Source organism: Pipistrellus kuhlii, unplaced genomic scaffold (assembly GCF_014108245.1).
Source record: "Pipistrellus kuhlii isolate mPipKuh1 unplaced genomic scaffold, mPipKuh1.p scaffold_m20_p_1, whole genome shotgun sequence".
Classification (NCBI taxonomy): domain Eukaryota; kingdom Metazoa; phylum Chordata; class Mammalia; order Chiroptera; family Vespertilionidae; genus Pipistrellus; species Pipistrellus kuhlii.
In genome coordinates this window covers 160048950-160121038 of record NW_023425404.1, presented here as the reverse complement: position 1 = coordinate 160121038, position 72089 = coordinate 160048950, and the positions used below count along the sequence as shown (strand labels likewise).

Sequence of the window (72089 nt, the reverse complement as noted above, 5' to 3'; positions counted from 1 at the left end):
TTGTAAGAGAGTTAAATAAGTAAACATTTATCATTTAGAGATGTCCCCAATCAATACATATTTTCTAAGCATATTTTCTAATGCTTTTATTTAACAAAATCCTCTCTATTTCCAGTTACTCTTTTTGTTTGTACCCACAAAATGACTTGTGTTATTCCATCTCAATGCATTTGAAGAAGACTGTTTTCTTAGTCAAATACACATATTATTCTTTTCCATACACCCACCATTATTAATCAATTCTTATTATCTGTAGGAGCCAGATCAAATTTTATATCTTCACTAGAGGGCTGGTGCAGATGATTTGTAACATCTGCAAATCAGCCTTGCCTGCACCATCTCTCAATTCAGGACCCCGCAGGGGATTTTGGACTGCTGGCTTCAGCTTGATCCCCACAGGCCAAGTGGGGATGAGGCCGAAACCAGCAGTTCGATATTCCCAAGGGATGCAGTAGTGCCCGAAGCAGCAGAAGGCTGGGGAAGAGCCTGAACCCCTGCCAGGTGCCCCCACTCATCCTGGCCTCACTGTGCCTGCTACCACTTCAGTTCAGTAAGCTTGCTGAGTGGTGCTCTCATTGTGAAAGTGCACTGACCACCAAGAGGGCAGCTCCTGTGTTGAGTGTCTGCTCCCTGGTGATCAGTGTTTGTCATAGCTACTGGTCAACCATTTAACCGGTCCACCAGTTGAGCAGTCAACCAGTTGTGTAGAGATGGATGGGTAGATAGATGATAGATGGATAGATAGATAGATAGATAGATAGATAGATGATAGATGATGATGATGATGATAGATAGATAGATAGATAGATAGATAATAGATAGATAGATAGATAGATAATAGATAGATATCTCAGTTGGATATGCTGTCTTTATTCATCAAATTTCCATAGATCTTACTCATATTGTAGACAAGACATTTACTATGCTCTGTGGTCTTATACCCTGAATGCATCATATTTAAAATTCTTTAACTAGATTGTAAATGTAAATCCCTGAAGAGCAAAAATAAGGGGAAAAGTAAGCACCTGAAGAGCAAAAATAAGGGGAAAAGTAAGACATACCCAAGTTCACATTCAATTTCTGATATTTAAAAGTTATATGATCTTGGCCAATTTATGTCACTATTTCTGAACTCCAGTTTTCTCATCATTAAATAAGATTAATTATACCTTTTATGCAGAATTATTGTTTTGATGAAGTAAAATAATGTAAGTAAAGTACTTACTGTCAGTCCCAAGTAGCTTGTTGGGAAATGAGAATTATTTCCATTCACTTTTTCTTTATCAAATTTAAATAACTTGCTACCCTTTAATTTTAATGGTACTTGTAACTGTATGTGGCCTTGGTGAATGTTCACAAATTTAGTTTAACCCCCACAAACTACCAAAAATAAGCCAGCACCCAGAATCCTACCCATAGTCAGACTTTCTACTTACTTAGTAAAGCAATGAGCTGCAGATAGTAGCCACCTGCTGCTGATCAGAGATGCTCCACAGAAGTGTTGGCTTTTCCACTGCATACTGGCCTGCCATGGCCATGCCCCCGTCTTGGCATTTACCCCATTCACGATTCGGTTGTCTGTTCTAACACTATTGGCCAGTTGTCTCCCACAACCTGAAGAAAGGATTTATTTATACAAAAGCAGGTATCTTTGATAATGCTTTATAAGCTATGAATCTTAAAACACGACTTGAAATCCTTTAGTGATTGTCCAGCATCTCCTAAGCGATGCTGTTTCTTTCCCGCTGTTATCAGGTACCCACTCCATCTTGGTTTGGGTGACTTTTACATATTCTCTTTTCCAGTCTCAAGCATCCTCAAACCACTGACTTTTATTGCCTCTATTTGTTATCATTCTCATTTCTCCAAAAAACTTTCAAACTTTTTGAAAGTGGAGACTTTGTTTCATTAATGTCTGCATCTTGCATAGCATATGTGGTGCTACCTATAAGGCCCCATATGGACAACAGATACTCCAAAAATACCCACTGAGTGTATGAATATAGGGTTAATTCTTGGGGGCAACATGATACTCTCAAGATTATTGAAAGGGCACAGAACTATTTTTCATCAATATTAAATATATTTGATACAGCCTAGTTGTTTATTTTCTTATTTTCCCAATTTGTCTTATTTTCCTTCAGTCTTTCTTATTTTAACTTACTCAGAATGATATTCTTAACTCATAATTCAATTCTTTGGAGTCAGGTTTTATTTCATCCTCTTGGACAAATGCTTACAAGTTAAAATTCATATGCCAGTGTTGTTCAAAAAGAAATTTAGATACATATCTGATATATCCAATAATTTTGAAAGACTACTATGGATTTCCATATGATGTACTTCAAGATCCTTTTTAGGGAAAAAATTTGAGAAATATTTGTGAATGTGTTAAATGTACAATAAAGTTTCTAAACTTACATTTGTTGGTAAGCATTTCAGCATTAGCCTTGCTGATTTCTGAAATTTAAAAGACATAAAATTGATAAAATATCACTAAGCAATTATCTTAGATCTAAGAACATAAAGGCTAAGTTTTCTACCCCAATTATGACCAACATTTAAATATTCAGAATATTTCATGTATTATCAGCCCCTCTCACTCTTTCTTGTTATATTTTAATCATATCTTTATATCTCTACAAGGCATAGGAAAAAGGGAAAAGGAAATTAAAAAAAAAACAAAGCTCTCAATTTTATAATAGTTGTAAAATATTTAGTGTAGTAAAGAGCTGACATTCTTACTAAAAACAGGACTGGGCATTATTTTTAAATTTCTTTCTTTATGATCATTCTTATTACTCTGAAATACTCAGAATTATCTATATTATAAAGAAAAAGGTCCAGTTAAAATTATATTTTACTAGAGATGAATCCTTGCACTAGGCCTCTAGTATGCAAATAAGATATTTTGTTAATTCCGCCCTTCCTCCATCCCCCTTCCCTCTTAGATTCATCAGTCTGTTCCATGTTTTCATGCCTGCTGTTTCCACTTCTGCACTGAGCGTCTACCCCCTGGTGGTCAGTGTGCGTCATATATATAGATAGATAGATAGATAGATGATAGATAGATAGATAGATAGATAGATAGATAGATAGATATAGATAGATAGATATATCTATATATATAGATATAGATATAGATATACTGTAGATATAGATATAGATATCTATATCTATATCTATATATAGATATATCTATCTATCTATCTATATATATCTATATCTATCTATATCTATATCTATATCTATATCTATATCTATATCTATATCTATATCTATATCTATATCTATATCTATATCTATATCTATATCTATCTATATATATATATATATATATATATATATATATAGAGAGAGAGAGAGAGAGAGAGAGAGAGAGAGAGAGAGAGAGAGAGGAGAGAGAGAAAGAGACTAGAGGCCTGGATTTGTGCAGAGGCGGGGGGTTCCCTCAGCCTGGCCTGCACTCTATCATTCCAGGACCCCTCGGGGGATAGAGCAGTGCTGAAGCAGCAGGTGGCCGGGGGAAGCCCCAGCTAGGGCCAGGTGCAGCTCACTGCTGGTCATCACAGCGCCACTGTACCTGTCACCACTCGGTAGCACTGCTGTGGAGGCAGGAGAGGTTTTCATCACCGCAGTTGTGCTCATCAGTCATGAGCCCAGCTTTTGGCTGAGCAGAGCTCTCATTTTGGAGCGCACTGACCACCAGGGCAAAGCTCCTGCATTGAGCATCTGCCCCCTAATGGTCAGTGTGCATTATAGTGACCATTAATGGTCATTCAGTCATAATGATCACTTAGGCAATCACTCTTCAGACAAAACTCTATGTCACTTACCCTTCTACTAACAATGTATTGTAAAAGTGCCAGACTTTGGGAAGCATATTTTTTTCTAAACAAATTCCAGAAACTCTTGCTTTTTTTTCCTCTCATACCCTTTTTCTTTAATAGTCCATAAGCCCAGGTAATAGAAAATAATGGAAATAAGTGAAATACCTGTAAGTTTAATGGAATCTGGAACTGCATTCCAGGTCACCATGTTGTCTTTCAACAGCTGAAATAAGACAGCTTGGATTGCAGACTTCATGATGTCCCTCTTTCCTGGAGGAAACTTGAATGTCAGCTGCAACTGCACCCTTGAACCATTGGAATGAGGGCTAGAAACAGCAGAAATGTTCTAGTTGTTGCTTCTTGAGTTTTTAGATGTTTTGTGAACACATTGAACTTCCCAAGTTTTAATTACCATATTTTCTTTACATATATTAGAGAACAATAGATAAAAATTGTCCTAGTTTTTTTTAAAGTGCAAGGGTCCCAAAAAATATTCTAATGGGTTCAGAGGTATTGTGCATGGAGAAAGATGTGAATCACAAACTAGAAAGATGTGAATCACAGAATACAGGGTGGGACAAAAGTAGGTTTACACTTGTTCATATGGAAAATAATATAACTAGTAAATAATGATATGATAATAAGCTCTGTATTTCACCTGCTCACAACTGTGAACCTACTTTTGCCCCACCCTGTGTTTTAAACACATCAGAGAAACTGAGTACCAGCAAATAAATGATTAACATGAGATTTTATTATAACAGAGTAAAAAAAAAAAAAAACATGTTCTCATGTAGGTATTTTCTAATAACTTTAATTTAGATTAAGAGGTAATTGAGAGCTTAATGTCAAGCTGGGAAGCATTCAAAAGAAACTTCCAAGACATATTTCAACAAATGCTATCTTAAATGATTCACTTTGCTCCACAGTTATTACAGTGATGGTAATACTAAAGATTATTTTAGGAAAGGCATGCCAGATGGATATGGATGAAAGAAGAGGTGGCTCATATATGGATAGCAAAACAACCAAGTTGGAATCCTTGTTTTCTATAGTTATAATTATCTTTTATCATAGAAATCAGTTAGACCTGATTGCCACAAACTACCTTGTAATTCCCCTTTAGGTATAAGATTGCAGATTTGTATGGAACAGTTTCTACTGTGAACAGAAATTTGTTAAATACAATGATACCTTAATTTATGGGCAACTCTTCCTTCTTTCTGTCCTTCCTTCCTTCTTTCCTTCCGTTTCTCTCTCTCTCTTTTTCTCTCTTATGTTGTTATTATGTAAAACCAGGGCTAATGTTACATATCACCTACATCCCTTTCCATAATATCATGAATAAATTGGCACTTACAGAAGTTTGATGACCTGAGAGTTGACATATTCTTTGTATATGCTAGAATTTTGAAATTCATCACGCATCTGTCAAGAGAAAAAATAAAAGAGCCACCATGTTTATTTTAGTCAAATTTATGATGACATTAATAAAATAAACCACCGACTTACCTTAGTCTCAATATCTTTGCTCAGATCTTTGCTAACTTCTGAGGCTGCATTTTCACAGCTATCATTGTATGTGACTCCAGAAATATGAAAATCCCCTTGGTAATGGTAAATCTTTCCTATGAAATAGAGAAATACTCAAAGAATTTTAAGATAGAAATTGACCTCAAGTCCCACCATATCTTTATGTCAAAATTAATATTCAACCTAATTTTAGAAATAATCATAGGAATGGGGAAAAGAAGAGGAGGAAAATGGAGGGAAATTAATATTCACTTATTCTAGAAATAGCAACTAGCCAGCATTCATAAAGTGATCCCCTCCTTTCTTCATAGGATAATAGACATCATGTTCCTCAAAATCCTCCTGAAAACATTAATATTAGCAGCTAATAGCAATTTACCCAACTATGCACTAGAGATGCAATGTATTTTTCATGTGTAATCTAAATTCTTAGCTTAGTTATTACCCAGTTAATCTTCCTAAATACCTGTGATACAAAAGACATTACAAACATCTCCCTTCACTTTCTGGGTTAGTAATTATAGTCACTTTCACCCTTTCTTATGCCCCATTGACTGTTGGTCTTCTTTCTACTCCTTGAAGTCATTCCTTTAGGACTTCATGCTGCCTTTGCACTTCCCTATGGCATCTGGTGGCTGGTGCCTGGCATATGTCATGAGTTTCACATTCCCCATTTTTTTTCTGTTCCCAAATGTAAACTGCTTCACCTGATATAGTAGGCCACCATAATTTATAACATGACAAGCCTACAGGTAGCTCTTCTAAGTCATATATGTACTTTCAAAAATAGGAACTAATAAAAAATGGTACCAAATTTTGATTAGGGATAACCCATGCACATATTTTGAGAACAACTGTGCTTTTGAGCAACCTTAAAAAGCACCACATAGTCTCCAAGGAGTGCCTATAGACTTTGAAAAATGTGATCACTTGAGCTGAAATAATTCATTGTCCTAGAAGTCAGAAATATCATTTCAACCTAAAATAAAAAGTTTTCTTTTTTTGTAGTTTTCTCTACTTTTTCTTATGGCAACCAGTATATATAAAAAACAAATGCTAGTTCCTGACTAAAAAGTTATATAAGGTCATTTTGAAAAGAGTAAAGTATATAAAGTTAGATAAACTAATTCAATTTGTTAAATATTAATACAAGGAGACACAAATTGGCTGTCACCCAGCATATCATTTTAGTCCTCTGGAATATTTTTCACTAATAATGAAGACTAGATTACAAAATATAAACTCCAAGACCCTTTTGTAATTACCATTTCATAATTTTAATCTATAATATGTATCACAAAACAGAACACAAATAACTAGAATCTTTAACACTGTTGCATTTAGTATGCTGAAGTTGGGCATTTGCGGCTGCACAGATTAATTTGTCAATACCAGAACTGAGCCACAAAGAGTAGGGATCTCAATAGTTTGAGGTATATTTACTAAAAGACATAACTCAACTACAAACCTACCACACAAGTTCCTTTATTTACAATGAATATTAGCATCAAAGTATTGAATATTTCAATCTTGCCATATTCCCATAGTTGATGATATAATGTACACAATGGATCAAGGAGGCATCTTATTCCAATTTTTTAAATAAATTTCATGGAAAGTAATTATGTTGAAATAAAATACTAGTAAATAATAAATTTTACCAAAAGAATTTAATACTTATGTTGTTTCTTGATAGTCCCTAAGCAAAAGGAGATTTAGTAGTAAGGGTGAAAATTGAAAATAATTAATACTGACCAACTGCCAGAAAATGAACAAGAAGACCAATAGTTACTCCCACAATTGCCGCCACTCCAAGAAAAATAAGGATTGTCATATATAGTGGCCAAGATCTTCTCTGGGATGACATGCCATACCTATGAAAGGAGAAAAATGGCTCAAATCAGATGATAGACATTTTAAATCTACCTGTCTTTTCTCTAACTCATACAATCTGATTTATAATATAGGCATTAGGTCTGAATGTATTTTTTTAAACTATGACCACATAATTAGCAACGACATATATAGATTTATAAACAAATACATAATATAACCATTTATAAGTTTTCATTAAATGAGGAAAAAAACATCATGATGTCAACTGCAGTTATCCCTGTTATGAGATCCTGGATAGATTTTTTTTTGTCTACTTTTTCTTTAATTTTATTTTCTAATATTTAATATTTGGCAGATTAAGTATTCTCTATGACTATGAGCATCTTTCTTTTTGTTCTAATGCCTGAAGGACCAACTGCTTTTTAGGTAGAGGAGATTTGAGGGACAGGGGAAGTTACACTTTTTAAAAATACTACGTTAAGCCACAACTGTGTAACTCCACCTGTCTTATTTCCTCTATGCTCTGTTCTCTATTTTTAATCCTTTCTCTTCCTTTCATTGATGACTTGCTAAATTCATGTTGACAAGAACCATAATCTCTTCAGAGAAACTCCCCAGTGTATGTAAGCTTTCATACTGGAATTCTATTGTTTAATCTCATACTCAAAGCAAAATGCTATTCTGGCACATTCTTTCATACTAAATGAATCACACTTTAAGAGAAATATAAAATTAAATTAATTAATAACTATATTTTTAATCCTACTAATATCTGAGAATATTTTATTTTAATGAGTAGAAGTTCACTGCGATAGTGAGATTTCAAATTTGTTTTGGATTAGCCAGTAGACTAGTAGTTCAGTCTTTCTGAGAAATGCATATCAGTTTGAGGAACTCAAACATTGTGTAGCCTAAATAGTAATCCTAAAGTTGCTGAGATGATTTCTATAAAAGAATCACTACATAACTCTTATAAATGTTTTTCTATGAAAGCTCTTTTAGATGCTCTGGAATACCCTGTTAGATGTTCTAAAGAAAAATTATTGACTCTAGCGCTGATATGGCTTCCCCCCATTATGGATTTCTTCCTGTCATAAACAATTAAGGAGAGTCTTTGACATCTAAAATATCACAGTAGCTTATTATTTATTCAATCCTCCCATCAGTAAATGTGATGCATAGGCTTTAAGAATACATTATTATTTTGAGTGATAACAGAAACCATTAAGATTATGTTCTAAATACAAACAAAGAAAATGTCCATTCATGGAACAATTTACTCTTTTGTCTGCCAAATTAATTTTAGTCACAGGTGGGGGTTTTTCTTTTTAGATGTAGGGATTTGTATTCCAGGATGAACTCCTCATTGAATAAAGAGAATAGGTTAAAATTAATCTTCAATGAATTTAACCAACTTCATATACTTAACTGGACTATCATTGCCTCAATTTTGGATTGAATCTACTTCAAGTAAAGGCTCATTGCTATTCTGACATAATCAGACATTCATCTTAATCAAATAACAATATTAATATTCATATAAATGGTAATAAATACATTATTCAATTTTAAACCATCAATCTCACTATAATTTATCCCACAGTCATACCAGGTATAGTTTTCTAGATTAGATTTCCTTATAACCATATTCTGATACTGAATTATCAGTTTTGACTGCAAAGCATAATAAACTAGTCTTCATTTATTGGATCTTCAGTTCTAGACCATTTGAATTAGATGCACTAGTAAGTTGTTATATAGAGAAGAGAGTTAGCACAAGATTCCAGTGCAAAATTTCTCAAATTTTATAAAGATAAACCTTTTATTTTATTTATTTTTGTTATACAGGCCATGGAATCACTATGGAGAAAATTTTGAATAAGGAACAGAAATCAATGATCAAATGAGTTGAATGGCCTCCCCTTCCAACTTTCTTCTGGAACTCTTCAAAAACAGAATACCCTAAAAAGAGATCTCATTTAAATATTTATGAAGTTTTGAGGACCTCCAGAAGTTTGCCAGATATTAATTCATGATGATTTTTGTAAAGCACATTATTCTAAAAATCTATAAAAACAGTCATAGTTTTAAATTATTTCTATAAAACAATTTTATATTATAAAATTGATTTCAATTCTATTACTAGAGAACAAAAATGAAAGTGTTCTTATGATTGGTTATTTAAAAAAAAAAAAAGTGAGCAAAATTTTGTTGCAATCTGATTCTTTTTTCCAACTTTTGGAAATTCTCCTAGAGACTTTACAAGGCTTTTAAACCTCAGAAACAATAATATGTTTCTTGACAGTGACTGGAAAAAATCTGAATTATAGAAAGCAACCAATTAGCAAGAGATTAAAAGATACTTTGTTGTTACTTGTTAGGTTTCACAGACTTCATTTCCCAAATAAAATCCTATTTACCTGTACATTATGTCCTGATTGTTGCAGTGGTGTCAGGGACAAGGGTGGTGACGATGATGGCAATGATGATAATAGTAACAAAAAAAGAATCTTCTTGTGTAGCTCTAAAGGTGATCGAGGTGTCACAGGTTTATGTGCTACATCCAGTGTTGGTTGGTTGGTTTTTATGGGCTGGGTAAAATGTAAAGAACAAATAAGATGAAACTTGTCTGATCAGGGTTAAAGACTGTCATATCTCCATAGTTTCAAGATAGGAGTCATCCAGGGAATGACAAACTTCCTTGACTTGGCCATTTACAAAAAATAATAATAGCTTAGTCTTAGATTAGTCACCTAAAAGTTACACCCAAGGAGCAGGTTTGTGGTAAATTGGGATAATCCTAAATCTGTTTGACCAATTCCATTCTAGTGGCTTCTTCCTCAATTTAAACCAACTACAACTTCATAGGAGTTTCTGACAAATGACATTCCACAAGGCATGAGTTTCAGTATAACTAATATTACCATCATTCTGATGTAAATGAAATTCTACTTCATTGTGGTTTGCATTTGCTTTTCCCTAATTACCATTGAGAATAATGATCATTTCACATAATATTATATCATGGGATAGGCAGGGTGAGGGGAAGCTGGGTTTTCTCTTCTAAAATGCCTGTTCATAAATTTAGCTTATTTTTTTTTCTATTGTTTGTTGATATTTTCTTATGGATAAATGTGAGTTTTCTATAACATATTCAATATTGTGGTTCTGCGTGTAAGGTGCTTGAAAGTTTCTTCTCTCCCTATCAAGTACAAAGTTCAATCAACCACATTCCCACAATAAATATCAAAGTAAAATTTCTTTGCGCTCCTCCCTGGGGGAGGAAAAAGGAACCATTCTGAAATATTACAGAGCACTCTATTCTTTTTAACAAGGCCTGCCATCAGAAGTAACTAATTAAATAGAGCCTAACTTTCTGGGGTATTATCAGAGTTCTTCCGAGCTGAAAAAAGGAAATACCCAACTTCAGACCATTCCAGCCATCCTCTTCCACCGAGAGCATGGTAAAAAACGGAGAAGTATTTGTGAAGCTTATAGTTCATTAAAAACATTGGACCTAACCATAGAGCTATAGAACACTTCCTGGGAAGTGTTACTAAAGGTCTACTGACAGCAGTTCCTTTGACCTGATACATCATGTTTAGTTGTCCAGAAAAAAGTTACAAAACATACCAAAGGCCAAAAACACAATTTGAAGAGAGAGAGAAAGTAGTCATCAGAACCATAGACAGCAGAGATATTGGAATTATCATCCCAGGAATTTAAAACAACTGTGATTGATATGCTAATGGATAAACTAGACAGCATGCAAGAACATATAAGAAATGTGAACAAAAGGGTGAAAATACTCCAAAAGAACCAAATAGAAATGTTGGAGATATAAAACTAACATCAGTGGAGAATGCCTTTAATGGGACATAAAGATTTTCTGTGCTTAGGTACCTAACAACAGAATGTCCAACTACTGGAGACAAAACTGATCAAACTGCAAGGAAAAATAAATGGATTCATTATCATAGTTGGAGACTTCGATACCTCTTGTGGGAACCATGTCAGAGTTCCCAGATAGTCAAGGCTAATTAGAGTTTGGAGGCCTTGTTGATAGTATTCTGGATGGCCAAGGTCACTCTGAACATGGGAATCTTAATCAGAAATCTCCAAGGACTACAAAGCTGTAAGGCTACAGCAATCTCACAATATGCTATGCCCTTCTATAGCCAAATGATTGATGTTATTGTTGACAACTAGCCTCCTTTGTCTAAGTAAGTATAATACATATAATTAACCAGTCAGTGTGCTGAGAGAGAAACTCAGAGGTAGTTTCTATGTGAGGCTACAGAGAGCAACTAGTGTGCTGGGCAGGGGAGAGAGGATAAGCTGCTGAGCCAGAGAACTCAGGTGCCACTACTATATGAGGCAGTGAGTCTAGGGGGCAGCATAAGGCTGCTCATATAATAACTATGGGTACAGAGACTCCTACTACTGTGTGGGCAAAACATGTATTTAACAACCGGTGTGTGGCTGCCTATATGGGATTGCTGTGAAGGACTGTCCTGTCTGATGGCTGTATGACCACTGGCTTCTGCAATAAAGACTCATTCTTATACACCCACAACTTTTCATGGCTTCTCCATCTAAGACCTGACCTCCAAAAAGGTCCAGTCCCTAGGCAGAGGTGCTCGGACCCAACAGTTGTGCAATGGGGAGGGTCTGAAAGGAACCTGCTCAGACAGTTTGTGTAGTATATTCTCCCAAACAGAAGTCAGGGGAATATATGGACTCAGAGCACCAGAGCTCTAGCCGTGTTTCTATCAGAAATCAGAAAATCAACAAGAGATTTAGTTAAACTCAACATCATCAATCAATTGAATATAATTGATATCTACAGATTACTTCATTTAACAATAGTAGAATAGAGATTCTTCTCAATCTCACATGGAATACTCACCAAAATAAATCACATTCTGGGCCATAAAACACCCCTCAACAAATTTTAAAGGATAGAATTTCATAATAGAAAGACAACTGGAAATCCCAAATTATGTAGTAATTAAACCTATTTCTAAATAATACATGAGAGAAAGAATAAACTCAAGAGAAATTTAAATTATCTTAATTAAATAAAAACACCAAAACAATTTATCAAAATTTGTTGAATGCTGTGAAAGTAGTGCTCAGAAGGAAACATACAGCATTGAATGCATAAATTAGAATAGAAGAAAACTCTCAAATCAGTAATACAGCATTGAATGCATAAATTAGAATAGAAGAAAACTCTCAAATCAGTAATTCATTTTAGGCATCTAGAAAAAGAAGAGTAAGTTAAATCCAAAGTAAGATAAAAAAAATAATAATAAAATAAAATAAGAAGAAGTAGAGCAGAATTCAATAAAATTAAAAATAGGAAATAATAAATAGAAAAAAGCAATTAAACCAAAAGATGGTTCTTTAAAAGAGCAATAAAATCAGCAAACCTCTAGCTAGTCTAAGGAAAAAGAGAGGATAAATATTACTAACATAAGAAATGAAAGAGGGAGCATCACTACAAGTCCCATGGACATTAAAAGAATAATAAATGAATACTATGAAAACCTATATTCCCACAAATTTGATAATCTTGATAGAATGGACCAGTTCCTTGAAAGGCATAATCTACCAAAACTTACACAAGAAGAAATAATATAAATCAGTATATATATATATATATATATATATATATATATATATATGTATATATATATATATATATATATATGCCAGTCAGTGTCAAAAATTCCACCTCCTGGGCAGCCATTGGCTCCTCACAGTTCACCCAGATTTGTTCTGATTGATCAGTTTATATGCCAGTCAGCGTCAAAAGCTCTGCCTTTTAGTAAGCCATTAGCTCCTCACAGTTCACCCAGATTTGGTTCTGATTTGTCGGTTCCTATGCCACTCAGCATCTTCAGACCTATATCCAGGCCTGATTAGAGAGGTGGGGCTGCAAATAAGAGGCCTTGAGAGAAAGAGAAAGGCAAGGGCTGACCAACAGCTGCCACTGGGAGGCTATGGATCAGACCCTGCTTTTCTCTCCAGGCCTGATCCACAGCCACCTCGGCAGTCAGTGCTGGGTCGCTATGCCAGCAGTGATAGCAGTCAGTGCTGGGTCACCATGGCAACCCAGCACTAACTCCAGAACTGACTTCCAGTCAGTCGAGCCTTTGGTTGTTTTATATGTTACGGATCCTGGGTTTTTATGTATTAGAATATGCTAAGGCCACTCAACCACTCGCTATGACATGCACTGACCACCAGGGGGCAGACAGTTGACCAACCAGTCGCTATTATGTGCACTGATCACCAGGGGGCAGATGCTCTTACTGGTAGGTTAGTTTGCTGCTGGGGTCCAGCCAATCAGGACTAAGCAAGAAGGGCCAGAGGTGCCCTGGAGCCCTTTCATAGTTCTGCCCCAGCTGGCCAATCTCCTGTATCCTGGCCCAAATTGTACACTGGTGGGGCCCATTGGCCTGACCTGCACTCTCTTGCAACCCAGGCTGAGTAACGCCCCCCCTACCACCTGAGTGCATGGATTTCATGCACCAGGCTTCTATTTTATCTCAGTTTTAAAAGTAAAAAATAAATAAATAAAAATTTACTTTAAGCTGCCATTAGAAATATTAAATTCTAGGCTTATATTAATACAAAAAGCCTATCCCTTTTCAAATAATTTTAGTGAAAAAAGTAGAACTCACAAACATAGTTAGATAAGAAATACTAGTTCATACAATACATATCTTAGTTTTCATCAATTTTTTTTCTTTTTTCTCCAAAAATCTGTATAAATTCAGAATTTCTTTTGATTTTGAAAGGACATCTCTAATATCTCACTCTTATAAAAGAAATTTAAATAAAATTGAATAGACTTCATCATTTCTAATTTTCTAAACACGCCTTGACTTTTACCATTCTCCTTCTTCCCTGGTAAAGTAGACCATTTGGGGAGAAAGAAGTTGTATATTTTTCTCCTATCCTGACATTTTTATAAATCATTAATTTTTTAAATTATATTTTCCTTTTGTCTTTTCATAATTGTATATATTATTTTATTATTTTATGTACATTTTCATTTGAGAACTTAATTTAATCATATCTTTACCTTCCTTTTTGCATTCTTTTAAAAGATTACCTCAGAAACTAAAATATGCATTATTATCACATTCGACTTATATAAGACTTTAAGATTTTTTCCCTTCACTTTTCACCATGTTGCAGCCCACATTTTTGTATTCTGATGCTTAAAGCCAGTAAGAATATGGCATTCTGCTGGACTCTTTTTTTTAATTATTTTTTTAATTTTTCAATTACATATTTATATCAGTAATACTTTGTATTCGTTTCAGATGTACAGCATTGTGGTTAGAAAATCTGTATTTTACAAAGTGGTCCTCCTTACATTTCAAGTACCTGACACTATGCATAGTTATTACAATATTATTGACTATATTCCCTATGCTGTACTTTACATCCCTGGAGCTATTAGTAATTACTAACTAGTATGTCTTAATACCTTCACATTTTTCACCAATCCCCCCCAAAAAAATCCCTTACCCTCTGGCATCACTCAGTTTTCTATAAGTCTGTTTCTATTTTGCTTGTTTATTTTGTTCTTTAATTTCCACATATAAGTAAAATCATATAGTATTTGCTAGATTTTTAGTTGCCCTTTGCCAACTGGACTAGGCAATGCTCTCTGGCCAGAAACCATATGTATCTAAACCTCACCCATTATACTTCCTTCCTTTGACTTTCTTTTGACTGACTTCAGTTTTGCACATTTGGGGTCACACTTGACTGTCTTCATATAGTCAGTTTTTACATTTTTCCAAAGTTTAGCATTATAACTTCCAAAGTTTATAACTTTAAGAGTGCTCAATATAAGATACTTTACCATTATTGAAAACAAAACTCTTTATTGTTGACTTTTTAAAAATATATATATATTTTTTATTTTTACAGAGAGGAAGGGAGAGTGATAGAGAGCTAGAAACGTCGATGAGAGAGAAACATCGACCAGCTGCCTCCTGCACACCCCCTACTGGGGATGTGCCCGCAACCAAGGTACATGCCCTTGACCCAGAATTGAACCTGGGACCCTTCAGTCTGCAGGCCAATGCTTGATCTACTGAGCCAAATCAATTAGGGCTATTGTTGACTTTTAAAGAACACCTTCGCGGGAAGGGGGCAAGGGGAGATGTGTGGAGAAAGTATGGACATTCTTTTTTTTTAAGAATACAATTTCTTAATTTTAGCTTAAAAGTCATCAACATTTCATAAACTTTTTAAGTTTAGTATTTTACATGTACAAGTGTGCAAGGTGTTTAGAATTCTTTGCCTTTCATAAAGATATTCTCCCAGATTTTCTTTTAAAAACTTTGTTACCATTTGCACTTAGACTAACAGTTTATATGGATTTTAATTGTGTGTGCATTATAAAGTAGGAATAAAGATACATTTATTTTTTCCATATAACTCTTTGTGGACTCTGCATCTTATTGAAAATGTACAAACACAATCCTTTATTCACTGCACTGCAATGCCACCTCTGTTATAAATCAAGTAGGTATCAAATGGGGGTCTGTTTTGGAAGTTTTCATTGATTCTTTGATTTGTTTCTAATATCAGCAATAAGTACTATGGACTGATGTGGTTTTCCATGTTACCCCAAGATCATCCTTTCTTCCATTTGAACAAAGCCTAAAATTTTAGTATTTATGTCATCTTTCTCCTCTTGGAGAAGGTATGCCATGTTATTTTTATGTTCTTGTTGAATCATCATGTTTTAAAGAGTTACAGAATGTACACTGTTCATAGGACACTCCCAATACTGCATATTCCAGTTTCTGTTCAACCAAGAAGTCTTAATGTCAACTTGGAAAAGAATTAATCAAATGCTCTGTAGCAACTGGAATTATCCACCCCATGACAGCACTTCCTCTTTCTGGGTTTATATTTTTTCCCAGGGCAAGCTTCAGAGCAGAAAATATATTTTAATGCATTTATCTGACAAAAGATTTAACCCGGAATAGAAAAGTACTGCTATAAATCTTAAAAAAGGGGGGGGGGGGGAGATATCTCAAAACACACACACACGCACACACACATACACAACAACAAAAACTCACAAAACTTTACTACACACAACAAATGTCCCTAATCATATGAAGTGATATTCAACCTCATTGGTCATCAGGGAATTAAAACTACTGCACAATGACCAAATAGCTTAAATGAAATAATAACACCAAGGGTTGGTGAGGAAGAGGAGCTACTAAGTCTCTACTATTGAGAATGAAAATTGCTTCTGCCATTTTTGGAAATTACTTGGCAGTTCCTAGTAAAGCAGAATACTCACCTGCCCTGCCTTATGACCCAGCAACTACGCTACTGTTCTAAACCCACCAGAAATGGCATACATTTTGTGCACCAGAAGCCATGGACAAGAGCATTTCCAGCCACACTACTTCCAACAGCCCTAAACTGTAAACAACTCAAAAGCCTTGCAAGCAGTAGAATAGCTGCATACTTTATATATCTTATTTTGTTATATTCGTGTGGTATTTTCATGCAATAAAATATTCTACAATACTTTAAATTAAAGAACTTCAGATACATGCAGAAAATTAGATATATCTCAAAAATGAAAGAATGAGACACAAAATAATATGTGCTATATGCTTTTATTTCTGTATTAATCAATCACTGTTAGGTCTAAAGTATAGAGTTAGAAGTCTAGGATGGTATTTGCTTTTGTAGGGAAAAAAGCTCATTGGGGGAAATTTTTGTGGAAGGGGTGGCTTCTGGGACGCTGGCAGTGTATTTCTTGGAATACGTGATAAATACATAAGTGTTTCTATGAGACAATTCATTAATATACATTTGTCTTCTGTTTTCTTTTCTGTTTATCTTATAATCCGCAACACATTTTCTGAAAACTTTAGAATTATTTCTGAAAGAAAGCAAAATAAAGAGCCTGTGAACAATATGTACTGACAACTTATACTGCAGAACACTTTGCAAGGTACTGTAAGAGTGGATAAAAAGACAGAAAAAAGTTCATCTACCATGTGCCAGATACACTAGAAATGCACCAAATAAGAAGCAAAATGTCCTGCTTCATGAAATTTACATCTTAATGTAGAAGACAGACAATAAACAAATATATGTTTGTTTATTTGTTTGTTTTTGTGTGTATGGTGTCAGGCAGAAATGATTGCTATAAGAAAATGTAAAGTAGGGTAAGAGGAATATGAGTAACAGAGGCTACTTTGTGAGATAAGGTAGTCAAAGTAAGCCTTTCTGAGAGATGAACATTTATACAGAGACTTGGATGAAATTAGGCAAGGGGGAAAATCACTTGGCTATCTAAGAAAATAGCTTTTCAAGTAGAAAAGGCAGGAAAAGCAAAAATTTGGGGCCCAGATAATTCATGAGATGCTTGAGGAACTGCAAAGTGGCCAAAGTAGTGGAGAGTGAGGAAAAAAATGGTAGAAAGATAAAAGTTATGAAGGTAATGGCCAAAGAAACAGTTTTTCCTAGACCTAATGAATGTAATGAGAACTTTGAATTTTATTCTAAATTTGTTGGAAAGTCATCGTACGGTTTTAAAGCAGAAAACTATGTGGTCAAACTTGTATTCCTAGTGCCTGTATGAAGCAAGAAACTGGGTGTCACGGTTGAGTAGGAGCAGGGGTAAGGGAGTTAATAGGCTGCTGTAGTTCATCAAGGTGAGAAAAATAGCTATTTGGACTGCAGAGATAATAAGAAATTGTTGAAGTCTGGTAAATTTTAAAGATAGTGCTGGCAGAATCTTCTGATGAATTGAATGTGGTAGAAATTCTGGATCCTGAGCAATTGGGTTCACAGTAATACCATTATCTGAAATGAAAAAACAGAGAGTGAACATTGAATATCCTTCCCCCATTTTTAGACATGCTCCATTAGAGAGAGCTTTTAGAAACCCATGGGCAGGTACTTGCTTATATGAGACTAGAGTTCACAGAAAAGGTGTAGTTGGAAATATAAATTTTGGAAGTGCAGGAAACTAGAGACTAATTCCTATGATGAAATGTCCAGACACGTTGATTATTCTTATCGATAGCTACAGAAAGTAAGCTGTAGACTAACTGAGGTGCCTCAATAACTGTGAACAGGAGGCTGAATTATAGATAGAAGATGCTTAAGAGAAAAGAGAAAACTGTAGGAAACTACTTTGTTATTATAAATGCTTTTCTGTTTCTTTTCCCAGAATGAGTTCTACTCCGCAGTAAGAAAAATAGTTAAAAATTATTACTTGCCTACTGAAGCTAATGTCTCTGAAATTGTGATGATTCAGAGAAGGAAAGAAATGACAAATTACATTCTTTCAAAAGAGAACAAAAGATTAAATTATAAACAAATGGCAAGTGAACTTGAGTTGAGGAAAAATTCTAAAAATTATTAATATACTAGAAAAGTTTTAGATGTGGGATGTGAGAAAAAAAGAGGAGTCAAGAGTGTAGATAGCAAGGTTTGGGGCCTGAATAACTGAAAGAATGGCTGAGACAAGGAATATAGTCAGTATAACATATTTGAGGAAAATACATGTTGTGTTTGAGATGATTATTACACATCTGAATGGAGACAACCAATAGGCAACTGGACATATGAGTATGGATTTTGGGAGAGAAGTTTGAAAAGAGAATAAAAATCTGAAGTATCATGCTTATGGTATTTAAAATCATGAGACTAAATGAAATCACCAAGGAAGAGTAACAAGGTCTTAGCCCTGGAGGAAGCCAATGCTAAGAGATTAAGGACAAGGATAGCAACCTGTGATACCCTGTGAACACCAAGTCTGAGAGAAGCAGGAAATCAGGAAGACATTGTGCCCTGGAAGAGAGAGAAAGTTAATCAAGGGGGAGGGAACATAAGCTGGGCCAAGTGCTATTGATAAGACATATAAGGTGAGAATTCACCATCAGGTTTAGCCACATGGAGAGTACAAATGTCCTTGAAAAGAGCACTCTTAGTGAGATCATGAAGCCAAAGTTTGAAATGTGCTTAAGGAATAATGGAAGGAGAAGTGAAGAAGACAGTATAGACAGATCAATTTTTTAAAGAACATTTTCTGCAAAGTTTTGAAGCAGCAACTGATAGAGTGGGGATCAAGATAATTTTGGTGTTTGTTTGTTTTAAGATGGAGGAAACAACAAAAGGAAAAATTAGCCTTATAGAAGAGGGAGGTAAGAGTTTTGGAGTAAATTCCTTAAGTAGGTGAGAGAAGGTAGGATCTAGTGTGCAGTTACAGGAGTTGGCTTTCCGTGAGTGTGGAGTGTCTTATCAGCAGGTGGAAAAGCCAAGTGTGAAGGTTTGACTGCTGGTAAGTAGAGGCAGTGGTGGGTTTCTTCAGGAAGCTTTCATTTTCAGTGATGGAGGATGGAAGCAATATCTTCAATGGAGTTCAAAACAGACAAGATGTTAGGAGAGTTGAGAGGAAAAGATGTGACACAGACATCTAGGAGAATGGGAGCATGAATGGTGAGGCATAGTATGATGGTGGGGAAGCATTAAGAGTATGCTGGAGGTTTGTGATCGTGAATTTGAATTTAGATCAGTCAGTGCGATTGTGTATTTTTCTCCAAACAAATTCGACTGTGTGGTATAGAAAAAAGAAATGGTGGAGATTTGCATTTTATCAGAAGTATGGTAAAAAGCAAGTGTCTCAGAGTGGTGAAGCAAAAGAGAAGCAAGTCTAAATTCTTTCATCTCTGTTGCAAACATTGCCGCCCTAGCTGCTTCCCTCAGAGCCCCCTGGTAGAGCCCCCAAAGGGCTGGCAGGAGCTCCAGTCTCCCTTCCTCACTTAAGTGTCACAGCAGAAGGAGAGAACAAGAAAGCACTACTGGGTATGAGCCCGAAAGCAGGAACAATGGTCGGTCTTTCAAATGGAAAGATTCTGCGATAGAGAATGGGGTGTGCTGATTCTGAAGGAGCCCTTCATCCTTTGTTATGGATATCTACTATAAAAAATCAAATTTGGTGCACTTGTTTGAAATCTGTACATTCATGCTTAAAGATGAGGGCCCTCAAATGCTTATATGTCTTATTTAATTAAAAAATATTGGTATTTAAATGGAAAATTAGACATTACTCGGTTACCCTACTCCATTTTTCTGTTTTGGAACCTAAATGCTGGTCTCCTCATTTATTAATAAAATTTCATGTTGTGAAATTGGGTTTTTTTCTCAGCCTGTGTGTGTGTGTGTGTGTGTGTGTGTGTGTGTTGAATGTTAGGGATTTCAGAAAAGAGGATATTATGTCCACTTGAGGGAGTCAAGGAAGGTTTCATGGAAGAGGCATCATTTGAACTAAACTGTAGATTTTGATATAATCTAGTCACTCTTTAGTTAATTAGGTTTATTGTTTTTAAAAGTTGAAATTAAAAATCAGAATAACAGAGAAAAACTTGATACATTATAGAATGATCCCAATAAAACTTGTTTTAGAGAATCAGAATTAAACAAGAAAACAGCCCATTCTCTTAGTATAATTATTTCTTTATTTCAAATATATTTATTCAGCCTATTATGATCAAGTATCAATTGTTCAAAAGAAGACTCTAGTTTCATTACAACAATTATAATAGAACCATATCTTGAGCACCTACTATGATCCAAGAACAATTATTTGATGTAAGTATAATTGAATGTTTAAATAACTGGTTTAAGTCACACGGTGTAAAATATGACATTACTTCTTAAAAATAAATGTGTAAATAATAATAAAGCTATATTTTCTGAATAATACAAAATAAAAAGTCAGTTCAGCAACATTTATTGAAAGACTATTAGGTACAGAACACTTTATTAGTTACAGAACACTATTAGATACAGAACACTGTGGGAAGAGAAATAAAAGATACAGAAGAGGAATCGCCTACCCTTTTATACAATTAATAATATTATTTGGCTATGACTTAACTTTCTCCAATGAATTGGTTAATAGACGTTTCTAATAATGCTTAACCTTTTTCTATGTTATCTTTCAAAGGAAGTTGTCATTTTAAAAATATGACACTGTCTTACCTATTTCTCTGTGCACATAAAATTTGAACTATTGCTCATATTTTCACAGTGACTTTACCTCTATTTCACATATCTTTTGAAAATATAAAAAATATTTCTCTGAAGAATATAATGTCATTGCAAAATTAAACTTCTAAAAGTGGTTAATTTAAATCTCTTCAAGTTAGTTTGCAGAGGAAATTCCTTATGTCACATGTTTATTTTATTTTAGTTTAGAAACTTACCTCCAGAAATCTGGAAAATACTAACCACGATGCCAGTTTACCTGAATTTACTTTTTTTTCTGGATTTACTTTTAAATGCCTTTTCATGAACTGTATTCTTTTGATTTCATAAGACTCTAGTATAGAATTTCTACTACAGTTTTTATTATTACTTGAAGTCACAAACATATTTCTTCCCTGTATCTTTCTGCAGCTGGCGGGTGCCACCTAGAGGTCTAACTACAGAATAGACTGAATAAGGGAGATAGATTTTTAATATCTATCACCGATAGTAAAGTAAAGGGATTAGCCAGCCGAAACACATAGACATAACGCATAGCCACAGATAACACTGTGATGATAGCCAGAGGGAAAGGGAAGTGGGGGCTAAGTGGAGATGGGAAAAGGGCGGGGAAATGGGTATAGAAAGAGACTTTACTGAGAGTGATGGGCACACAGTGCAGTGTGAGATGTTTTATTGAGTTTGTGCACTTGAAACATGAATGGTTTTATGAACCAATGGCACACGAATAAATTCAATTTTTAAGTGTACTTAAATCTTTGTTTAAAATCTTTCACTTCCCTAAATTTTTTAGTCAAAATATTTTGTTCAATGGAACAAAAATAGTTTCTGCAAAATATTTATGTCAATTTCATGTCAATTTTCATATCTTATTTTAGTCAAGTGTCTCAATTTTATCAGTTCCATATGCCAATGTAATTTGGGCCAAGTAAAGTCAAATGTTCCTACTAATGTTAGTTTTCAAAGTGGTTGTAGTACAACACAGAATCTGTGTAAGTAGAGCATTAGTGAAAGATTCCGTGAAATCTCAGGATTAATATGGCATATATCATGATACCACTCCTAATGTCATGGTGGCCTAGACCACTTGAATGTTGTGTCTCTACCAAATTTAGTAGAATTGAAATTATGAAGGTGGCTGGTCATTAGCTTTTTATTCTTCCAAGCATTTTGTATCCAAGCATTTAGCAATTCAGTGCCATTCTGGATGCAGGGAGTCAGCTTCCAGAATATCTCCCCTATTACATCCTCCCTCTGAACCGGATAGGCCACAGTGCAAACATGGATGGAAGCACAGCAGTGGGGAAGAAAGTGTGCAATTTAAAAAAAAAATGTGGGGAAGAGCTCTAGTTTAATTTGCTTCACCATAACTACATAGTAACATCTGGACTTTACTCCCACCCCAGGCTTCACAGTTTGGGAAAGCTTCAGATGTAAATACACAAGCACTTGGTGGTAATCTTATTTCATTCAATAGCTTGCATTGATTTTCTCTTCATTCCCTCTTATTCACCCACACAAAAATCTTACCACAGACACTATGCTGGTTGTTCTTCAATCAATTTTTACTTTAGCCTCAGATTCTATCTTCTCCTCCTTTATGGATTACCATATTGCAATGTCAAGCAAATGGGAGATTTATTATGTTTTATTATTATACTAAAAGCCCGGCACATGAAATTCGTGCACTCAGGGTATTCCCTCAGCCTGGCCTGCACCCTCTTACAGTCCAGGAGTCCTTGGAGGATGTTTGACAGACAGCTTCATGGGGAGCGGGCCTAAGCCATTAGTCGGACATCCCTAGCACAGCCGTGGAGGCAGGAGAGGCTCCTGCCACTGCCACTGAGCTTCCTACCCGTGAGCCTGGCTTCTGGCTGAGCAGCGCTCCCTCTGTGGAAGCACACTGACCACCAGTGGGCAGCTCCTGCATTGAGTGTCTACCCCCTGGTGGTCAGTGCACATCATAGCAAACGGTCATTCCATCTTTTGGTTGATTTACATATTAGCCTTTTATTATATAGGATATTAACACCCTCAGCAGTGTACTGTTAAATAAATATACATTTCCAGTTTTAAAAAAAAACAACACTGTAGAAATGAGAAAAAAGCTAAATCTTATTCCTCTCTGAATTTCCTTTAGTTTCCATTCATTGTCTATCATGAAGGGTTTGGTCTTCTGTCTCTGCTTGACCTTTCATAATGAAAATGTTCATTTGTCTTATTCTGTTCAGAAAAAAAAAATATTTTTTCTGTACGTAAAAATGTAGTTTTTTTCTTATATTTTCTTTTATTTATTTATTTTTTTTGTCCTGGACCTTGAAAGTGGAAATTTATTGATAAAACAGAAACTGGGGAAATGAGAGAAGTAATCACTTCAAATTGTATGTCTGCATGAGAAATTTTATGTAAACAAGGCATAAAGGACAGAAGACTTGTAGAAAATAAATGAATGCAAGTTGAGACAAATCCATCTGGAAGAGGCAGGATGCTCACATGTGGAGGAGAGCTAGAAGGAAATTATGCATCAAGCAGTTTCATTTTTTTTGGTCAGATTGAGGTGGCATTCAAAGCTTCTTCTGCAATTCCATATCTCTGAAAATGACCTACAAACAAAAATGCATTCCATTCTACTGAGCTTTTCTCTTTTAGATACCAGTTTGGGCAGCAATCCAGTCCCGGAAGGTAGTCACTCTAGTATAAACGCCAGGCTTATTGGGTTGCCCGCATTCATCTCCCCAGCTCACTATTCCAGCAAGGTACCAGATATCTCTGGCATCTGCACTAACCAGTGGTCCTCCAGAGTCACCCTAAAGGAGAAGAAAAAGATTAGTAGTTAATAATTCACTCATTACAGAGGAATTTGCTGTTTTTCTTCCAACTTGAGTTTAATGGAAGGGCAGGTTTTCAAAAGTCTTCAGTTTGTTCAAATGCACAAGTGATTCCCTCTAAATCATAATTTATATAAAGGAGGAGCTTAACCACCAGAATTTGCTGAGGCTCAGGGTTCCCACTGGAACTAAAGGTTCAATGTCTTTGGAGAACAGAATTCTTAACCTACTTGGTACATCTGACAAAGTAATTCTCCATACTGGTTGTCTCTTTATCAGTGTCACATAGCTCTCAAAAGAAGGGTGATTAGTCTATCATTGGTAATGAGCATGGACATTAGAGTCAAATACCTAGGCTTAAATCTCAAGTCTGGCCTTTCCAAGTTAGCTAAGACCTTTAATTTACTTATTTGAAATGCTCCTAATACTACCTACCTCTGATAATTATTTTGATGATTATATAAAAGAGTGTCTAATGTGCTTAGCATAGAGCCTAGCACAAAGCAGAACTTAGCAAATACATTTACAAAACCATAATTTCTAACTGTTTATACCTGTGAACTACAGAGGGCTGTTCTTTATAACCAGTCATTCCTCAGACTCCTGGGTTCTCTAATTATTGATCACTCATTAAGTGTTCAGCATTCTATAAGGCACTTAATTAATGTATTATTTTATTAACTCCTATAATTCTGGCAACAAAACATGAGGTTGGGTTTCATTTTGTCTGTTTTAGCAATAAGGTAACTGAAACCCATAGAAGGAAAGTAATTTGCCTGTTGTCACATGCTAGTGTGGCAAACGTGAATGTGAATCTAGAGTGATCTAACTCAGAAGCCCATGTTTTCCCTCTACATTATACAAACTTCCTCAAATTTTCCTTTGTCCATGTAAAACTATTAACTAATACTTATAATGGCTGAATTTTAAATAATGTGTTTGTAATTTTTTAATTTTTTATTTATTTTCTTTATTTTTTAAGGTATTACATATGTGTCCTTATCCCCCCATTGCCCCTCCCAACCTTCCCCCCACTCATGCCCTCACCCCCTGGTGACTGTATCCATTGGTCAGGCATATATGCATACACACAAGTCCTTTGGTTGATCTTTCCCCCTTACTCCTACCCTCCCCTACCTGTAATTTTTAAATATATTTTTATTGATTTCAGAGAAAGGAAGGAAGAGGGAGAGAGATAGAGATAGAAACATCAATGATGAGAGAGAATCATTGCTCGGCTGCTTCCTGCATGCCCCACAATGGGATGGGGCCTGCAACCCAGCCTTGTGCCCGGAGTGGGAATCAAAACATGACATTCTGGTTCATAGGTCAAAGCTCAACCACTGAGCCATACCAGCCAGGCAATATGTTGGTAATTTTTAAGTCAATTACCAATAGGTAGAGATATAAAAAGATGGAAACACATGTGCCTTGCCCTCAAGGGGCCTACAGTCTATTTATAGAAATATGATGTACCACATGATGCTATTTTGATCATTGACACCAAAGCCCATATGAAGGCAGAACTGATTAGCATGAAGAAATAGTAAATGCCAGAGACAACAAAGTTTAAATCTCTTTAAGAAACAGAAATGAAGAATTCTGTGAATGAATTAATCAAAGAAAATATATAACAGTGTATCCAACAGCATTACAAGAAAGAAAATAAGGTGCTGCTCAGAAAGTATCAAATAGAGAAAGATATTCCTGTTCTGCTAACACTAGTGTTGGAAGTGATGGTTTATATGTGCTTTATCTCATGCAGGGAAGCCAGAATCATGGGAGAAGAATTGTAATCTTCAGGTGAAAAGAGGCGAAAAGGAAAACACTATCAACTCAGGTATTCAGAGGCAGAAGCCTTTGAGGCTCTATTTTAACAAAATGCTTAAAAAATTCCTCTGCCTAGCACTCCACCTCCCAGCCTACACACAAACACACACACACACACACACACACACACACACACACACGAGCACACACTAGCTTGCTTAGTTCTTAGATCCTGGTAGGTTGGGCTTCCTCCTCTGCTTAGGGCTACACTCCCATGTGCATTGTCTCAGCCCCAGCAAACCAGGTATTTCCACTCATTCTTTCTGTGCATTTTTAACATCCCCTAAGTCAGCCACTAGCTGACCTCCATTCAAGGCTACAAAGTTTCAATTATAGAAGGTAAACAAATCCAAACAGAAACACCTGCTGCCACCAAGCGAGCAGGAGGCTCTGCTCTGCTCCAGGCTACAAAGTTTCAATTGTAGAAGGAAAATGAATTCCAGATACCAGGGCCTCTGCTTGGGTCGCTGGGGGGCATGGCCGGCCTGCAAACCACCACAGGCCCCTCTCTCAGGCTGCCCCATGCCCCCAAGAGAACCCCCTGATCCAGGACACCCTTCTGGGCAACCCAGCTGGCCCCCACCTGTGCACTAATATCCTATCTAATAAAAGAGTAATTGACCATCACTCCCATACATAATATGGCTGCCCCCATGTGGTCAAAGATCCTGCCCTCATGTGGACACAAGATGGCCGGCAGGGGAGGACAGTTGGGAGGGACTAGGCCTGCAAGGGAGGGCAGTTGAAGGTGATCAGGCAAGTAGGGAAGGACATTTGGGAGGCACCAGGCCTGCAAGGGAGGGCAGTTGAAGGTGATCAACCCTGCAGGAGAGGGCAATTATGGGTGATCAGGCCAGCAGAGGAGGGAAGTTGGGGCCAAATGGGCTGGCAGGAAAGTAGTTAGACATCAATCAGGCTGGCATAGGAGTGGTTAGGGGGTGATCACACTGGCAGGCAGAAGCAGTTAGGGGCAATAAGGAAGACAGGTGGGCAAGCAGTTGGGAGCCAGCAGTCCTGAATTGTGAGAGGGATGTCCAACTGCTGGTGGGATCGGGCCTAAACGAACAGTCAGACATCCCTCGAGGGGTCCCAGATTGGAGAGGTTGTAGGCTGGGCTGAGGGACACTCCCCCCGCTGCCCCCATGCGCGAATTTCATGCACTGGGCCTCTAGTAATATCTATAAAATGACTGTAGATCTGATTTGTATGTCTATCAAAAAGTCAAATAAAATACAGTCAAATCAACTAAGTCTCATTATTCAGGATGGTTATGTTCTATGAAGTTGATGCGTAAACTGAATTAGTGAATCATTATTGCTCCTAGGGGAAAATCAGGGTTAGGCTTCCATGAGCCTTTGTTCAGATTTTTGTCAATTAATCAATAAATAACCATATTTTTTGTGTGTTTCTGTTTAAAGTTACCTTATTTAACATATATCATTGATTCAGTAACATTGAACCCACAGCCAACAGCACTATCTCATGCCTGAATGAGGTTGATCTAACATACTTACTTTCTTCATAAGGCACATCACAGCCTTCTTGTACTTTACTTCAGAACTATATATTAGGAACTATTTATAATAGCAAAATCGCCAACGAAAAGCACACAAAAAAATGTGGAAAATGTGGCACTAAATAGGCCACAAAAAAACAAAAAAAACACATAAATTTATTCTGTTAAAGCTAAACAAGAAGGCAGCATCCCCTTTTTCAATCTGAAGTGGGAGCAAGCTCCCTGGATGACTACACATTTTTTCCAATTTGTGCATGTTCATGAATGATCGTGAATTTGCCTTGAGTATTGACTTTGGGTTTTCAAACAAATTTTAGCAAGTAGATGAATTCACATGCACAGAATCTGCAAATGATGAGGATCAAGTGTAAATTCCAGTGAATCTTATTACGTTGGTTTTATTTGAGTAGATTTATTTACAGAATCAATTTTGAATTTTTTTGTAGAATGTTGTATTGGAACCAGTCTGCATTCTTTTATGAACAAACAGAGACTCAGAGCAGAAAAAAAGAAACAATGAAATGAGTATAATCTTCAGTATTTGACAGAAGTGTGGAAAAGGGATGAATTGTCTGAAAGAGTTTAATGTGACAACTGAGCAATACTGAAGTGACTGACCCAGAGATAAATGTTGGGAAAGGGCTATAGTGAAATCAACTGTAGACATTAAGGGAAGAGAAGCCAATGAAGCGGGGGAGGAGGGAGAAACAGGTGCAGTATGTATGTGAGAGAGAGAAAAAAAATGGAAAGTTGAAAAAAATCTTTAAAAATAATTATATCTAGTCTGTGAATCCAGACTGGAAAGCATACAGAATAGCATGGAAATTTCAAAGACCAAAATAAGTCTGAGAGAGCACATTAAATGTAAGATCTATCAAATCCCAAAATAAAAATTATAGGGGTGTATGAGGACATACTCAAGGAATTACTTATTGATCCACTCCAAAATCTTATCAAGCAAATGTGCATGAAGACATATTCATGGTTGTCACATCTGGCAAAGGTTCAAAGTCGATAGTGATAGCCTATGTACTGAAAAGCAAAATCAGAGTTCAAAAAGATGTCTATGCTATGGACCAAGTTGGAAATATATTGTACTTATTCCTTTTCTACACTGTAAATACATCTAAGAAATAAACAGAAAACCATGGACACTAGAAATAAAACAAATATTTAAGAATTCTGAGTCCTGGTTATAATATGGCTCAGTCCGTTGGAGCACCGTCCGGTGTCAAGGGAGGATGAGTGGAGAATGAGGCAGCACCTCCCGCCCCCCTGCAGTGTCATGTCAGAGGAGGCCTGTTAAAGTAGAAGATTTAAATAAGACCCAGAATCTCATAACAATACTCAAAATGTCAAGGATACATTTAAAAAGTATTATCATACCAAGAACCAAGAAAGTCTCCAATGACAGAAAGCAACCAACAGATACTGACACTGAGATGACATAGATTTGGAATTATCTGACAAAGATTTTAAAGCAGCCATTGCAAAAAATGTCTTTATGGGAAATTAGGACCATGCTTGAAACAAGTAAAAAAAAAAAAGGTTCCACAAAGAAACATATAAAAAACAATCAAATGGAAATTTTAGAATTGAAAAATACAATGATCAAAATTAAAAATTTAAAAACTCAATACAGATGACAAAATAAAAAAATCAGTGAATTTGAAGACAGAATGATAGGAATTACCTAACCTGGACAATAGAGAGAGTGAAAAAGAAAAAATGAACAACGGAAGCTCAGAGACCTCTGATACTGTAATGTTTCTGCCATTGGAGTCCCTGATGGAGAGAAGAAGAAGAGGGAGGGGCAAAAAAGTATTCAAATAATTAATGGCTGGATGTTTTCCAAATTTCTCAAAGGTCAGAAATCTGCATCTTAAAAGGCTGAGCAAACCCCAAATAAGCTAACCAAAGAAATCCATTTCAAGGCACATAATTAAACTTCTGAAAACTAAAGACAAAGAGAAAATTTTAACAGAGCAATAGAGAAATGACAACCTCATCTATAAGGAAAAAATAATTCTAATAATAGCATATTCCTCATTAGGAATCAAGGAGGCCATGATTTAAGTGCTTAGGGAAAAATTATCAATCCCAAATTCTATATCTGGCAAAATTATGCTTCAGAAATTAATAGGAAATAAGTATTTTGCCAGGCAAAAAAATCTAAGAAAATTTGTCACCAGCAGAACTACACTAAAAAAATGGAAAAAGGAAGTTTCTGAGGCAGAAAACAAATGATAAAAAAGAATCTTAGAAAACCTGGAAGAAAGAAAGAATGAAACTATGGGTAAATACACTTTTCTTGAGTTTTCTATGTTTTGTGCTTGAAGCAGAAATATTGTATGATGTGGTTCCCTATACATATAGAGGAAATATTTAATATATATGTTTATTAATATTTACTATTATAAACAGAGAAGAGTAAAGAGATTTGAAAGGAGATAAGTTTTCTATTGTATATTCCATACAAACTAGTAAAATCTGAGCACCAGTAGACTGTGATAAGTTATGTGTGTATAATTTAGAGGAACCACAAAGTGTATTGTCCATAAAGATATAATCTAGTCAAAAACACTAAAAGGAATTTTTAAAAAGTCACTTTGTAATTTTATTTAGATGGCACTCTCAAACTTACTCTAAAAAGTATTGATATGGAAAACAAGATTGGTGATCGACATATATTAGTGATGAGAAAGTGATGAGGGAGGAAAGTGGATCTTATAGGAGATCTTTAATGTGACAACTGAATAATACTGAAGTGACTGACCCAGAGATAAATGTTGGGAAAGGACTATAGTGAAATCAACTGTATACATTAAGGTATTGTCCATAAAGATATAATCTAATCAAAATTATTTGAAATAGTTCTCACCTGCAGTGGTGGTTACACAAATCTATACATGTGATGAAATGCCATAGAACTAAAAGTACACACTGTACCAATATCAATTTCCTAGCTCTTATGTTGTACTATAGTTATGTGAGATGTAACCACTAGGGACATTGGGTTGAGGTGTACATAAGAGCTCTCTATACTCTCTCTGCAACTTTCTGTAAACCTGTAATATTTTTTCAAAATATAAGGTGAACAAAAAGTTATGCAGCATAACATTTTTAGCCAAAAAGTTATAGGCCAAACCACTTACCTGGCATGCATCTCTTTTTCCTTCCAAGGAGCCAGCACATAACATTCTAGGAGTTATAGTATTATTGTAAGCTTCAGGTTTATTGCAGGTTTTAGTGTCTATGAGATTCACCTTCACTTGCCGTAGATGATTTTGACTGCTACCTAAAGCAAAAAAAATAGTCTTTGTATTTATTGATACACATGTATTTTATAGATCTGAAGAAAGCCCTTCATAATTACTGGACAAGATGATAATATAGAATCTTAGGTTATGTATTTTTTCAGATATAGTCATATTTGGGGAGATAATATTTTTCTAAGAACTTTAAATAAAAAGTTAGGTGCCCAGGAAAAAAACCTCAAGTGGTGTGAGTAATTTCTATTCCACTATTAAGAGGTAATTTTAGTAGGAGGGCATGGTGGTTTTATGATTCTTTGATCTTCACAATTGAATATATTAATGACCCCTCATCTTTTATGTCCTTAATTTCCTAGCAAAAAGTTCAGACATGTTTATTCTTTCAGATACCTTCCCAAGCACCATCACTGTGGTAGTAGCGATGCAATTGATAGTTATCTAAGGTTTGAAGGAATTCATGTATCTTCTAGATTTATAAGCAGAGCCTGACCTGGCCCAGGTCCAACCCACTAATATATTTTGACATAAAGACAATGCATTCTTTAAATGCCTTAGAATACTACTAGCAAATTAGATTACTATGATTTGAGTTTCTCTTCAGATTCTCACCATCATTTTGTAGTGCTCCAAATCCGGTCACATACATCTCAACACCTGGGTGGAACTCATAGGATGCATCAGGGAGACAAACTCTGTGCACTGCGTTTGTGTAGGGAATAGGGCTGGAAAGCTCTGCAACTGAAATATCATAGTCGTGTGCTGGATATTTGTATTTTTCATGCACAATTATCCTCCGGATGCCTTTTTTCATTTTAGAAGGAGATAGTGTTACTCCAAAGGAGGCAGTCCATCCGGTAGGGTCCTTAAACCTGGGAAAGCAGATAGGAAGAATAAATTCTACTTTACTATGCTACCAATATAATGGTTTCCATGAAACAATTTGATCTGTCCATATGAGGTGTTTTTTAAATTATAGTTTCTATGTATAGAAATAATCTGAGAATCTGGCTCATGGGTTAGATCAGGGAGAAACACCACAATGGCATGTATCTTGCCATTTTGCATACTGAGTTACCACTCCAGACTTTAGGCCTTTTGACATTTCTGGCATCAGTGACTTCGAGGCATATATGGAATGCGTATCCTGCAGAGGATAAGAGAACTAAATGCATTCTATATGCACCGTGTCACCTACCCCCACAAACATACATATTTCTCTGAAAACCAAAAAGGCTCCACAGTAATTTAACAAAGCATTATAATCCTGTATACTTTAGGTATTTTACGACAGGTTAAAAAGTTTTTATTCCTTGGAATATAACTAGCCAACCTATTCAGTTATATCATTTGTTACTACCAGATTTCTTCACATTTAATTCTTATCATGGGAAATTTCCCCACTGGGGTCAACCCTACAACCCATCAACCCTCCACATCTATTAGATATGAAGCAGAGAGACATAGCTCTTCTTGTTGATATCAAGCTCAAAGTCCAAAGATAACTTAAAATTCCTGCTTCCTCTGATAAATTATTGTACATTTTTCAATGGATCATTTACTGAGATGCTTTTTGATGCCATTTCCATTCCCAGGCTATAAAAATCTTTTACTAAGGTTTAAGAGTTCTCCATTCTCTTTGTGATGTGTTTGTTATTTAATACATACTATTAAACTCATCTCTCTTAAACTTCTTAGGTATTTTCTTCTTGCCAAGCCCCAACACACTCTGCTTACCTACCCCCAATCACTTACGAGGTTCAAGACTTACATTCTAAAGCAGTGAGCAGCACTCACAAGCCATGAGCCATTAATTAAAGTAGCTCCGCAGCGGTGGATCCCATCCAGTTGCAGGCTAGCTTGCCATGGCCATTCACCCTCTTCCACCTGTGACCCACCAACAATCCTGACACTCTGTTTTGTACTTTTATTCTTCCGAGTCCCACAACCTGCCCAAGAGAGATGATGCATTAGTTAGCAGTTGTTTTTAAGTTTCAAACTGTGTTATTTTGCTCCAAGTTTTTCATACTTTGGACTCCAGTAGTATCAAACATTTTCTCTTGTTTTTACCTTCCCGTAAACTGTTGTCTTTCGTTTTTTTAACTCCTATTTGTGTTGTAAAATTTAAACTAGTCATTATTTCCTCTAGGATGTTGTCTCTAATAATTCCCCATCCTCAAACTGGATTAGTTATGACTTTCTTTAATACCTCCATTTAAAAAAATGATACTCTATATATTGTGTGTATACGTCTCTCCCTGTCACACACACACACACAGACACACACACACACACACACACACACACACACATACACTAGAGGCTCAGTGCATGAAATTTGTACAGTGGAGGAAGGGTGGCACAGGCCAAGCTGGGGAGAATTTATTCTCCCACAGTGTGGGAGCAATCCATCACCACAAAGAGGTAGGCCCCCACCCACCCATCCAAGGCTCCTTGATGGATTGCCCCAAAGAGGTAAGCAGGAACTGTGGGACCCACAGCCCGCCACTTACACAGCCCCACCCACCCATGCATACCCGCTGCTCATGCAGCCTCCTGGTGATCGCTCATTATAGCCTGAGGGCATCATGACCACATAGGCTCTTATTAATAGGGTGTTTATTACAGGGTTTCTCAACCTTGGAAGTATTGACATTTGAGATAAATAGTTCTTAGTTGTGGGAGGCTATCTTTTATATAATAGGATGTTTAAAAGTACCCCTGACCTATACATATTAGATATCAGTAGCACACACACACACACACACACACACACACACACACAGACACACACATTTGTGATAACCAAAAATTCCACCATGGGGCATGATTCTTTGGAGGTCAAAATTGCTCTTGTTTGTTAATAATTATGTTTGCCATAATTATTGTTAATAATTCTGTGTTCATGCACTAGTCCCTGTACATATAGTCCCATTAGAGTATGAGCTTCTTTAGGTAGGGATATTATTTCATCCTTTATATCCCTATTGCCTACCACAACACTAGCACATAGTAGGTTCCTAGTAAATATTGGTGACAAAAATGTATTTTATTTAGGTAATGAGATTATCCTTTGGTCTCATGCCTAGTTAAATTTATGTACCAACCAATATTCTGAGCTGGTGAGTAGCATAATTACTTCCATCTTTTAAGATAAATATATTCTGTACTAATTCTGTAACTATCTAATGTATTGATACTTTCTAAATCCTGGTACAATACTCTGCTATGAGGGAAGGAAATTCTAGGGCTGAGTTAGTATTTTTAAAATAAGGGTAAAAAATGTTATCTAGGCCTTAGTAATGTCATCAATATATACTCCAGCCCTGTGATTTCCACAATATAGGATTAATCAAGAAGATTTTATTTGCCCTAGCCAGTTTGGCTCAGAGGATAGAGCATCGGCCTGCAGACTGAAGGGTCCGGGTTTGATTCTGGTCAAGGGCACATGCCCAAGCTGCAGGCTTGATCCCTTGTAGGGGCTTTCTGGAGGCAGCGATGAATGATTCTCTCTCATCCTTGATGTTTCTATCTCTCTTTCCCTTTCTTTTCCTCTCTGAAATCAATAAAAATATATTTTAAATAAAGAAGAATATTTAATCTTGTGTAGAATAACAAGTTTCTTCCTCTAGCTGAAAAATAACATTCAGATTACTTTTCTATAATCTTCAAAAAACTTTTGTGAAAGTATATTATAGTTATCTTCAATTAAAACATTAAGAAGTATTTTTGCCTGTTATTTAACAACTGCGTGATTTACTTCCAATACACATATGCCATGAATACCCATACATACACTCCAAAATTCCCCCAATTGTATTGTTCTTTAGTAATAAAATGTGCCTCAAAGGTAAGCTAAAGCACCATGAGCTGTACACAGAACATTCAAACTTTATTCTGACCCTTAACACCAAACAAAGTAAGCCTAAAGAATCTAGTGTTAACATTTTTCATTCAAGTCATGTAATTTTAATAAATATATTAAACTTACAATTGTTTAGAAAGTTGTCCGTTTCTGTGTTGTTGATTTCTGAAATACACAGAAATGGTGAACAAGGTCAGCTCATCAGAATTGCATAATGCCACTGAATACTTCAAATACTAAAGGCTGGTTTAATTCTATTTTAAGATAATATATCTCTAGGTTGTAAAGAAAGCAACATAGTTATTTTATCATAGACACTAGAGGCCCAGTGCATGAAATGTGTACATGGTTGGGGGAGGAGTTCCTTCAGCCCAGTCTACACTCTCTCCAATCAAAGACCCCCAGGGGATATCCGACTGCCGGTTTGCAGGGATTGGGCCTACACTGGCAGTCAGACATCACTCTTGCAATCCGGGACAGCTGTCTCTTAACCACTCACCTACCTGGCTGCCTGATTGCCCCTAACCAATGTGCATGCCTGCCTGATAGCCCCTAACCCTTCTGTTTGCCTGTCTGATCACCTCTAACCCCTCTGCCACCCTGATCACCCCTAACTGCCCTCCCCTGCTGACCTGCTTGCCCCTAACCACCTCTGCCTCAGCCCTGCCACCATGGCTTTGTCTGGAAGGACGTCCAGAAGCACATCCAGAAGACTTCTGGTCTATCCGGTCTAATTAGAATATTATCCTTTTATTATTGTAATATAGATAGTATGTTCATTGCCTTGAGGAAAAGAGAGATCTGAACAGTGTTTCTTAAACTTTAGTAAGAATAAGAGTAACAAAGGGATCACCTTCATAATATAAATACATTTCTCTTTCCAGTAATTCTGATCAAGTGATTTTGTGTTGAAGCCCAGGAACATGAGTTTTATACCAGGAAATAAGATGCAAGTGGATCATAATCCCTTTGAGGGAAATAATGGTCTGAACCACAGTTTTGGTTGACCAAGTGCAATGGTATTGTTTTCATTGACCACTATTTCAGATTATTCTACTAAAGTCATAGGCATAGTCCCATTTGTACAACAACCACGTGGTGTTAGTTCTCACTCCCATTTAAAACCAGTATTATCTCTTTATAAGTGTTCCTTCTCCCCAAGTTTTAGCAAAAACGATTTGCCTTCACTTTGGCATTTGACTCTAACCCATGGCTCCTTAGCTCATTGACTTCTCACCATTAGGCTGAGGGCAGTGATAGTCCCCAGAGACCAGGTTTTCTGTTTGAACCAAATAGTGCTTAAAAGGAAGGCAATGCCATTCTAGTAGACATGAGCAACCAATGTACTCAAGCATATTCTTTCTTGCTGTCATTATTCTTGGTATTAATCAAGTTTCTGATTGAAATAATGGCATAGGATCTTTTGGTCCACCCTTGCTCAAGCTAAAGGTAGAAAAAGTTCTTAAAATGTGCTTGTGTTAACCAGGGAAATAAAAAAACTCATGCTAGCCTTGTGTAATGTTTTCATTGACCCGGTGAAAACTGAAATATATGTTTGTATGAGCTATGAAATACAGTTGTATAATTTTTGTGATTCCATGTAGAAATTAAATACTCTTCTATTTTCATTTAAAATTGACATTTCACAGAATGGAGGTGAACAGTAAAACTCATGATAGTAATTTTAATTTTTTTCCTTTGAATAACATTAAGAAATAAAAATACCATGGCAAAGCAAGTGACATCATGAAAAAAAAAATGACTTATATTTTATTACCTTTAACAGCCCTTTTTAAATTGCTTTTTGAAGAGTGCAACTTTCTCTTCTCCACTGGGCCCCACGAATTATGGAGTAGCCCTGACTAGCAAAGCCTCCTTTGTAAGCAAGTAAGGTAGCTGACCATCAGGTTAAGCCTCTAGTGACGTCTACCAGCTTTTTATATACTTTGTACTTGTCCCTATGGTCTCATTTCTTATACTGCCAATTCCCATATTGTACTACTAGCCACCTGTGCCTAGTGAGCTCTTGAAATGTGGCTTGTCTAAATTGAAATGTACTGTGTATATAAAATATACACTACGTTTTAAAGCCTTAGTTCTTTATACTCATAAATCATTTGTACATTGACTGTTGAAATAATACCATTTTAGATATATTAGGTTAAATATACAAATATTTAAATGAATTTCACAATTACTTAATGACAAACTTGCATGCAAGCCATAACTTTTGGGTAGTATAAATAATTAAAATATTTTATCAGAACCAATTTGGTCCCAAAGAAATTTTCTACTAGTGGCAAAACTCTATAATTAAAGGACATTCAAAATAATTTTTAAAAATCATTGCCCAAGACCAAACTTAACATGGAGATATTTTATGTAAGAAAATTAAACAAAGTAAGAAAAATAAACTTACTTTTTATTTCAACTGATTCAGGATCTAATTTAGGGGGCCCTACAGCATCATGCAGTTTTTCATGTAGAACATGATGAATGATTTTATTTATGTTTTCAGGATCCTCAGTAGAGCGAAATATAAAAATCAGCAGCATGTGAGCCAACACTCCATTTTCCTCTTTACTGTGGACCAAAAAGAAAAGAAAATGTGGTTTTAAAAAATATTGTTTAGAATAAAATTTACAGTAATATCACATACTAGAGACCCAGTGCTCAAAATTTGTTCACTAGTTGGGTCCCTAGTGGTTGCCAGCTGCCAACTGCCGGCCAGTTACTCAGTCCCTTTCCCTTGCCACCTGCCACTGCCCCCTGGTTGAACTCCTGGACAATTCCCAACTGAGGGAACAATTTGCATTCTACATTTTTATTATATAGAACTAGAGGCTTGGTGCATGAAAATTCATGATCAGGGGTGCTGGGGGGGTGGGGTGTCCCTCAGCCTAGCCTGCTCCCTCTCACAGTCCAAGAACTCTCATGGGATGTCTTACTGATGGCTTAGGCCTGCTCCCTGTGGGAATCAGGCCTCAGCTTCAGTCTGGCCTCCTTCTGCAGGAGATGACTGGGCTGATCAAGGGAAGGTGCCACCCCCATCACCCCACTGCAGCTGCCACAACATGGATTCCAGTACCTTCACTATGAAAAAATGAAAACTTTCTTGAGGCATTTTCAAGATGTCTCTTTCATAGGATATGACCTTTCTTTCTTCCTTCCTTTCTTCCTTCCTTTCTTCCTTCCTTTCTTCCTTCCTCCCTTTCTTTCTTTCTTTCTTTCTTTCTTTCTTGCTTGCTTGCTTTCTTTTTTGCTTTCTTTCTTTCTTTCTGCCAGGAAGCAGCCTGTAACCTAGGTACATGCCCTTGACCAGAATTGAAACTATACCCTGCAGTCTACAGGCTGAGGCTCTATCCACTGAGCAAAACCAGCTAGGGCAGGATATGACATTTCTTAGCCCCTCCAGCAGTGGACCCTTGTTTTTTCCTCCAGGAATGAGGTGGAAAAACCCTAGATTACCTTCTTGAATTCTTATTACCCAAGTTATCAAGAACACTGTGAGTGGCATAACAGAAGCTTAGCCAATGAGTGATCAGAAAAAAGTATTTTCTCTGCAGCTCATGCACAGAGGCAGGACTGCCAGCGTACCACGGCTAGCAGCCCTCCTCTCTCCGGGCCTGTACCACACATGCAGTCCCCTCCTGCCCACCTGTGTGTGCAGCCTTCTCCTGAGCTGTGTGATGTTATGGCATCCCAGACAATTTAATATTACATACACACATATATATATATATATATATATATATATATATATATATATTAGATGATAGATAGATACAATAGATAGATAGATGATAGATAGATAGATAGATAGATAGATAGATAGATAGATTTATCATTCTTTTGATAAAGATGGCCGCCCCATGTGGTCAAAGATAGCCACCACAAGATAGCCAGCAGGGAAGGGTAATTGGGGGTGAGCAGACCTGCAGGAGTGGGCAGTCAGGGGTACCAGGCCTGCAGGGGAGGGTATTTGGGGATGACCAAGCCAGCAGGGGCGGGCAGTCAGGGGTGACCAGGTCTGTAGCAGATGGCAGTGGGGGGCTGGGCCTGCAGGGGAGGGCAGCTGGGGAAGACTGGGCTGGCAGGGGAGCAGTTAGGCATCAATCAGGCTAGCAGGGGAATGGTTAGGGGGTGATCAGGCTGACAGGCAGGCAAGTGACTGGGAGCCAGCAGTCCAGATTGTGAGAGGTGTAGGCTGGGCTAAGGGACATCTTCCCCCAGTGCACAAATTTCATGCACTAGGCCTCTAGTAAAATATAGTGTTTACTGAATATGAAATTGACTCTGTCTCTAGCTTTCAAGCTTAATTCCCAGTAACTTAAAACCAAAAATTTTTCCTAAGCAAACTTCTGGCTCTCCTAAATTGACTTACAAATTAATTACATCAACAGCTTTGGCTTTAAATAGTATTCAGAAGTAATTCAGATCTCCTAAATCTTAAAAATCTTAGAAGCTTGACCAAACTATGTTGACTTCAAGTGATTATGTTTGCAAGGTAGAGTATTAATTAACCTTTGTTATCTGAATGAGTTACTGACTTGGATTTAGCCTTGACTATTCTCTCATTCTGTCAGCTGCTCCACCTCATCCTTTTTACATATGACCAGTTCCCACAAAATCTTACTCTTACGTAAACTGTAAACAGAAATATAAATTAGAATCTTATTTTTTGAGGCCAGTTTTTTTTATAAGTTTTATTATATAATCTCTCGATGCAGTATTTCTACTTTTAGAAACTTAATCTCAAATACCCTCTTGTGTGTACAAGGATATAAGTATACATATGTTCATCATAACCTTTTTTTTTTAATCCAAAAATATGTAACAACCCAAGTGTCCTTCAAAAGGGCATTAGCTAAGTTGACCCTGACACATACTTGTAGTGAAATACTATAAAGCCAACTAAAACATGAAATAAATGTACATTTAGTCATTGAAAATATGTGCAAAATAGATGGCTAAGAAGATGAGTTCTTTCTGGAAGTGGGATTAATGGAGAGGGAGCCCTAAGGTTCTATTTATGTAATACTCTGTTGATGGACTTCATATCTTTTTGTATTGCTTCTGTAATCTGAAGAAGCAAGCAGAGCTTTAAAGAGATTATTATGTATCTCATTGCCTTTCAGCAACCCTGCATATCAATTATTTCTTCTTTAGTCTCTTATAATATTCTTATACTGCCTGGCTTGTGAAATTGAATTACATCATATTATCACACTTTAAACAGCATTTACAAATCGATTACATCAACAGCGTTAGCTTTAAATTGTATTCAGAAGTAATTTAGATTTACATACCTGAATCTGATAATGTGAGTCGTGACGAATTCTCCCCTCAATGAAGATTTATAAAATGCATTTTTCACCTGTTCCAAAAAATATTCAAATTATGCCAGCAACAATTCCCTGAAACTCTGCAAACTAATTTAAAGTTTACATTTTTTTTTCAATTAAAAACAGAACAAACCACAATGACCAACATATCATGTGCCAAACTTGATGACTCATTTCAGTGTTCTACTCAGTGATTTTCACTGAGCTCTGCCTTGTAACTTATAGGAGCTGGGGGATTATAATAGAAGAGGGGCCTGAAGTGACATCATTTGTACTACACTAAAAACGAGATAAAAGATAATTAACAGACTGTTTTTGAAAAGTAACAGTAAACATCCTAATATATAGACAAAAGTATACATGGGAAATGAATTAATTCTGCCAACAAGTAATTGGGTTAGAAATACAAGTGCTTGAGTGTCACATGGTTTCCAAACCTAGTGAAAAACTTATCCTATATAATAAAAGGTTAATATGCAAATTGACTGAACGGCAGAATGACCAGTTGCTATGATGCAGACTGATCACAAGGGGGCAGACACTCAATGCAGGTGTTGGCCCCTAGTGGTCAGTGTGCTCCCATAGGCTGGTGAGCCTCTCCCACCTCTGCAACATTGCTAAGGACCTCTTGGGGAATGTCCACCAAGGAATCTCAGACTGCAAGAGGGCACAGGCCTGGCTGAGAGACACCCCCCCCCCCCAGTATACAATGCTATGCACTGGGCCTCTAGTATATATGACACACACACATATATATATATATATATATATATATATATATATATGTATATATATACACATATATATATATACACACATATATTTACATATATTTACATGTATATATGTATATATGCATATATATTGCTTTAAAGAAGAGCTTATTCAGATATGTTCCGGACTTGGTGTTTACAATACAAATACAACCAAGATTTGATCTCCTCCTCCAGGTGTACAAATATTCAGGCTTCTAGTCTACCGGCAGTTTCCAGGAGACTCACTGCCATTCTGTTTTTACTCAGGGCATTGGAACTGAAAGATGATTTGGAAATGATCTAGTCTTAATGCCCTAATAGGCACATAAAAAATTTGTCCAGAATGATAAGTGATGCTCCAAAGAACACATTACTAGCTAGTACATGGTACTGAAAATAGATGTCCCAGCTCCTAGCTTAGGGGGCTTTCTATCACATCATACCACTAATTACCTCACAAAATATCAGGAAACATCTAAATTATTCTCTAGGTAATCTGACAGTAAGAAGTCATCACGTAGGCCCTTGGTCTTTTAGCCAATATTACTTATTTTTCTACTTTTTTAAATATTTAATTCATTCTTCAGGATGCCTTCATGATAGAATGATACCCATGGATTTCTTATGCAGTTATTACCAAAAACTGGTCCAAGATTAGATTTTTAAAATATTATGCAAGTATGTGTTTCAATAGTTTTAATCTGGTGGTCTTTTGCTCAGGGTTTCTTCGTTAAGAAGTCTAGGATACATCAACTCTCACATTCCCATAATTACTAGATTTTGCTGATTAAGCATGTAGTCCTAGCTAAGGAAGGGTGAGTAGGAGAAACATAAAGAAATGGCTAAGGTGATTTGGTTCAGCTCAGCATATCATACTCTCTGAAGTCATGAATTGTTATTTTGTTTTATATCCCTTAGGGAGGGGGCTCTTCTTATTTTGCAAAGATATTCAAGATCAGTGGAATATATGTTTTAGAACAAAGGTACTAAAAATTATGGTTAAAAAAAAAAAAAAAAAGTGATGGCCCTGGAAATGGAGGGAGGGAAATGCTTACCATTGATTCAATTCTCTGGCTCATTTCTGTGAAATTTTTAGAAGCCTCTCTTTCAAAATCATCATATAGTTTGTCAGTTGTAAATGACAATGTAGTATAATAATTGTAGGCCTTCCTTTGATCTACAAGAAAAGAGATAAAAACCCATCATAATTTTTATCTGATGTGTATAAAGCATTATCATTTTCCATGCAGTGGTTGCTGGAAAGGCTGAGACTGGAAAGAATGTTTGTACTCATGTCATCATCTCCCTCATCCTGCCCTGAGCTTCATGATTAGCTCAGAAGGAAAGACAACAACATTAATCATCATGAGATTTAGAGTGTAAAAGCCATAAGAAATGCTTGGTGTTCCTATGGTTAATTAGTCATGTGTTTTCCATTCCTAGAGATGCAACAGGAGGTAGCAAGTCACGCCATCTGAGCACACACAACAGGGGTGGATTCAGAAGCTTCTCAAGAGTAAATGCATTTTTTTTTATTCCAAAAGTAGCTTTCTTCCATTGTTCTGGCCATAAGGACTTACACAAGGACTCTAGTGTAAGAATATTTATTTTGACTAAGGAGAAAGATGAGCATAGGGTTTAAAGTGCTAGGAGTTCAGTATATATATAGTTTAAGAAGCCACCTGGCATATACTTTCAGGGGACTACTTAGTTTCACCTGGCTCCCTTCTCAATCTATTTATTTTCTCCTGACAGCCACAGGGGTTGGAGCTTGTCTACTTCCTTAGCCATTGTCTCCATTTTCTGCATCTAGTTTAAGCAGCCATGATTGGGGCCTGCTGAAGATTCATTCAGCAAAGCTTTCCATCTACCACACTATACACAAAGCAGGACAAAGCCCTCAGAAAATTCCTTAAACTAATATTAATGCCAACTACCTTTTCTGTGAGGGATTCTGTGCTGAGCATTGGAAATACAATAGTGATCAAGACTATTGTGTGTAGTTATCACAGGAAAATGGAGCATGTTTCACCCAATCACAAGCTCTCTGCTCTTCTCTGTTGCTTCTTATTTGTTCTCTTTGCACTTAAATCCCAAAGAAAATAAAACTAACATTGGACACCTGGGTCCCAGACATACTCACATATCTCATTTAATTTATAACAACCCTCAGGGGAAAGCAGTATTATCTACATTTATCAGACACGGAATATAAATAAATGTAAATAAATTGCCTAACCCCAACATGAATAGCCAGAAAACAAAACAAACAAACAAAAAACAGAACTTGGCTTCAACCCAAGGTCCAACTCTCAAAGCACAAATTTTCTTTACATATTGCTTTTGGGGGGGGGGGGGGAAGCAAACAAATGAACCCTCTCACTATTATATGCAACTTATGCAAAAATAACTCCTGGTAAATTTCAAAAGAACGTCATGGCCACCAATCAGACTCTGACATGAAGGAGAGGGAAGTCAGGCTGGAGAGACTGAAAGGTCAAGGTCTGCTGAGCATTAGCCACCGAAGTGAGGTACTGGAGAGTTTTTACCTTCCTCCCTGCTTCCTCACCTCCCTTTCCTGAACGGCCAGTGCAAGCTGAAATGCAGGTAGAGCCCTGGCAATATACACAACTTTAAGTAAGGTTTTTAATCTATTGAAATATTCACTGATAGTTTCCCTTCAGTCTAAATTTATTGAAATATTCATTGATAGTTTCCCTTCAGTCTAAATTTGGGCCCAAGACTCTGCATTTCTTCTAGCAAGCTCATCCGCCAAGCACTAGGCTGATGCTGCTGGCACCCAACCACGTGTTGAATAGTAAAATTTTAAAGAAGAAAAGAACAGACTCCTATATCCTTAGACCTGTTTGGGTGTTGTTTATTTAATCAATAGATTGAATCATTTAAAATTGTCATTCATGTAGGTCAAAAATGATCAAATATCAGCAATTTCATATACTTCAGCCAAATAAAAAACCTATCTGTAGTCAATCTTTTATTTTGCTCAAATGACGTAAACATATCACTAAGTGTCAAAACATATTCCCAGTTGTCAAAATTATATGTGTAGTTGTTGAAGAATATTGTTGGGAATGTTAACAGGAAACTAAGAAAAATATGGAGGAACATAAGTTTTCTAACAGGTTTGTGTTTCTATAACCTACAATGATGTTACTCATAATAGACTCACCTTCTGTCACTCAAATCACAGAGGGGACAAGAATGCAGCTTCAAAGGCCCGGGGACACACACTGCACACACCTATCTACGCTGTCCTGGGCTCTGTGCCAAAACAATGTTTCTTCAGATCTGATCACTCCATCTCTGTCTGTTTCTGTGATAGATTTGTTTGGTTTAGCAGGGTTATCTAGGTGTACCATCGCCAACTGCACATGTGCTATATCAACTCACAGAGGACAGGTCGCAATTATGACAGTAACACACATCACAACAATCGTTTATTCAGGTGTGCTGTGTGGGCAATAAAGACTGTGTTCCACATTACTCAATTGTTCCTCCAAACAATAGAATCCAGGAACAGGTTACTGGAAAAATCTTGCCAGGTTTTCACTGTATGCATATGAATAAGATTTTAAGCCTCTATAAACACTTTGCTTGGGAAGAAGTCTCAGGTATGAAGACCCCTAGTATTAGGAATTCCTTTCATACAAGCCAAAATATGCCCCTAGAAAAATGTCATAGGTCTGACTCACTTATTGTTTTTCATTCCATATTTAATAGACATTAATTAAGTTTCTAATATGTGTAAGAATCCTCTTAATTTCTGGAAAAACAAAAATGAATAAAACATAGTCCTAGGCATCCATGGAGAAGCATGATGATGCTTACAACATCATGGGACTCAATCTATACTAATAAAAGGGTAATATGCTCATTAGACTGGGTCTACTGGACATCTCCCAGTCATCCTACCTTTCTTCTGGTGGCAGGGTTGAGTCAGAGGCGTTTAGGGGCAAGCAGGCTGTCAGGGGAGCAAGCAGTAAGGGACAAGATCAGGCCAGTAGGAAGGAACAAGCAATTAGGGGCGAGATCAAGCCAGCAGGGGAGGACAGTTGGGGCAATCAGACCAACAGGGGAGGGCAGTTAGGCGGTGATCAGGCAGCAGACAGAGGCAATTAGAGGTGATCAGGCAAGCAGGCAGGTGAGCAGTTAAGACCTAGCAGTCCCAGATTGTGAGAGGGATGTCCCAGATTGGAAAGTGTGCAGGCTCGGCTAAGGGACCCCCCCTTCCTGTGCATGAATTTTGTGCACCGGGCTTCTAGTATATTCATAACAGAATTACAGGATTGTAAAGTTATTTTAGCTACTTTAAAAAAAAACATGCTTCAGAAAAATTTTTAAAATGCAGATATTTCAAATTCAAAGGCCTGCAAGTAAGCAAATTCTACTAAAAATTATCTTTACATTACTTTTTTTTTCTTTAAACTGCTCATTAATTATCCATCTTGCTTGGATAATTAAGACTGGACTGTGTCTGCTAGCAGAAGATCACCAAATTACAGACCACCATTTCTCTTTACAAAAAAGGAACTTCTGCAAATTCCCAATTAAATTAGAATCAAGTTATTAGCCTCTTTCGTTACAGGGTCTTGAACATCAAAGCATTATCTAGTCAGTAAGGGAGATATTAAACCAATAGGTCACAGTAAAGTCAACTAATTAAAACCTGAAGCAAAGTAGAAAGAAACTTCAGAAGGGTTGTCATGCCCTCAAAAAACAGTTCTGGAGTGCCCTGGGGATCTTTCCAATAGCACAGCAGTGTTCATGTTTCATCTAGCAGTGAGGTTCCCAATTACCGCAGAGTTAATCTCCTTGTAATTAGCCTTCTCAGCAGATCCTGTCCTCTTTCTCACTTACAATACATCCCAAGATGAGATTTAAAATAACAGAAATAAGCATTTATTCAATAATATATCACTCTGAGCATTTTTCTAATTTACCAGCACAGAATAGAGTCTACTAATTCTTTATAATCCCTGAGTATGTGATGAATTTGGGGGCTGTCAGGATTTCAATGAGATAGTTATTTTAAATCAAGGTGATTGCCTTATAACCTCAAACAACTCAAGCCATTGGACTCTAGCTATCCTATGATCTTCCCCTAATTAGGACTTGATTATTAATGAATATAAAAACTAGCATGCTATTCCCATTAGGAAGCACTGCTTCATTGAAGATAGAAGAAAGAGTCTCTTCAGCTTGTGAGGATTAAACATGAAACAAGGCAGGTAAAGAGTTCTTCGTACCAGCTATGCAAATGAATTGTAGTAATGAATGAATAAGCCTGGGGCTAGCCAAAACGGGAATGTACAGGAAGAAATATTTGGGGTAAATCACATGTTGCCAGGGCCACCCATACTTACTGTATCTCACATAATGAACAATGAGTCCAATGCACACTGCCAGAACAATCAGGGATAAAAAGGTGATGAGGCCAATAACCCAGGGCTTCACACATGCTCTCTTCGTGGCCCTGGCCACAGAAGACCTGAGAAAGCAAGCAAATGGGTGAATTATAGCACAGTGTACCCTGTACCCACTTCTTGGGTAAAACAGATATTTCTGGGGAATTCAGGACACTCAAACAGATGATAGGATACTGTTTTGTTTAGAACACACCATGGGTCCCAGGCTGCTAAGCCCAGTCTGGCTCTGGATGCCTGACTTTTGGCAAGTAATTTGTCTTCTCTGTGCCTCAGTTTTCTTGTCCATCAAGCAAAGATGATAATGATAAACCTATCTCATAGAATTGTGGTAGGGATTAAATAAATTACTGTATGTAAAATACCTACAACAGTGCCTAACATGTAGAAAGTGCAATGTAAATGTTAGCCATGATTTATTGTGCTGTCTGTGTGCAGCACACTGAGTTAGCACTGTAGGAGCTATGGAAATGTTTAAAGCCTGTTTCTACCCCTCTAGAACCTTCAACTGCCCAAGAAATGTGTTGCAGCTTTAATCATACCAGGCTCCAGATAGTTTCTAACTCAATTTCTTTCTGTTTTTCTGATCGATATCCTAACAACTTTTCAGGATACACATAAAAGATAACCAGAAGTTCGTTCTAAAAAAGCTAAATGTTGGAGCTAATAGTTATCTCTAAATGTCAGTGATGCTGCAGGGAATCCCTTGTTCATGAGACTCCCTCAGCCTCTCCCATTTGTTCTGCCTTCAGAACGGTGTTACTGAAAAATGTCTGTCAACCTTCTTTGTGTTTGACTAGTAAAGTTGCTGTTTCCTTGTGTAACAATAGATACTAAGCAAACTCAAAAACAAGAGAAAATGAAATAATATGTCAATTGGTTAAAGAGTTTGAATCTGATGTTATTTTAAACTTCTTGAGGTATTTGTCATGCTGGTAGAATCAATGGCATGTATTCATACCTCCAGAGCACTGTCTGGTACATGAAGACTAGGGATACATATAGTGTTGTTTTGGAGGGGGACCAAGGACTGAATCAAAATAAAGAGAATTCCAAGTCCAGCTTTTTCCTTACCAGCTTGGACAAATCACTTGAGCATAGTTTCTCTGACAATAGGGACAGAAGAATACCCATACTTTTAGAAGCATGAGGTTGACTGCGGAACCCAGAATGAAATCATGAATTTGAAAAGTTTTTGGAAACTGCAAAGCATTTTTCAATATCTATAATAATAAAAGCATAATATGCTAATTAGACCAAACAACCTTCCAGACATCCTTCTGGACAAATCCTGGGCTGTGAGGGCCAAGCCATTGCACAAATTTCATGCATCGGGCACGAAAGTGTAAAGGTTATTCTTAACTCAAGCACTGTATAAAAGCAGGTGATAAGGCAAAAAAAAAAAAAAAAAAAAATATATATATATATATATATATATATATATATATATATAAATATATATACCAGCTTGCATAAACCAAGGGGACTCTATTTCCACATGATAGATGGCTAAGAAGTGATATCATTTTGATCCCTGCCACACTATCGTCACAGCTTGTCTCTACTACCTCCATATCCTATTCTGTGTGAACATTGTTGCAGAAGTCAATAATGTCACCATTTCTACATGACTCTGCCTCTGCTAAAGGCCTGGGGTGTGGTGCAAGGCCCCTGGGACTCTACTTGGTCCTGTGACTTTCCCATGAGACTGTAGTCAAGGAAACTTCATCTTCCTCTACCCTATCTCTTCCATCACTAGTCCCTTGAGTGAGATTCCAAACACCTGCTTCTAGAATGGCAATTATTGAAATATAAAAAGACTTCTCCACAGGAGGTTATTTTTATGTGCAAATGTGCCTAAGAAGCCTGGAAACTGACTACTGTTTCTGCATCTGTGAATGCTTGCTATTCGCCTGTTGCAGAAGAAAGAAGATGCATATAGCAGACGTAAGAAAAATGTGGGGGATGGGAGGAGGGGGCAGCCATGGGAGGGAAAGGCTTCTCTGCTAATAGCAAAACATGCTAGATAAAGATGAATTTATAATAGAAGGAAACATGATAAAGCTATAAAAGTGCATGGTCCCTATATAGAACTGTGAAATATGACAGAAGTTCTATTCTACGATAACTTTTTATGAAGACAGAAAAGTAAAACAAAGCAGTCATTAAACTGATGCGGAAGTGCTATATGTATTCACATACAAAAGGTCAATGATATATTTTAATGAAAAAAATGTTGCAGGAGAATATGCATTCTGTGTCTAGTTTCTGTAAGTAAAACCATATATGTTTGTGCATTGCAAAATATATAGAAAGAGACAAAAATTATAAACAGTAAGAAGTGGAATAACAGAAATAAGAAACCTTTAATATGCTTTTTTGTGTCGTGGTGGATTTTTTTCTAACAAGAAATATCATAGCTTTTGGATTAAATAAAAGAGAGAGGGGGTTGAATTTCAAAAGATAATGAGAATGATTATGTGCCTTTTCATGAAATTTCTGTCACTATTGTGCTCAAAGTTACCTGGGTGTTCACCTTTCCTGACCCCCACCTTTTACAGCTATTTCAGTGATGGTCTTTGGTGCCTTTGAATGTGATAAGAAAGGTAGCATGGGACAAAGAAAAAAGAGAAACCAGCAAAAACACTTTGAATAAACGAGAGTGTAGTGCTGAGCACCACCACCAATTTATTTATTGTACATTCTTGTACCAGCAGATTCAATTCTCTCTTATTTCCTCCACATGAAAAACAGGAATAATAATCCCGAACCCCTAAATTATGTAAAGATGAAAAAATGATAAAATATTGTATTACTTTGAGCTCCCAAGTAGAAAATTATTGTACAAATACCAACGACTGTTATTATTATCATTATTTTAATTATTAATAATAATGGTAATAACCACATTACTGAGATGTTTGTAATTTAAAACATTAACTCTTCCCTTCCCAGTCTGCATGGCATTGCTTTTCAAACTGATTCACCCTGTTTCTTAATTACTTCTTTGTTGCTCTCTCTCAGCAAGTGGTTTAATACTGAATTTCTCCAAATTAGATGTGGTAGAAGTGTGCTAAAAAATCATTAAAATGGAGGAATAAAATCATTTTATATATCAACGGAAACATGTAATTAACCCCCTTCTGCACATAAACCCTTGTCCAATCATCATTGTGGCCTGTTGAAACTTACCTGAAGTTCCTCCCATAAAATTACCTTCAGATAGACTGGTTGAATTTTAATAGCTTCAGTAGCATCATATTTCTTTCTCTCTATTATTTTTTCTTTTCCATTTAGGGACATGTGTGATTAGACAAAGAATATAGCAGGTGAATAAAGCAGTTAAAATATGGGTACATGTTTATAAGCCCAAAATTGCCAAAAGAAAAGTTATATGTCCAAAGTTGCATTATCATTGTCACTTTTTAATGAGTACTAAAAAAGAAAAGCATCCCATTTGATGTGGCTCAGTGGTTGAGCATCGACCCATGAATCAGGAGGTCCTGGTTCAAGTCACAGTCAGGGAACATGCCTCAGTTGGAGGTTTGATCCCCAATAAAGGGCATGCAGGAAGCAGCCAATCAATGATTCTTTCGCATCATTGATGTTTCTATCTCTCTCCCTTTCCCTTCCTCTTACTAAAATCAATCAAAACTAATTTTTAAAAAATAAAGAGAAATGCAAAACAACAACAATAAAAACAAGGAGGGAAAAGGAACTAACAAATAAACTTTATGGTAAGTACTAGGGAATGAGAAGACAAAACTCACAGTGTGTCAAAGGGAAGTTCAACAGAAAACCCCTACACAATACCACCACCATGGACTGATTGATGAGGATCTTCAACTCTTTGCTCATTATCTGTAACTAGAGGTCCTGTGCATGAATTCATGCACAGGTGGAGTCCAGCCAGCCCACCCTGATCAGATGGATCAGGCTGGGCCTGTGGGGAGAGGGGACATGGGAGGTTGGCCAGCCAGCTTGCCCCGTCGTCAAAATCCTGGTCGAACTCCCAGTTGAGAGGACAGTTTGCATATTAGCCTTTTACTATATAGGATGGTAAACAGCATGGATGTTCTTAGTTCACCTGTTTCACCAGGTCAGTCCAGCTGAGCTATTTTGAATGAACATGTGCACAATATCTATAAAGCTGGTGGTACCAAAGCATTGTTATAAACCACTTAACCCAGAGGTCAGCAAACTTTTCTGTGTGTCCAAATTGTAACTAAGGCTTTATGGGCCACACAGTCTCTGTTGCAGCTATTCAACTCTGCCTTTGTAGCACAAAAGGAGGCAAAGACAATACACAAACAAATAAGCATGTCTGTGTTTTAATAAAACTTTATTTCTGCACACTGAAATTTGAATTCCACAAACCTTTGCTTGCCATGAAGTATTTTTCTTCTTTTGACTTGTTTTCAACCATTTAAAAGTGTAAAAGTCATTCTTAACTCAAGCACTGTACAAAAACATGTGGTGATGCAAGTTTGGCCTTTGGGCCATAATTTACTGATGATTGACTTAAGCAAGAGCTGGCAAGTCAATGCTAATTGCATTGGGAAGCTATAATGGTCTTTTCTTTTTTCTAGTCTCACTTTCATAGCAAAGCTAATGTAGTTTATTGCTAATCCCTTTGTCACTGAATTTGTTCTGACAATTCTCACCAAAACTTGTCCTATAGTTTGACAATAGATTTCTCTCCGGTCTACCAGTCTCCATGTCATTCTCCATTACAGTAAGCTATCTTTCTAGAAGGGATATGCCAATGGCAGAGACTGCTTGAAACCCAAGTCGGCCTCAGTTAGCCTAGTATTCCCACTTTGTCCCATGCACTTTCAAGCTCTCTGTCTTTGCTCCTGCTGCTCCTATGTGTAGTAACTTAGAGTCTTTTTTAATATGCATATGTATAATTTATGTAAAACAGTTACTAAGGTGGCCCACTCATACCTGAATTCCTCCCCTTAGCTCACGCTTCCCCAGGATGGCCCATTTGATCAGTGCACCAATACTGGAAAGGGCTGGGGGCTATTTGGTTGTGTGTGTGTGTGTGTGTGTGTGTGTATAATAGAAAGAACTTTTTGAAAGTTAATTTTATTTTCATCTAGCAATATATGCACATTGTCTAAAAATTGAAATGTGACTTCTTGCCACTTAAGTCTTTAGCAATTGTTTTTTATTTACCTCTGAGTATTTGAATAATGTTCACACATAGAGTCTATTCATTGCTTGCATCATAAAAGCCTATGGGTATTTAAGAGCCAATTCAAAAAATTTGTTCACTCCTCATCTCTGAATATCACAGCTAAATATTCATTTTGAACTCTTTGAGGATAGGGTCTAATCCTTACTTATTTTTATACTAGAGGCCCAGTGCACTAAATTCATCCAATGGGGGCAGGAGGGGTTGTCCCTTAGCCCAGACTGCACCCTCTCCAATCTGGGATCCCTCTCACAATCCAGGATTGCTGGTTCCCAACTGCTCGCCTGCCTGCCTTCCTGATTGTCCCTAATTGCTTCTGCCTGCCAGTCTGATCACCCTATAACCACTCCCCTGCCAGCCTGTTTGCCCCTAACTTCCCTCCTTTGCCAACCTGGCCACCCCCAACTGCCATCCCCAAGCCTGGTCACCCCCAATTTCCCTCCCTTGCAGGCCTGGTCCCTCCCAACTGCCCTCTCCTGCTGGCCATCTTGTGGTGGCCATCTTGTGTCCACATGAGGGCAGGATATTTGACCACATGAGGGAAGCCATCTTGTGTGTTGGAGTGATGGTCAATCTGCGTATTACTCTTTTATTAGATAGGATAGAGGCCTGGTGCACGGGTGGGAACTGGCTGGTTTGCCCTGAAGGATGTCCCATATCAGAGTGGGAGTTCCCTTGGGGCCTGGGGTGGCCTGGGCGAGGGGCCTGTGGTTGTTTTCAGGTCAGCCACTGCTCCTGGCAACCCAAGCAGAGACCCTGGTATCTGGGGTTTATTTATCTTCTACAATTGAAACTTTGTAGCCTGGAGCAGAGCCAAGCCTCCTGCTTGTTTCGTAGTAGCAGCCATTTCTGTAGGGATTTATGTATCTTCTCTAATTGAAACTTTGTAGCCTTAAGCAAAGGCTTGGGATGGCCAGGGTGCATGGAAAGCTTGGCTTCCTCCATTGCTGGGGGAAACTGTAGCATAAACCAAACATCAGCTCTTTCCAGGTCCTTGGCTGCTGCCATTTCTGTTTGGATTTATGTATCTTGTATCATTGAAACTTTGTAGCCTTGAATGGAGCCTAGGCCACACAAGGGCAGATGGAATCTTGGCTTCCTCCATTGCCAGAGAAACCCAAGCCTTCCTCCTGCTCCCTGTGGCCAGTAGCCATCTTGGTTGGGTTTATTTGCATATTCACTCCTGATTGTTTGGTGGGCGTGGCTTGTGGGTGTAGCAAGGTGATGGTTAATTTGCATGTTACTCTTTTATTAGATAGGATTTTCTGAACATATGCTCAAGGAATGTTCCCAGAGGGAATTGAAGCTGACTAAACAAATTTAATCAACCATTTGTCAGTATCACATATGTGTTTTGAACTCTCTTAAAGCACTCTGGTCTCCCATAGTCTTGTGAAAAGAACTTGGAATATGACACACAAAGAATGACAGGTTAGACATTGTAAAGAATAATTGCTATTTCAGTAAGCCTGATTTCCATAAGACACTTTATATAATAATGAAGCTTTGGTTAATATTTATATTTCACCTATGTTTAAAATGTGTGATTTTTCAAAATGACTTGATATACCTATTATAAAGTACTATCATAGTACAAAAAGTGACAAATGCAAATTAAAGGACATTAATTTCAGGAGACACATATTATTTGAGATCACTGAATGTATGTTATAATATCTAGACAAAAGCATAATGAAAGATACCACAATAAAGTAACAATATAGTCCCTTATGATATTGCTAATTCCCTACATCAGTGCTTAAGATTTAAAATATAATTTTTTATATATTTTTTAATTGATTTTTTACAGAGAGGAAGAGAGAGGGAGAGAAATTAGAAACATCAATGAGAGAGAAACATCAGCTGCCTCCTACATACCTCCTAATGGGGATATGCCAGCAACCAAGATACATGCCCTTGATTGGAAAAGAACCTGGGACCCTTCAGTCCGCAGGCCGACGCTCTATCCACTGAGCCAAACCGGTTTCAGCTAATTTATTTTTTTTAAGTGTGACTACAGCTTATTTCTTTAGCTCATAGGATTGTGCCTCCTTGTCCTATCCACACAAATCCTTCAGATGGTTTTTCTTACCAGAGGCATTGGTGAGATCTGCCATCTTTTTTATAGTGTCTACAATACAATTATAAAAATATCCAGGCTAAAACTAAAAACTTAGCCCTAGCTGGTTTGACTCAATAAGTTGACCCTCAAACTGAAAGGTTCTGGGTTCAATTTCTGTCAAGAACACATATCTACAATAGGTTGCAGGCTCAATTCCCAGCCCTGGTTGAGGCGCATGCTGGAGGCAACCAATCAATGTGTCTCACACATCAATGGTTCTCTCTCTCTCTCTCTCTCTCTCTCTCTCTCTCTCTCTCTCTCTCTCTCCTCCTCCTCCTCCTCCTCCTCTTCCTCATCCTCCTCCTCCTCATCCTCCTCCTCTCCCTTGCCCTCTCTCTAAAAATCAATGGAAAAATATTTTTGGGTGAGGATTCACCAAAAAAAAGACAAATTAAAAGTTTGTATATGTGTACCTGGATTATATCTTTTCACTGACTTTTTAAAACAATACAAATAAATTACTCCTTAATAAAATTACAAAAACATATTCTGCCCTGTCTACAATTACACAAACACCTCACAAACAGTTACTAGACAACTGTTTCCATTTTATTTTTTAAAACACCAATGTAATGGTGGGAAGCTCATTGTTTTTAGTATGGATGTTTTTACTTATTTTCTACTTTGTTCTACACTGGAAGGTGGCTTATAAGGAGATTTTGTATATAGATTTTATATATATATATATATTCTATATAAAATATGGTATTAAGTTTAGAGATGAAAGTATAAAGCAAATGTAAGTGAAAAGATAAAATGGGAATAGAATTAAAACTGTATTTCATAATTTCCATGTAGATATTTCCTTAAGTCAAGCCACAACATTTATAGCTCTCTGGACAAAGAAACAACCAAACTTTGGGCAGGTACAGTCTTCATGACAACCATAAGATAAAAACTGAGCAGTTGCTCAGAAGCAATACAATTCTTTCAGTTCCTCATTAAAAGAATCTATATAATAAAAGCCCAAGTAACTGTTTTGGCGGAATGACCAGAACAACCGGTGGCTATGATGTGCACTGACCACCAAAGGACAGACCTTCAATGCAGGAGCTGTCCCCTGGTGGTCAGTGCACTCCCACAGGGGGAACACCACTCAGCCAGAAGCTGGGCTCACAGCTGGCAAGTGCAGCGGTGGTGGCAGGAGCCTCTCTCACCTCCATACCAGTGTTAAGGAATAGCAAGCAGGCGGGCAGTAAGGAGAAAGGACTGCAAGAGGGCTCCTGGAGTGCAAGAGGGTGCAGGCTGGGCTGAGGGAACACCCTCCCCCAACCAGTGCATGAATTGTGTGCACCGGGCCTCTAGTTCTATATAATGTAATGAACTATGTTCTCTAAGCTATTCTTAGTTACAGAAACAAAAATTTGTTTTATAATTCTCTTAGAATGTCCTTCAACTCTATTCTATTCATTAATAGCAGTGTGAAATCATTCAGATACCAAGTTCCATATTTTTTGTCTGACTACAGTTCCCTAATCATTATTGAAATGGCTTCTTATGGCATTTTCACAAGGTATTTAAAGATGATTGAAATCATAGACATTAAAACAGTGTTGCTTATTACAGTAGTAAGTTTTTAATAAACATAGTATTGCTTTATTCTGTAGGAAGTTTATAATAAATATTGTGAATGACAGAAAATCCTACCTCTTATTAAACTTTAACTTGGGCAAAACCCATAGCTTAACCATGCCTATATTTAACCAACCATAAAACTACAGTGATAATCTTTCCTCCCACCTACTTTAACAGGAAGTTGTGAAGATAGTGCCTGATATCCTCAGACTTTGTTTTATATAAGCATTAGTGGCAATTCAACAGTAAGGAATGTCTCTGATCTCCACTGTGTTATCATCAAGGTCTTTATTAAGTTTCTAACCTGAGATGGTACAGCCTAGGAAATTTAAGTTGACACTAAACTCTAGAAATTTACAATCATAGATAGATGGGACACAAAACAATTTTTTTTAATATTAAGTAATTAGTTATTCATTTATAGACTTAAAAATTAAGCTATTATTATTTAACCTTTAACTCCACTAATACATTTGTTTTCTTTTCCTCAAACTCTTTCCAGTTCAAGTTAGTAAGTTGGCATTATCTAAGTAAATACTATTTAAAAGCAGCAGTTTCCCACAGAAATGCTGACAAGGAGTGCCATTGCAGCTCATCATAGGGAATTATACACATTTAAAAATATGGAATAAAAATAAGAATTAATGAGGAATGTGTGAGTATGCCATGGCAAGTCTGTCACAAGAAAAATGATTGAGAAGCCTGAGCTATAGACACAGACTTTCATTCATTAACTTTTTGCGTTGTTAGATGTTTTTCTACCAAGTTTTTTCTTGTGACTGTCTAGATACCTCATGTAAGAGTTGGCATGATATAGTGGAAATAACTCTGAATTGGAAGACTAACTACCTGTGTCTTAGTCCTAAGGGTTCATTTAAAGATTGAGTCTTTTCACTTAAATCTTAAGTTTCTCAGGTGAGAAATCTATCATATTCAACATCATAAGTTCTAGCATCTTCTAACCCCCGACTTGTATGATATTGACTGTGCTTTCATAGTCTTTATTTTTTAATAAATATAATGGGGATTTATATTTTTCATGTTATAATAGGATAGAATTTACTATACAAATTAATATAATATTATAAGAAAAGTATTCTTTTATCCAACAGAACCAAGTATTTTCAGTTACCAATGTCCATTGCCTTAATCGATAACTTGCTACCAAATCAATAACTTGTCTAAATTTCAAACCCATATAGCTACCTGCTTACTGTTTACCACAACATGTGAATGATAATATTCTTCTCATCATTTAAACTTAACATGATTATGGTAAAAAACTCACAGGTGTCTATCCCAAATATTTGTTCTTTTTCCTTAATAATAGAATCTTTGATTTTGGGCTGGGATTCCTGGAAAATAGAATAGTGTCCTTTATCCGTAGGAGTCTCCATTTAAATAAGTTCTACCAATGGAATCTCTATTCCTATGGCTAGAATCTTGATGTGCATGTCCTAGCTAGAATACATAAGTGCTATTTGGAGTTCAGCAATCATATTGAACCATGATTTGGAGGATATAAGTTTATGCCAGCGGGACCTCATGACAGTAGGAGCCAAGATTCCTAATTACTTTGTGAACCTCCCTATCAGCCATCATCTGCCTGCTTTCAGACTTGTTTTACATGAAACTGAAATAAAATTACATTTCATACACTAAAGCCACTTTACCCTAGATTTCTGGCTACTCATAGCTACATTTAATATATTTACAATATACAAAAGAGGTTAATTGCGATCAGGTAAATACTATTTTTATGTAACTACTTTTGGGGGAAAAAAGGACATCAAGAAACATATTCTCATGCAATTTCTGAATATGAGAAGATGACAAAAATATTTTTACTTAATATTCTCTTGCAGCATAAATTTGAAATACAAGTAATACATCTAATACTAATAAATCAGGACATCAAGTTTCCATTGAGAATCTCATCATAAAAAGCTCTGGGACTTTAAATAAATGACTTCCATTTTCTCACTTAGTGGATATTGGCCTGGGCTGTAGTATCAGAAACTTGGGTTTAGTCCTGGCTCTTCCTCTTTCAGATAGGTGACTCTGAGCAAATTACCCTTTACACCTGTCTGCTCTAAGAATCTATGAGTCAGGCCAATGATCAGCCATTAAGTGTAGAGTTTAGAGTAAGGATTTAGAACTTTACTTATGAAACCTTAATCTATCTTTGTTTTGAATACAGTAATATATGTACAAGTGCTTAGCTATGGCTTCAATGTATTGTATAGATTGAAAGGTTGGTTTGTAATATTTTGGATATATTATTTGCAATCTCTGGTATTCTCTTGATTAGGAAAATTGAGACACTAAGATTAAACTAATTGTTTGAAGAACAAGGAAAGTTAGCTCTGCTTAATCAAGGGATCACTTGTGATTCCAGGGATCATGGTGTGGTGGAGGCAGCAGGAAGTACTAAAAAGTATAGAACTGCAGTTTGAGTAAGTATGTTCAAACTCCAACTCCATCAATCACTGACTCAAAAGTGTAGAAGTCTCAGTCTTCCTAACTTTTGATATCCCTATCTGTAAAATTATAATGTTAGTATTATCTGCCTCATAGGGTTATTGATAGATAACAAGTAATATATATATTACTTGTAACAAGTAATATACATATATATATATATATATATATATATATATACACACACACACACACACACACACACACACACACACATATATATATATATATATGTATATATCGATATATATTTTAGGAATTGTATGTAAAGAACATATCATCCTATATAATAAAAGGCTAATATGCAAATCAACCAAACAGTGGAAAGACTGATTGCTAAGATGTGCACTGACCACCAATGGGTAGATGTGCACTGACCATCAATGCAGGAACTGCCCCCTTGTGGTCAGTGCGCTCCTACAGGGGGAGCACCACTCAGCCAGAAGCCCTGTGCTGGGCTCATGGCTGGTCAGCACAGCAGCGGTGGCAGGAGCCTCTGCCACCACTACAGCAGCACTAAGGATGTCCAACTGCCAGCTTAGGCCCACTCCCATGATCAGGCCTAAGCCAGCAGTTGGACATCCCCTGAGGGCTCCTGGACTGCAAGAGAGAGCTGAGGGACCCCTTAATTGTATGAATTTTGTGTACTGGGCCTCTAGTATTATATATAAATACTTATATATTAATAAATGTATTCTTACTATATGTACCTTCTATGAATTTTACTAAATGTGATCTGATAAGCTTTATAATTCTATATGAGTCCAAATGGTAATAGTAATAATAATAACAATATTTTCAGGGACATGTAAACACCAGTGTTAATTTAACTTTTCTACTTGACAATATTGGATTCAGGTGAACTAGAAGAATAGATTCTATCTCTAATGATCAATATCCCTGTGACCACATGCAAATTACCTAATATTAGAAAGTTGTATCCCTTACCTTATAGAATGCAATCAGCAATGCTTGCTATCTACCAGCCACAGAGGTGAAGTGAGAGGGAAAAAGAAAGGTCACTATGCTATTACTTGAAGGACCTTTTCTGATAATTCTGGATGTAGTAAAGAGTGTAAACAGGTTAGGAAGAGACCTCCTCTGTATCTATGGTAATTAAAGCCTAGGGAGGATTATAAAAAGGACATCCATATTTTGAATCCAAGCAGCACACAGGACAGTTAAATCAGCATAGCAATAGAACCACCTAAGTAGGTAAGGGAGTCATTGTGAAGATAGTATAGCATTGTAATAAGAGCATAGGTTTGGTGTCAGATAAACCCGACTTAATTCCCAGGTCTGCCATTTATTGCCTTTGGGCAAATAATGGTACCTGTGAGCTTCAGTTTCCTCATACGCGAAATGGGTATAATTCTATAATCATAAGTTGTTATAAAGATTAAGTGTGCATGATATTTTAGAAAAGTAGTTGGAACATACTACATGTGAAACAAATGATAGCAATTACTTTTTTTTTTGCACTGACACATAGTTTGACTTTAAACAAAGTGCTAAATCTTTCCACAGCTTTTGCAGCTTAAAAAATAAAAAGATATCATCTGACAACTTCAGATGAAAAGTTGCAAGATAGCATTTAATGATGACTGTATGGTACTTTGAATTTCCCGAAGCTTTTTGTACTTGGAATACCACCTCAGAATTAGTATTCTAAAAATCTCAGAAATTGCCCAACCCTGCAGGTGATACACATGCCTGGGAGAAGATTGTGCTTGCGGGTTCTGGCATGACTAGGTCTCTCTGCAGCCTGTTTTTCTTTCTTTCTCAACCTCTTAAAACTTTCCTAATCTCTAATCCACTCATTTCTAAGCCTATTAAATTGGGCTTGAAACTGAGAGCATTCATCATAATTCTCATTCACTATCTTTGATGAAAATATGTCCAAAGAAGTCTGCTTTGAGAAGTTTTTAGTAGAGTTCTAAACCCTAACCCTGACAAAGCCAAGAAATGCGGCCTGAGTGTCCATCTCAGCACTGACCATCTTGGAAGACCTGCTCCACAACTGCCCAACTCACCTCATTCCCAGCACTAACGTCTCAGGCACTACAAACCTGTGAACCTCTGTGCTGATATTGAAGCACGTATCAGACAAATAATGTCACTTCTTCTTCTTCTTGAATGTTCCTATTCATTCCCTCTTTATAGTGAAGCAATGGCATATTTTTGGAGGAAAGCAGAAAGCAGTGGCCTATTACACAATTATAGTTACTATAGACTGATGAATTTCCTCCGTGAAATGCTGCACTAAGATGAACTTGATTTTTAACACAATAGCAAATGTTGTAATCATTTTTATAAAATAGGGATGATGTAACTGAAGTGCTATACTCTCAGTCACTGATCGCCTTTGAGATAGGGTGAGAAGGTTAGGTCATGTTCTTATTTAAAAACAAAGACAGATTGGAGAGTATTAAATAAGGGCAGTTCACGCACTCTTCAAAATGTTTTTAAACCCTTCCTTCTTAAGCATACATGTGCATTATTTCACATTAATCTGTATGTGATCTGTTTCTTTGCTTATACATTGTATAGGCACGTACCGGTATACCTACCCACACACACACACATTTTCTCCATGTATGAATATGCATGTGAGCATGTTTCCCATTTCTCTGTTAGACTGCAAACTTTCCAGAGACTCTTTTTCTTAGGTCCCCACACCTGATAGACAATATGTTACAACAGAAAAGTGTAGGCTTTAGAACTAGAAATGCCAAGGTCAGATTCTAGTTTCAACACTTAGCTGACCCTAGACAAAGCTGAGCTGCTGTTATTTCATCTTTGAAAACAGCGATCACAAATGACTGCTTCTCAAAGTATTGTTCAAATTAATGAAGGTATCATTTTACAAAGTGTATGATACTTAATAGATGCTTAGCAGATAGTTTCCCTCCAAGCAAAACTGAGTACACAATGAGAACTCACTACAAGCTGTTACAGGGACCAGGACTGATCTCAGCTGAAAGAGAAGTGAGGCCCAGTGTTAAACAGTTGGAGCACGATCGTATAGCAACCTTGGACCTAACTCTCAATAGAGTGGCCCTTCAGCATCACTATCTATTGACTAATCTCAGGGGGGAATATTACTAGATGTGTTTTATATAAAGGTTTTCCCTATAAACAAAGAGATTTTTAATCTGAAAATGACCACCTTCCCTGTTTGACACAAACTACCCAGATAATGCCAGGAGCCTCTCTTCTGCTTCCCATGTCTCCTTAAATTATCTTCTCCTCATTAATCATCACTACTACATTGCATAAATGAGTGCTCTTTCCCTTCAAGGGAAAGGTGACTAGGGAAATAGCACCTCCCATTAGGATATAATTACACCAATTTAAATTTTTTAAAAGGGCTACCTCTTTAAAAGATGGCCAATTTCATTTCTGCCTTAATTTCTTTATATCTTACCATTTCCTTTCTTTTTTTTATGGCTTTACACTGTATCAATTCTTCTCGAACTTTTTAGTACAAATAAGAATTACCTTGTGTATCTTCTAAAAAATACATTTTCCATGCCTCAACCAGAGATTTATTAGAATTTCTTAAATGAGAACTGGATGTTTCTATTTTTAATAAGCATCCAGTGAATCTAATGCAGGAGGTTCATGGGTAAAAATTAAAGTTGTCCATGATGTTTAATTTAAATATGACTCATTTCACCTTCATCTATTTAAATCTATGTAAATATTTTTGTGTGTATGTGTTTTATATATATATATATATATATATATATATATATTTTTTTTTTTTTTTTTTTTTTTTTTTTTTTTTTACAGAAAGGAAGAGAGAGGGATAGAGAGTTAGAAACATCCATGAGAGAGAAACATCGACCAGCTGCCTCTTGCACATCCCCTGCCAGGGATGTGTTCGCATCCAAGGTACATGCCCTTGAGCAGAATCGAACCTGGGACTTTTCAGTCCGCAAGCCGACGCTCTATCCACTGAGCCAAACTGATTTCGGCAAAATATATATAAATATTAATGTTTATAAATTTTGTCTGCTGACCTGTAATTCTTATCAGTGGTTGCTGGTGAATACAGTCAGCATTCATCCTCATCATCAGTATATATACAGGGTGGGCAAAGAGTTGGTTTATAGTTGCTCATATGGAAAACAATACAATAATTAATAAATAATAAATGAATAAACTTTCATGAACTCATAGCTGTAAGCCTACTTTTGGCCATCCATGTATTAATAAGAAGATTCTTCTCTACCCAAATCTCTTCCCTATAAACTTATTCTTAATGAAGTTTTTCTTTAACTTTCTTCTATGGGTGTTTGCTCATAAAATTCACATGTTCTCTTCATGCTCAAAAATCAGTATAAAATAAGAATTTGGGGAAAACAGCAGCATAAAGAATGTTTACATGGTCTAAATTTCTTCTTACCCTTAATTAAAAAATAGTGATTCTCATTTAGAACAACTAGAGTAGAAATTTGACTAAAAAGGAACGTGCCATTCAATAAAATCCTACATCTGTTTCTTATCTGACTTCCCAGTTATGAATCAATGTTCTTAAAGATAAATTGCCTGCATATATCCTAGTATTTCGATCATATTTCTTTCATGCAAGCATTGCTGTTGGTACACTTACTCTATTGAATGTGCATAGTAAATTTAACCCCTTCTCACTCTAGTCCATTCTCTTAACATCATCGAGGTCAACTCAGACATGATACGCTCCACTTTTTAGATCAGGATTGTATTTTATTCATTTTTCTTTTTTTTCTTGAGATGTACCTCCATCTCCTCTGAAGTAGGACTTAAATGGGTACATCTTTTGCTTCAAATTAGAGACTATACATAGAAAAATTCATTCTAATACCACTCTGCCCTCCTTATAGCTCCTCTACACAAATCCCAGACTCACTCAGACCCAACATAGGACAAATCTGAAATATGTTGGATATCTTGAGTTTGATAGATATTCTAACTTTAAATAAAACACTACTTTATATGGTAATATTCTTAAAGATAATGCAGGCAAAAAGTATAAGACATAAAACCATCAAGGACCAGAGAGAAATACATGCAAAGGCAGGGAGTCTTGAAAAATCTGGCTAAATCTGTAGTGTCTTTAGCTCTTAGTTTTTCCATGAACGTATGTAGAAGAGTATTTAACTTCTCATGACAAGTATGTAGAACTCTCTATCGATGACATAGCCCTCTTCTCAAAGTAGAAATCAATCTCAATAAAAGATATACCAATACATCAACCAGAGAAAATAAAATTTTAATCTAAAGATAAAATTATTTTCAGAGTCCAAATTTATACACGGAAACCTGGATAATGTTTCATTTCTATCTTTGAAAGAAAACAACCCCAAAATAATTATGATTAACCTATTAGAGAACAGCTTCTTTCAGGCAGGTACATCATTAGATTTATTTTTTAAATCCAGCTAGAATAGTCTAGTCATAATGCCTTTTTAAATTATTACTCACTCTTTTAAGACATGTACAATTTTTTAAAGTTAAACTATTTACTTAGATAAATAAATGTAATTTGGATCTGCATGATTTCCGATTTCTTTATCATGTATGCCTTTGAAAATAAGAGTATTTTCTCAATAAGACAAAGCTAAAACATGTCCTTTTAGCCCAAGCTAAAAACTTGTTCTTTTCTTCTTCAAACAAACAAAAAAAACAACTAAAAGATAGCTGTTCAAGCAGTATGTACCTTTATCTGTTGTTGAACTCTTCTGAAAGTATTTAGAAAAACATTTTGGACAGGACACTAGAGAATAAGAAACAAAAATACAGAAAGAATAGAAATCTATTTCTTGATGTAATTTCATGTTAAATATAAAAAGTATCTTTCTATGTTATGCAAAATAAACCAGAGATCTATACATTTCTTGATGTGGTTTATGTCTCATTTTAAACTACAAGATTATTTAAGACCAAAAAAAAAAGGAACTCACCGATGCATTTCTGACCAGCAAGGAAGAGTCCTGTGGAGACGGAGGTCTGCAGTCAAGTATATGCATCCAGGCTCTATCAGCAACTTCCTGGGCTGGATGAGGTGAAGAAAGAAATCACTGATGATCTAAACAGAACCAGTCTGACAGGTCATGGCTAGTATGATGGGAACTGTTTGTGTAATAGTAGGACAAGTCAGATGTAACAGGGAGCTAGAGAACGTAAGTAATTTATAAATACTTTCTAGGAGTGGAAACTTAAAAACTATTGTCTTAAGACTCTAACTTAAAAGTGTTAACGTAAATCTGAATATTTCGAAAAGTCAGATGTTTAACTCTAGAAAGAAACTCTAAAGCCATCTTGCTCAGCCTCTTCATGCTTCCACTGAAGAAACTGAGGTTTAAGTTGAATGACATGGTCAAAATGCCATAATTTATGAACCACCAAACCAGGAGGAACGCTCTTCTTTGTTGTTGTTTGTTTTTATAACTAATCTGACATACTTTCCACTCTACCATGCATATGATGAAAGTTTTCCTTCGGTATTGACTGTAATCAATCATTGAAAATATAGTAGGTCAACTGAAGGACTTGTATGCATGCATATAAACATAACCAATGGATACAAGATATGGGGGGGACATGGGGAGAAGGCAGGTGAAGACATTTTTTTGGGGGGGTGTAGGAGAGGCTGGGAAGAGGTCAAAAGGAAAAAAGGGAGACACGTGTACTACTATTTGTAATAAAAACAAACAATAAAAAATAAAAAAATAAAAAATAAATTTTAAAAGAAAATATAGTAGAGATTAGAAAAGCATTAATATATTAAAATTATGTGTCATAAAGATACTGCTATAATTTACCCAGTAATTAATTAATTAACAGGAAAGAAGCAAAGGGAAAGCCAGACAATATAAGCATGCCTTTTGTACAGCTGTACCAGAAAGCTACAGTTTAGCACTCTCCATCTCTGTTCCCCGCAGATCCTGGGGGGAGGGACTGGACAAAAAAAGAATAGACACATGTCTAGTAAGGTCTGAATGAAAGGAGAAAGGTGATTGTTTGTCATTGACACCTGGGAGCAAGGCATTGGCCAAAATAAGCATAGCCACTACAAGGACACAAAATCTGAGATATTTAAACTCGAACAAAGGGAGTTCCCCTCGTGGGCTCCAGCTCTCTTGTTGCAAGGGGTGCCCTCCTCTGCACTCACCACATGGCCCAGAGCCATGTGGACTCCCCACACACAATGGACGATGGACTAATATTAGCCTGATGCTGTGCTAGACTCAACTCCACCATGAAACGGAACTTTGGACAATGACCTCGCTTTTAGTTCTACTAAAGCCCCAGCTCCACATTTTCCAGGACTGATTCAAGGGAAATGGGACTTTGGAAACCAAAGGATGTAACTTCATGAAAAGAAAGCTTTCCACTACATCTCATCCTCCTGTGGGGGCCTCCAGAAATTCTTATTCCTGTGGTACCCCAAGAACCCCACTCCCACTAGCAACAGAGAAATTCCACCTGTGCAATTCTCCAATAGCAATAGTTTCTCTGAAAATGTTAAGTAGTTTACAAACTAAGACAGATTATTTCTTTCATATGCTAGAGACAAGCACATGAGCTAACACTGAATCATTATTGTCTTATTCGTGGAAAGTGAATAATATATTTTTAAATATGTTCACCCCTAGCCAGTTTTGCTCAGTGATTAGAGTGTCGGCCTAGGCAACAAAGGGTCATGGGTTCCATTCCTGGTCAAGGACGTGAGGTTTGATCCCCAGCTCCATCAGGGCTTATTCAGGAAGCAACTAATTGATGTGTCTCTCTCATCTCAATATTTCTCGCTTTCTCTCCCTCCCCCACCCTCTCTCCCTTCCACATTCTCTAAAAATCAATGGAAAAAATATCTCAGGTGAGGATTATGAAACAAACAAAAATGTGTTGTCATGTGTGTATGCAAAACTCTGTGTATTTGTGTCACATATACTCTTTAAATTGCCTTCCCTATCCCGATAAAGTAAAATAGTGTTTCTCCTCTGTGCCCTCATGGCATCATAACACTTAGCATATTATGCTAGAATCTTTTGTGTACTTGTATCTCAACTCCACTAGACTGTGAATTATTAAAAGACATAAACCTATTCATAAATCATATGGCTCTCAAATTATGTGTGAAAAGGAGGAAGAGCAGGTAAGTATAAGGAGGTATATCTAACTAATCTTAAAAATCGCCATAAAGTAAGAAAATAGGTTCTTTTTAATGTTCCTATGCATCCATTTATCCAATGGCTCATCTGAACAGATATGTAAGATGGAATCCACAGTGGAGTGTGGGCTTAGGCTGCCAAGAATTGATTCACTCTTTAGCAGTAACCCCCAGAAAGTCACTATGTTGGGGCACACTATACTTGAGACTAGAGAGACCATGGCATCTACCCTGTTTCGGGTCAATAGATTACAATGCTGTAGAATAATATTATATGAACTTGAAGTTAATTACTATATAGTATCAGTTTTTTGTCTACTCACTAGAAAGAGCAATTTAGCCAAAAATAAAAGGGTAACAATAATGAAGTAAAAACTTCCTTATTATGAGGTTAAACTGTTCTTATTATACAGCCTTTAAAAAGTGAAATCCTCACTAATGAAACGTTAATCTGGTTGAATAATACCATGTTTTATTTTATACTCATGTTTTATGGAAATATTAATTATACTCTTGCTTTTGAAGAAAAACAGAGTCTTCCTCAATCAAGGTATAACGGGAGGGCCAAGATTTGTCAGACTCACTTTAACAGAAACTCATGATTTTTTTTTTAAACCAAAATCTAGATTCTAAACTCAAATACTAGTAAATCTTTTTACATGGTCTTATGGTACATATACTTAGGATTATATATTCCTAATGATGAATTGTTTAAAATCCTATGAATATAAACTAGAATTTATAGAAAACCAGAGATTAAGGCTATGTAAATAGAAGATAAATGTATATCAACCTAATGATATCAAAAGATTACTATAAGAACATGCTTCCTATGTTAATATCTTCCATTCAGGCTACTCAGAGAGCATAAACAGTGTGTGCCATCAAATTTCATTATATTACTTACACTTTAGTAGATATTTGAAGAATGACAGGGAAAGAAGGAAGAATGAAACATTGGACTCTATCAAATGGAGTATTGCATGTACTTGGGCTTTTCTTTGATAGCAATTCTTAGAGTTGTAGGATAAAAAGCACAATCATAGTTTGAATTAATTGATCTCTAAGAGAGGGGAATAAAAGGCTCTTAGAGCAAAAGTTTGTCTTTCATTCAAATATTCATTTTCTGTGTTTCGGTTTTTCAGAATTCATAAATTGCACTCTGTAATCCTTTTGCGCTAAATTATGGTGTAAAGAAAATGTATTCAAAGATGTATCCCCCCCTTTGTGTCTGAGATCAGGGCAGTCAGACTCCCTGTGACCTTCTGCATAATGAACAACAAAGTCAGAAGGAATATATTTGTGGCCCTGAAACTCACAGCAGACGTTATATTGCACAATTAGTAAAATAGTAACATGACCACAGGCATTTTTACCAGCCAACAAACCATTCCATAGTCTTTCCTGTACACGTCAGTGTCATAACAATGAGGCATGTGATGGCTGTAAGCATGACTATGCTAAAGAAGTACAGTGCCAGCGTGGCTAGTCATCGATGATTTTTATCATTTTTTAAATATCCCCCTGCTTGAACCATAATATATATATATGGATGCACATGAATGGTAATGATTAATTTATGAAAGCATAGCTTATCTTTGTATTGCTAGAGCAATCCTTTTATTGGCCAATTAACTGGGTCATACATTATAGACTTACCACTGTCATTAAACTAGTGAATGAGCTAGTTAGCAGATAAACACAGCTATTGTCATTTGCAGATCCATTTTCTCCTATCATGTATTGTTTTGAAGGGGCCTGCATCTTTTTAGGCTGAGAAAACAAAGAGCATCAATATAACTAATTAATCTTTGCTTCTATCTCAGCAAAAAGAGTTCATGTAAAAGAGCAGCTGAAGAACAAGCTGTTAGTCTTATCAGCAACTTTTCTGTGTCAAAATATAATTCTGTGATACAAAATATAAGAAAATATAATTTTCTTAGCCAAAATATAATTTGTTTTCTCTGTTCCTCTAAGATGTTCTGCATCTGCTATAACTGTCTTCAAAATGCTGGAGATAATTTTTCTTGACAGTGAAGGAGGCTCTGTTAAGCTTTACAATAGATAACGATACATATAACAAAAATATACAATAACAATGTTAAAATGATGTTTTTATTGTTTAATTTATTGAGCTATACAATATAGATTGGTTAATATTTTTAAACTAGTGGGTGAAGAAAGATAACATTTTGGGTCCCATTTTACTTTTAAAACAGTTTTTTGCAATTAATCTTTGAAAATCATTTTGAAGATTAAACAATTCATGTTGGTGGATCAGCTTACAGTCTTCTGAACAGATTCTTCCTGGGATACAAAGTCAATTTTATTTATCTATACTATATCTTTACAAATATAGCCCCCCCCCAAATATAAAATAAATTGATAAAATAAGGATCAAATTCAAGAAAAAGTACAAATGTAAATATGTTCTACAGATTGTTTATACTTGCTCTGATAGAGCTGCAAATTTGGCTTCAGAGTTTCTGGCAGTAAGGATAATAAAGGAAACTAAGAACATGTTTTATTATTGAAAGGAAGGAAACACACCAAGGGAAAATTTTTTCTGACACTAAATTTTTGAAGAAATTTCTCACTTAAGGTTACACTGAACAATGCATTGAAATTAATAATTATATTCAAAGAGGTATACATTTTTTAAAAATATGTTGATGTTTCTTTCTTTTAAGATTTAACCCATTGGAACTAATAATTGTATTCAAAGAGGTATACATTTTTTAAAAATATATTTTATTGATTTTTCACAGAGAGGAAGGGAAAGGGATAGAGAGCTAGAAACATCGATGAGAGAGAAACATCGACCAGCTGCCTCCTGCACACCCCCTACCAGGAATGTGCCCGCATCAATGTACATGCCCTTGACCGGAATCGAACCTGGGACCTTTCAGTCCACAGATCGACGCTCTATCCACTGAGCCACACCGGTTCAGCAAAGAGGTATACATTTTTAGGGACACCTGATACATATGTTACTGATTGAGGGAAGATCAATTTACTTTCTTAAACCAAAAGGGCATTTGACAGAATTAATAATTTATCAAAACTGAGGAGCCTGGATGAATTTTACATTTTAGTAAAATAAAATCCCATGAGATTATGATTTTAGATTAATGTACTTTGATTTAGTAGATCCAGTGTGGTTTGTATTATGTTTTCATTGTCTGGTTACTTGTGTAATATATTACAACAGGAATATAAATGCAAGATCATTTTATTTATATTCAATCAAGGCTTCCAACCATGATGTATCCAATCTCCTTTTCACATTCCTTAATGGAATCTTGTCACAGAGCATCATTTTCTACTGCAGTTATTAGAATTTGAGTCTAGTTTAATACTTCAACTGTGCATCGGATACAGATAAGATCACCTTCTGTTCTCCTCAATGCAAGCTTACATTGGCTGCTTGGAATAGAGAAGTTGGAAGGCTCCTCCTTCCTCACTGCTTAGCTCCTCAACTTTTGCAATCAGAGAAGGAAGGTTATCTGTTCCATTTTCAGTATCTCTGTGGGGTTATTCATAGAAAGGGAAGAGGTCACTTTGCTCTTCTTTTCAATTATGAGCAATAGGGGAAGTCCTACTGAACATCCTAAAATCTTGTTTATAAGTGTATCTAGTTATGTCCCTTAATTTCCACTAGATTTATAGAGGTATTTTTTATCATGATGTTCAATCATTTCTGTTGATTCTTTGTATGTATCTATTAATAACCTAAAATCATTTGACTAATCCTACCTCATTTCTACCACATGGGTCTTCTGTTTGCTCTTAAACCCCTTATTTCAGTTCTACCTGATAGCCTTTATGCTGTTCCTACTTCCTGGAATTCTCTTCCCATTGATATTTCCAGCATTTATTAACTTAACCTACGTGACACACTGGTAAATGTCTAAGGTGGTATTTGAGCTCAGTCAGTCTAGTTCTACTTTAAAGCCTGGGTGTGTTAGCAATAATACGTTAGTACTGCATTTTTAATTTCTATATTGGTGGTTTTCCAGCTTTAAGGGGTTTTTTGGGATTTTTTGTTTTGTTTTTTGTTTTGTCTGTGTGTGTGTGTTTGTGTGCTTTTAAAAAAATATATTTTTATTGATTTTTTACAGAGAGGAAGAGAGAGGGATAGAGAGTTAGAAACATCGATGAGAGAGAATCATTGATTAGCTGCCTCTTGCACACCTTTTACTGGGGATGTGCCTGCAACCAAGATAGATTCCCTTGACTAGAATCAAACCTGGGACCTTTCAGTCCTCAGGCCAATGCTCTAACCACTGATCCAAACCAGTTTTGGCTTAAGCATTTTTTATAAGTCATTAAACTCAAGACTTCAAGACTATGTATTTTAAATCTATAAGGTTAATCAAGAGAATATATATACATGATCTAAATTGTCTGAGGAGAGGCATTTCTTTACTTATAGTTTTATGTAATACCTCATTCTAAAGAGAGATAAAGAGAAAGGAGGGGATATTTAACAATATTAATGATTTGATAGGTGATTGCATAGAGGATATTTCCTAATACAAGAAGTACCCAAATTAAATTAGGTTAGGTGGTACTAGGTTAATTGAATTTGAATTGCAGAGTCTAGCAATAGTCATAGAAAATTATGTTTGGAAATTATATGTTTCTGTTTGGAAATTATATGTTTTTGTTTGGAAATTATAAAATGATTTTGATTACAGTGAAAAGACAGGCTCATTGATATTTCAGTTTCTTTTAAAGAAATAACACTGTTCTTTTTCATTTTTTATTCCTCATAGTATCTAACACAATGACTGGTTCAGCAGAATAACTCAAAAGCATTTACAGAATTACTAGATATCCTATATAATAAAATCCTAATATATTAAGTGCCCGACCATTTGTTCAACTGTTTGGCCAGTTGCTATGATGCACACTGATCACCAGGGGGAAGATGCTCCAACTGGTAGGTTAGCTTGCTTCTGGGGCCTGGCCAATCAGGACTGGGCAAGATGGGCCGGACATATCCTGGAGCCCTCCCACAGTCCCTCCCTGGCCCTGATCATGTACCAGTGGGGTTCCTCAGCCTGGCCTGTGCCCTCTAGCAATCTGGGATCCCTCAGGAGATGTCAGAGAGCCAGTTTCGGCCCAATCCCTGCAGGCCAGGTTGAGGGACCCCATTGGTGCACAAATAGTACTGTTATAAAATATTTGTTTCTGCTTACTTAAAACTGGACCTAAGTGAACAACTCTTTTGCTTTTTTATCTAAAATCACAAACAAGGCTATTTTGTTAATATCTTTTTATTGATTTCAGAGAGGCAAGGAGAGGGAGAGAGAGGGAAACATCAGTATTAAGAGAAAACCACTGATTGGCTGCCTCCTGCATGCCTCACATTGGGGATATAATTATGACAGTTGTTCATATGGAAAATAACACAAGAATGAACTGTGCCCTAGCTGGTTTGCTTCAGTGGATAGAGCATCAGCCTGTGGACTGGAGGGTCTGAGTTAGATTCCGGTCAAGGGTATGTACCTGGTACCTCAGTTGCAGGCTTCTCCCCGGCCCAGTCCTGTTCGGAGCACATGCAGGAGGCAACCAATTGATGTGTTTCTCTCACATCAATATTTCTCTCTGTCTTTTCCTCTCTCTTGCACTCTCTCTAAAAATCAATGAAAAAATATTCTCACATGAAGATGAAGAAGAAGAAGAAGAAGAAGAAGAAGAAGAAGAAGAAGAAGAAGAGAAGAACTGTGTTTTGAGTATACACAAATACTACTTTTGCCTGCCCCTATTTACAGAGTTCCATGATTAGAAAGTGGAATGACTGCTCTCTTCGAGCGGCTGGCAGAACAGGAGAGGCAGTTATGAATGCTCCATGTGTGGTAAGGTAACAAGGGGCTAAGGAAAGAGAAAATTGAGCAATTGACTCTGCTTGTTAGGGACTTCACAGAAGGCCAAGGACACACAAATAACTAAGATTGCACCAGGATGGCAAAGAAAGTTAATTCCAGGAAGAAGAAGCAGCCTGAGCAAAAATACTGAGACTTCAATAAAATACTCAAAACCTTTGTAAGACGTGCACACACAAAAAAGTTCAATGTGAAAGAAATACAGCTGTTTTAGGGGTTTTGTTTTAATCCACAACTTTAAGTACTCAAACTCTTTTTGCTAGCCCCTTCTTGATAGGTCAATGTATAAGCAACCCTGGAAACAGTTTCCCATACAGAATGCCATTTTTTTTTTTTGACAATCCCTTTAACTTCTAAGAAATTATTCTGCATGGCTGAAGAAAAGTCAGCTTTTCTTCAAATAGAAGATTATCATTAAGACAGCCCATTCTTTCATCTCCTCTCATTATACTGCATCACTTTCCTGGAAGACATCCTGCTCTCAGAGAGCCATTTAAGGGACCCTGCTTTGTTCTTCCGAGAACACGGTACTTCACCTAAT

The 72089-nt window shown here is 36.5% G+C and overlaps 2 protein-coding genes across 2 annotated transcripts in view; both read right to left on the bottom strand.

The window, feature by feature from the left end:
* The window catches only part of LOC118709874 (transmembrane protease serine 11B), a 12927-nt gene extending 3138 nt beyond the window's left edge, over positions 1 to 9789 (bottom strand). Inside the window, exons 1-7 of the mRNA XM_036422188.2 lie at positions 9620 to 9789; positions 7119 to 7237; positions 5343 to 5458; positions 5191 to 5258; positions 3996 to 4156; positions 2422 to 2460; positions 1437 to 1614 (exon numbers count right to left, since the gene is read on the bottom strand). Coding sequence (XP_036278081.1) covers positions 1437 to 1614; positions 2422 to 2460; positions 3996 to 4156; positions 5191 to 5258; positions 5343 to 5458; positions 7119 to 7237; positions 9620 to 9627 — 689 coding nt within the window. The 5' untranslated portion in view covers positions 9628 to 9789. The remainder of the gene's footprint in view (positions 1 to 1436; positions 1615 to 2421; positions 2461 to 3995; positions 4157 to 5190; positions 5259 to 5342; positions 5459 to 7118; positions 7238 to 9619) is intronic.
* A 13853-nt stretch (positions 9790 to 23642) lies between these two features.
* LOC118705784 (transmembrane protease serine 11E) lies at positions 23643 to 63543 on the bottom strand. The gene is made up of 10 exons (XM_036414884.2): positions 63448 to 63543; positions 46062 to 46186; positions 41733 to 41854; positions 39887 to 39954; positions 36997 to 37160; positions 34704 to 34742; positions 32484 to 32661; positions 31325 to 31584; positions 30596 to 30738; positions 23643 to 24073 (listed from the first exon to the last, which is right to left on the bottom strand). Exons 1-10 carry the CDS (start codon positions 63453 to 63455, stop codon positions 23912 to 23914), a joined length of 1269 nt encoding a protein of 422 aa, XP_036270777.1. The 5' UTR covers positions 63456 to 63543; the 3' UTR covers positions 23643 to 23911.
* Between the last annotated feature and the right edge of the window lie 8546 nt (positions 63544 to 72089).

Coding starts and splice junctions, on each gene's coding strand:
- LOC118705784 (XM_036414884.2), bottom strand. Junction 34,743..36,996: donor TGAATCAGTTGAAATAAAAA/GTAAGTTTATTT, acceptor TGTGTATTTCAG/AAATCAACAACACAGAAACG. Junction 30,739..31,324: donor TGGAGCACTACAAAATGATG/GTGAGAATCTGA, acceptor TTTTTGCTTTAG/GTAGCAGTCAAAATCATCTA.